At 50.6% G+C, this 55,224-nt stretch overlaps 1 protein-coding gene across 3 annotated transcripts; it reads right to left on the reverse strand.

Moving 5' to 3' along the window:
* Positions 1–2,020: 2,020 nt before the first annotated feature.
* Positions 2,021–33,709, reverse strand: RCC2 (regulator of chromosome condensation 2). 3 transcript variants are annotated; one of them, XM_035307919.3, is made up of 13 exons: positions 33,533–33,709; positions 32,217–32,509; positions 23,668–23,761; positions 19,459–19,602; positions 16,683–16,814; positions 16,188–16,276; positions 14,723–14,837; positions 11,483–11,649; positions 8,920–9,100; positions 8,142–8,247; positions 7,198–7,270; positions 5,169–5,246; positions 2,021–4,430 (listed from the first exon to the last, which is right to left on the reverse strand). In XM_035307919.3, exons 2-13 carry the CDS (start codon positions 32,499–32,501, stop codon positions 4,326–4,328), a joined length of 1,569 nt encoding a protein of 522 aa, XP_035163810.1. In that variant the 5' UTR covers positions 32,502–32,509; positions 33,533–33,709; the 3' UTR covers positions 2,021–4,325. The 3 variants fall into 3 exon arrangements, with proteins under 3 accessions (XP_035163810.1, XP_078189101.1, XP_035163812.1); XM_078332975.1 differs by lacking the exon at positions 33,533–33,709 and adding an exon at positions 33,073–33,310; XM_035307921.3 differs by lacking the exons at positions 32,217–32,509; positions 33,533–33,709 and adding an exon at positions 27,576–31,656.
* Between the last annotated feature and the right edge of the window lie 21,515 nt (positions 33,710–55,224).

Raw genomic sequence — 55,224 nt, forward strand, 5'->3', positions numbered from 1 at the left:
TGGCTGGTGGTGACCCCAGCTAAGCCAGATCCTGAGACCCTCCAGTGTGGCCATCTCACAGGTGACCCTCCCTCAGGTCCCTGCCCTTCCAATGTAGGGCTGGGGCAGGTGTTGAGGGTGGAGCAGGACTAGGCAGGACCAGGCAAGTCCCCTTCCCCATCCGCCATCCTTCCAGTCCTTTCCACTCTTCCGTTGGAGCCCAAGGAGCCGCTGAGTGGAGAGCACTGGCCAGCAAGACTACTGGCTTGACAGGGTAGGACAGCAGGAGGAAGCAACTTTGCAGGTGAGAAAACCCCAGAGCCAAAGGCCAGATGTGGTGGCTCACGCCTGTAATCCAAGCACTTCAGGAGGCAGAGGCAGGTGGATCACCTGAGGTCAGGAGTTCAAGACCAGCCTGGCCAACATGGCAAAACCCCATCTCTACTATAAATACCAAAAAAAAAAAAAAAAAAGCTGGGAGTGGCGGCATGCACCTGTAATCCCAGCTACTGGGGAGGGTGAGGCAGGAGAATTGCTTGAACCCAGGAATGTGAGGTTGCAGTGAGCCAAGATTGTGACACTATACTCCAGCCTGGGGGACAAGGGCGAGACTCCATCTCAAAAAAAAAAAAAAAAAGCCACCTGTAGGAAGCTGCCTTCTCTGCCTTTTGACTGCAGGAAGCTTCTCCCATCCACTACCAATCTGCAGTGCCCGCCCATGCTGCCCCTGGAAGGGCAGGTGAGGGTCTTCTGGATGTTCAGGAAGCTCTCAAGGAAGCCCCTCCAGGGTGGCCACAGGTCACATGGGCTCACTTTCCTCAGCTAGGGGCAGGCTGGGGGAGCAGGGGAGGCCATCTTTGTTACTGGGACCTTCGTGGTTCCAGGTACGGGTCTTCCCACCCCACTGTGTCCTCAGTGCCATTTTCTCTGTACCCCACTTCCCTCTATAGAACAGGGATAAATAGCCTACCCTTCAAGACTGTCCATGTGGCCGGGTGTGGTGGCTCATGCCTGTAATCCCAGCACTGTGGGAGCCTGAGGTGGGTGGCTCAATACCAGCCTGGCCAACATGGTGAAACCCTGTCTCTACTAAAATACAAAACTTAGCCGGGCATGATAGTGGTTGCTTATAATCCCAGCTACTCAGGAGGCTGAGATGGGAGAATTGCTTGAACCCGGGAGATAGTGGTTGCAGTGAGCCGAGATCGCACCACTGCACTTCAGCCTGGGCAGCTGAGCAGCAAGACTCCCATCTTAAAAAAAAAAAAAAAAAAAAAACCAGCTGTGGTAGTGGGTACCTATGATCCCAGCTACTCAGGAGACTGAGGCAGGAGAATCCCTTGAAACCCGAAGGTGGAGGCTGCAGCCATCCGACATCATACCACTGCACTCTGGCCTTGCAAAAGCGAAAACTCCGTCTCAAAAACAAAACCAGACTGTCGGAGTGGACTGCAGGAGGCAGGGCAAGACATACAGCACCTAATTTGCAGCATGCTCAAGCCATGACAGCCAGTGTGTGTCAGCCGGGACGCTGCCCGCAGCAGTGGCTGAAGGAGCTGACGTCCTGTGTGAGGGTCCTGTCTAGGACTCTGCCTGGTGTAGACTCAGCAGCAGCCTAGAAGCGAATGCCTGCCAGTCCTGCCTGGAGAAGGGAGGGCGTCCGTGGCCTCTGAACATCGGTCCAGCCTCCTGGTGCCCTCTACTGGGCAGTTGACCACACTGCCTGCAAGGAGCAGCCCTGGCCTGAATCCCTGGCCGGGGGACTGAGCACAGGGCCTGCTGCTGGTCTGGGGAGCCGCTGCATGTATATCAATGTGTGCACAGTACATGCAGTCAGTTCCGGATGCCTTCCGTGACTGACTTCCTCTCAGTTCCAGTGCGAATATGAAAAATTCCGCTTCTGAACTGGACAACTGACCGCCTCCCCCAGCATTTCACAGGGTGGATTTGAGCCACCCGTCTCCTGACACCACCTCCTGTGGGTGCCACGGCTCAGGAGGTACATGTGTAAGGAGTTCAGAAAAAACGCAGAAGCCAAGACAATAGACAATGATGTCGTTTATTTAAAATGTTTACTCCAAGAAATATATATATAAAAAAAAATAAGACAATTACAGCACTAAACCAGGCACCTTCGACCGAATCACAACCTCCTCTTGGTTCCCCTTCACACTAAGCCTCTTTCAAATTCTTGTTCCTGAGATGGAAGACCAGTCAGATGCCCTTGGGGTCAGTGCCAAGTCCGATCCCAGCTGGGCAACTGTGTACCTTTCTCTAGGAGTGCACGATGCCCTTCCCCTCAACTCCTTGTTTTAAAGGATTTAATCCATGAGGAAGTTCATGTTTCAATCTAGGCCGAAAGGAGGTGCGGACAAGGCAGTCTTCACTTCGAAGGTCCCTTTCCTGCTCCAGGCCCCAGCTAGGGCTCTAGAAGAGGCTGGCTGCTGGACTGACATGAGGCCACCGGGAAAGCTAAGCCCCGCTCTGCCCAGGGCAGCTCCTGCCAAGGCTGGGACCTCAGGTGCTGCTTCCTTAACCCTCTCCGTGCCCACGACTCAAAGGAGAGACCTCAAAGGAGCCAGGAGCACAGGTGCCTGGGCTGCGTTCCAGGAAAGAGACCTATCCAGGGAAATGGATCAGGCTGTCGCGTGGAAGCTGGAGTCAGAGATGGTGGTTTTGGGGTGATTTGGACAAACTGGGTTACTTTAGCAAAGCTCTGAAGTGGCAGAAGCTTCTCCCCTGGACTACTATTGAACACAGAACAAGAGATACGTGCGGCGTCAGGCTAAGTCTTAGATGCGGGCCAGCCTCCTCCCACAGGGCCTTGGGGGCTGGCGGGACAGACACTGCTACGTGCCCTCCGAGGGCAGGAGTCATGGTAAGAAGCGACTGGGGTAGAAAATAGGAAAAAAGCAACTAGATCATTTTTGGCATTTTAACATGGAGACAGTGACAAGTGGTAACAATAGCAAAAGCAAAAAAACTTGAGACCAATCTTTAACTTTCCCATCCACCCAAGTCTTACACTGAAGTTCTACTCCCATCTCCCCGACAAGCACCACTGAACTAACATCTATTTTAAAGCACCCAAACCAGTCCAGACCCTCCGGAAACCAAGAGCCCCAGCCAGAGCTGTCGCCTCTCTTGGGTCCAGGCGAGAGGAGGGTTCCGGGAAAGGCACCTCGTAACTCACTCAGCGCAGCGTACATGGTGGCGAGCTCGGGCACGGGCACTTGATGGGGATGAGGGTGGCAGTCACAGCATCTGTGCTGACACGCAAGGAAGGGGACTCTTCGGTAATCCCAACTATTTGGTACCAGAGCCAAGCGAACGTGACTAAAGGGCGCTGGGTCGGCAGCACGGTACCCGAGTCTCAGCAACAGGGCGGCCGTGCGAGGCAGGATCCAGGCGGGGAGACAAGGACACCGAAGCACAGGGGTGATCCAGGCTGGTACGGAAAGGGCTGATCCTTCTTGCAAGGAAGGGAGAATGCACTTGACTGCTGGCTGATCAATCCCTAATTGGCAAGTGCGCATGACAAGGCTCAGTCCTGACTCCATTGGGAGCCACGGAGCCGACTCAGCTGATACAAATGTTCCCACCTCTGCCCACCCCAAGTCCCCATGGTTCTACCATCACCTGATTTTCATATGGATGTCTTTAACAGCTAATGTAGATATAAATGGCTAAACACAGACCTCCAATCCCCCACCGGGGGGGACATGGCAGATTCTATAATGTCGCAGCCAGAAGGCTGTGGGCATACAGGCAGCCAAGGGGAGAAACTGAACCCACACCGGCCTAGGCCAATTTGCAAGGAAAAGCAGGCAAGGAGTGGCCTGGACGCTCCCGAAGCACACAAGCACGATTTTGATGGAGGCGGCCGGCAGGGACTGACTTTGCCCAGCTGCTGCCGGTTCCTGAAAGGGACATTTTTTCTGAGTAAATGACGATTCATCTTCCATGTAGCATCCGCTTGAATCACGATGCTAATTGTAACTGGAAAGGGGTGTTTTGGGGAGTGTATTCAGGAGAGGAACAAAGAAAAAACTTGAAAAAACCTAGATTGCTCAAAGTTTCTGCCTCTTTTGTAGGAATGGTAAGTCAACTATGAGCAAGTACTTTAATGCGACATTAAGGGGAAAAAACGTACTTTGGAAAGCATACAGAAAAAAAGGTCGTTAACGTTGGATCACTTGGGAAACGGAACCTCAGGGAGTCTGAACAAAAACGCACCTTCGGTCAACTTTTGCTTTTTTAAATTCCTCGTCTGACTTCACGTCCCAGTGCACATGGAAATGACAGCTGCCGCGAGAGGTGTGGAGTTGGAGGAGGCTCCGGGAGCATCAGAGGGTTCGGGGATTGTATTCTGGCAGTTTCTTGATCTTCTCTTTCTCGGCCTCACTTTCATCTCTTGCTATCACCAGGGAGTGTGAGTAGCCCATGGCGACCTGGGGGGACAAATCCGTGTTGGGTGTGCATGCGACCCCTGGGCTAATTAGTGTGTTGAGATCCTGGAAATTGGGCTGCCACAGCGGGTCAGCATGGGGGAAACGGACCCTTCAAAACTGCAAAAACCCCTCTGCTTCAGAGAGCTAGTTCCCAGGGGATCATCACCAATGCTCCACCGATCAGAGCCTTGCAGGCTGCCCTGGGAGACCCAGCTGGAAGGAAGCCCACCGGGCCACCTCTCGTCAGCAGGGACAGGTGGCTTCAGGTCTATTTCCATCCTCCTCTCTGGCTCACAGTCCCGCCTGGGTGAGGGACACGACACCTCTCTGTGTCTTGGCAGACAGGCTGAGTCACAGGGGCCTTGCCCCACATCTGTCTCCTGCAGGCATGCAGCCTCCACTCAGAGGACTTGTGGACCTGCTTCCAACCCAGCAGATCCAAGTCTCGAGCAGGATGGAGACGCAAATCACATACTCGCCCAAGAGTGGAGCTGCTGTGGCCAGTGGGTGGCACCTGTCATCAAGGGTGAGGACATCCACCCAGACTGGCCAGTGACCCTCTGCACTCACTCCTGCTGATGACTGTTACCCTCAGCAAATCCTAGCCTAAGGCGCCAGCAAAGTCAGCTAAGGAGATGTGAAACAAGACAACAAACAGACTGCGCTGGCCAGAAGCGGGGAGTGAGGCACCGCTGTGTGCGGACACGTCCCCTTGCGGACACGGCCGCCCCCGCTCACCTGCTCTGAGAAAATGCCGTCCAGAGTCTTCACCTCCTGGGCTGCAGTGGAAGACTTGGGTTTGTGGTCCCCATAGCCCTGGCGAAGCAAACAAGACATTGGCAATCGGGGACCAACATGGCTCACGCCACGGTGGGGATCACGGCAACGTTTCCCGGCCCCCACTAACCAGGAGCCAGTGGTGATGCCCGTGGCTAAGCCCGGCCACCCTTGGACACAAGGGCCAAGTGGAGTCATCCAAGTTTATCCATGAAAGCTGCCCCAGCAGGTGACTAGTGCTTAACCTGAGGAAGACAAAGGTGCTCAGCTCTAGCCTGTGGGACTTCTGTTCACACAGGTCCCTTCTGAGTATAGCATTGGTGACAGGAAGAACGGTAACTGCGGCCCTTCGGGACCAAAGTCACCAAGAACACGGGCTGACCACGGGCCCCTGATGCCTCCACTGCCCAAAGGGCAGAATAATCACCATCCAAAATAACAGGAAAGGGCTTTAAGCATGAAAGGGAGATGATTTGTTAGCAATGGCACCAAGGAACCAGTTTCACTCCCAGAGACAGAAGGAAACTGGACGAACTGGTGCAGCTAAGGGGGAGTCGTGTGCAAAGGTGTGGAGCTGGGTGATTGAAAGGCTGAGGGCCCTGGCTCAGCTGAAACAGAGGGTCCCTCAGGGCGGGAGAGGCAGACCCTCCCTCCCCCGCCCAGGCCTGCCCATGTGTCCCTGGCTTGTCTCCCGCCAGTCCCCACCTCGTGCCTTCCCTCCCAGGTGCCAGGCCATGTTCTCACCCTTGAGAAGCTCCCCAAAAAGTCAACCTTGCTCCCCTCTTAGTTTCAAAACTTCTGTTTAGAAGGTCAAAGTCTATTTCTGATAGGCCCCAGAAAATATCTGTCCTTCACTAAGAACAATCTGTAGAAACTGGGCCAGGTCCTCTCTCTTTCTGTCAATGTTTTAAATCGGGCCACCAGCGCATCTGAGCCAGACTGCAAGGGTGTGCAGAGCTCTGAGAAAAAGGTGCGTTCACCATCCATCCCAGCCACAGCTCCAGGAACGCCCTTCCTTCCCCCTCCTCTCCATCAACCAGGTCAGCTTGCAACCACAGGAGGACAGGAGAGGGAGAGAGACTGCGTTTCTAACAAGAAATAAGGGACTAAAACTACGACCCCCAAGAATTAAGCAGAGACTCAAACAGTGACTAGTGCAGGCAGACTGCCAGGACGTACTCCACAGCCAAGCTAGTCCTCCTAACAAAAACTCAAAGACTCACCTTAGCCAGGTGTGGTGGCTACACCTGTCATCCCAGCACTTTGGGAGGTGGAGGCAGGTTGATCACCTGAGGTCAGGAGTTTGAGACCAGCCTGACCAACATGACAAAACTCCGTCTCTACGGAAAATACAAAACTTAGCTGGGCGTGGTGGTGGGTGCCAGTAATCCCAGCTACTCAGGAGGCTGAGGCAGGAGAACTGAGCATTGTTTGAACCCGGGAGGCGGAGGATGCAGTAAGCCAAAATCATGCCACTGTACTCCAGCCTGGGTAACAGAGCAAAATCCATCTCCCCCCGAGAAAAAACCCCACCTAGTAGCAGGACCTAAGAATGAAAGCTGTTTGTTTGGGGAAGACCATGGGTTCTAATCTCATCACTCAAGTAACTGATATTAACAACAGAGACACAAAATCACCCACAACTGGAAGCTTCCCACTGACTTAAGCCCCCCTGGGGAAAGGGAACAAACAGGCCCCTTTCGTACCGTATCTCAACGGTTGTTTACAAAATGCAAGAGGAAACTAGATCTGAAAAGTCCCAATTTTCAGAGTTTACAAACGTGCAGCGATGACTCATCATGATCTGACTGGCACAGCACTGTCCCTGAAAACTCTGGGACTCAATCATGTTGCAGACTTTAATACAATAAGGGAGAATCCCATACGTTTTTCTCCCAAGTGTTTTAGGAGACAGGTGGAGAGAACCTGGAAGGCCAAGAGCCACCCTGACTGGCTCCAGTTCCCTCGACCCTGGAAGGTGACAGCTTACCAGTTCCCCGAATGTTGGCGAAGGGCCCCAGCTGATGGTGCTCTCGTCGGCAGCCACAATGATGCTGCTCTTCCTGCAAAGAGGTGGGCTGTCACCCTGGGGCCAGCAGCCCCAGCCCTGGACCCACCCAGCTACAGCTCAAGGGCATGGGTGTGAGCTGCCACTTGTCCCGTGGAGTACTCATGCCAAGCAGCAAACACAACAACAGGGGCAACAGGCTCCTCCTGAACCCTAAGATTGTCCCACGCAGGCCACAACGCTTCATTGAAACAAGGCCTTTTAGGGCCAGGGGCCAAAGGCAGGGGACCTTGCTGTGCACCCGGCCCCAGGTCCTAGGGCTCTTTCAGTGGGAGGTGGCTTTGGGAAGAGGAGAGCGAATCAGGATGGAGTGAAAGCCCATTCCGGAGGGAGCAGCCTTCATGCATAGTAAATTTAGGCAGGGCTAGAGGATTCAACAGATTAAAGCCAAGGGGCCCAGCCCCCTCTTACTGTTCCACCCACACCTGCCAGCTGATGAATCACCAAGAATTGCTAGATAACTCAACAGGTGTCCTTAAATGCACTAAGAACCACTGCTGTCAGGACAATGTCTTCTTCCCAATGTCAGAGCAACTCAAGTCCTACTACCTTTCCAGCTACGTGCCATTGTCAACCTGCAACGTAGGCTTACACCAAGCTCTGCTCTGTGTATTTCTTTGCACAGAGACCGTCAAATGACTTTCTTCCCACGAAGACAGGGAACAGCCATCTGTTCTAGCTGCAAACAGGCCCTCTCCCGACCTGTGCCCCGGACTCTGGGATTCAGTGTGTGAGGTGGCCTCCTGAGGACACCCCAAAAGGCAGCAGAAACAGAGCCCCATCAGGGAGGGACAACCTGTGGGTGTGTCCAACACCCCCAAGAAAGGAAGAGACCCCATACACCCAAAGGAGATGCTGCCACCTACCCACAAGCCAGGCTCCGGATTCTCCAGCCGCAGAGGTCCTGCACTGCTTTCGGGTACATGGTAGATTCACGGGAGGTGTTGGTGGCCCCCCAGAAAAACAGACCACCTGAGGGAAGACAAGACATGTTCCCACCATGACCAGATATCAAGAGCCGAGTCTCATCTTCAACATTATCAGGGTGAAAAGAGGACAGGCAAACAAGTGTTCTGTCTAAAAGATAACTGGGCTGGGCGCGGTGGCTCACGCCTATAATCCCAGCACTTTGGGAGGCCAAGGTGGGTGGATCACCTGAGGTCAGGAGTTCAAGACCAGCCTGGCCAATATGGTGAAACCCTGTCTCTACTAAAAATATAAAAATTAGCTGGGCGTGGTGGCGTATGCCTGTAATCCCAGCTACTCAGGAGTCTGAGACAGGAGAATCGCTTGAACCCAGGAGGCGGAGGTTGTGATGAGCCAAGATCACGCCATTGCATTCCAGCCTGGGCAACAGAGTGGAAACTATCTCCAAGAAAAACAAAAAAGAAACAAAACAAAACTGGAGTCAGGCATGGTGGTGTGCCCGTGCAGCCCTAGCTACTCAGGACGCTAAAGTGGTGGGATTGCTTGAGCGCAGGAGTTCAAGACCAGCCTGGATAACACAGCGAGCTCCTGTCTCAAAAAAATAAAGAACACTGAAAGGTAAGTAAAGGGAATTGGAGTTCGTGGCCTTGGAACAGGACAATGGCTACACAGTTCCCCACTAGAGCACCGATAAGCCAGGGGGAAGAAATCACTAACCCACTTCACTGACGGCAAAGGAGCAGGTGTAACCAGCGTAGATCTGGGATGCCCCGCGCCCAGGGAAGTCAAACAGCTTCACCAGGCGGGGAACCATCTCATCCTTCTGTTCTGCGTGGCCCAGCCGGCCATAGCCACCGAAGCCCCAGGAGAAGACTCGCTTCTGGGAGTCCAAGACCAGCTGCCAGGAAAGAAAACACAGGGTTGGAACAAACAGGCTTCCAACAGGCAACAAGAGGGGTCATCATTTCTGCCCAGACAACCTGGTGCAAATGCTAAGGGCAAAGGGGCAGCTACATTCAAGATCCTCTACCAGCAGGGTGCGGTAGCTCACATCTGTAATCCCAACACTTTGGGAGGCCAAGGCTGGTAGATCACTTGAGGTCAGGAGTTGAGACCAGCTTGACCAACATGGTGAAACCCTGTCTCTAAAAACCAAAGAAATATCCTCTGCCTGCCTCCAGCAGAAAGATCCTCTACCTCCCACCTCCAGCAGTGGGAAGGAGGCAACAGGAGCAGGCATAGCAAAATGGCGTGCATTCAATGAGCCCCATTTGCTATTTTCTCTGCCAGGAACTCCATTTTCCAATTCTTTTTTGTTCTGTTTTTTTAGGTTACAAGTCTTAACCCTTTCCTTAATCACAAGCTATGACTACAGATGGTAGGGCAAGGCACTTGATTCCTATGAAAACAGAGATTCAACTGCAGAAAGAACAGAGGAGAAAAGGCCTATGCCTACCTGTCCTGGATTTTTCTTTTTATTTTTTTCCCTTGAGACAGGTCTTGTGCTGTCTCCCAGGCTGAAATGCAACGGCATGATCTCAACTCACCACAACCTCCACCTCCTGGGCTCAAGTGATTCTCCCACCTCAGCCTCCCAAGTAGCTGGGACTACAGGTGTACACCACCATGCCCCGCTAATTTTTGGGTTTTTGTAGAGATGGGGCTCTCACCATGTTGCCCAGGCTGGTCTCAAGTGATGCGCCCACCTTGGCCTCCCAAAATGCTGAGATTACAAATGTGAACCACTGCACCCAGCCTGGACTTTTCTTTAGACTTCCCTTGCCCACAGGTACATAGAGGTAACCTGTACCTGGTCACTGATAAAATGAACTCAAAGACACTTCAAGTGTTAAGATACATCTTCAGCTGGGCATGGTGGCTCACGCCTGTAATCCCAGTACTTTGGGAGGCAAAGGCAGGAGAATCACAAGGTCAGGAATTTGAGACCAGCCTGGCCAATACGGCGAAACCCTGTCTCTACTAAAAATACAAAAATTAGCAGGGAATGGTGGTGCACCACCTGTAATCCAAGCTACTCAGGAGGCTGAGGCAGGAGAATCACTTCAATCCAGGAAACGCAGGTTGCAGTGATTTGAGACAAAGCCACTGCACTCCAGCCTGGGCAACAGAGCAAGACTCTGTCTCAAAAAGAGGATACATCTTTAGTCTTGTTTTCCCACCTTCTGACAAGCCAATTAAGTTCTTTGATGTTCTGTGTCTAAATCATGTGAATCTACAACTTACTAAAAAGCTTCACAAATGAAGCCCTAAACAAGAGCCAACTTGATTTCCCCGACTCCATTCGACAAAACAAATCACGGTTTTCAGACTTGCAGAAACTGAAATCTACTCCAATCCTAGCTGGCCCAATTCACTGTGTATTCTTCATAGAGAAGATTCCAAGGGAAGGATGTGGTAGGCTGAGACCACTCAGTGGGGAGGACCCAGGCTCTTTCAACAAAGAATAGAACCAAGAGATTTCCAGGCATTCTCAGACAGAAGAACCACAGGAAGGCCATTAAGATTAAAAGATTGCACTGCAGTTTATCTAAAGCGACCTTTAAAGAAAAAACCTAATGATTTAAAACGACTCCAATCCCCAGTATGGGGGGGTGCCATCTATTGGCCTGAGAAGATGTCTGTGATTATGTAAGACAAAAGCCAAAAGCAGAAATTGCTTACCTTAAGATGGGGGTGAGGGAAGCAAAACATCTATGTGCTTAAGATGTGTCTACTTATTTATTTATTTTTTTTTTGAGATGGAGTTTCGCTCTTGTTACCCAGGCTGGAGTGCAATGGCGAGATCTCGGCTCACTGCAACCTCCACCTCCTGGGTTCAGGCAATTCTCCTGCCTCAGCCTCCTGAGTAGCTGGAATTACAGGCACGCGCCACCATGCCCAGCTAATTTTTTGCATTTTTAGTAGAGACGGGGTTTCACCATGTTGACCAGGATGGTCTCAATCTCTTGAACTCGTGATCCACCCGCCTCGGCCTCCCAAAGTGCTGGGATTACAGGTGTGAGCCACTGTGTCCGGCCAAGATGTGTCTATTTAAATCACAGAAAAGTTAACCTAGGAGGCAGTGAAAAGGAACCCTGCACTGGGTCCAAGGACCCTTTGGCCAGGATGCAAAGCCCTTTTGAAGAAGCAAACAGATGTCTACCTGGGCTCAGTTCCTAGCCAAAGCCAGGTGTCAGGAAACCGGAAAACATGCACCCCCCCCCGCCCCGCCCCATCTCCCAGTGCGCCTCTCAGGAAGTGAGAAAAGCACAAGCCTCACCGTGTGGTTGGCACCACAGGCCACATCTCGTACCACCACATTTGGTACAGGAAGAATCTGTCCATCTTTCGTCTTCTCGATGAAGATGGCCACTCGCCGGGGGACAAGCTCACAGTCGTACTCTATCCGCTGTGCCCGGGCGATGAACTTCCCATCTGAGTTGTGTCCTGTAGAGACCACAGGGCCAGCCATCAGCAGCAGCGGATCAGTGTGCTCACATCGAGTCTGCAGTAAGCCCCGAGCATCGTCCCAATCTGGCCCTTCTGGGCCTCACCAGGACACGTTGGTCAACAAAGGCAACGTTTTCCAATCTGAGGCACAGCACGATGAGTGGGTCAATGAAATCAATTTTGTGAGCTGAGACCAGTTATTTTTTTTAAAATGAATAGAAAAGAATGACAAAGAACACACATCATAATCCCACCATATTCCAACAATTCTAGGTATGGTATTATACATTTAAACTGGGTTGCAACAGAAAATTTATTTCTTACTGTGAGTTGCAAAGAGGCTGAAGCTGCGGATCAAGGACTGGTCTATCAAGTAAGATCTCTACTCCACTCGAGGAACCACAAGGAACCCCCAGATGGGCCAGGAATGAACAGAAAGCTCCACACACAATCCCAAGACCTCTGCTTTCATGAATTACCAGTAACCTACACATATGGTTATGCGTGGCTAATCCTGCAATTCCTATACTCCAAATGACCCAGGGACTGGTTCGCAAGGACCCAGCTCAGCATACCACACACCAGGAGCCAGGCTGCTCCAGTCCTGAGAAGACGCCAGACCATCCATGCCCCTGCAGCCACCTGCAGTACAGGGCTGCTACGTAGTCTGTGGTTTTAAACTGCTCCTATTCCCACACTGTCGTCATCGGTTTGGCCGGGTGCAGTAGGAGCCCACATCTGTTAATCCCAGCACATTGAGGGGCTGAGGCAGGAGGATCACCTGAGGTTAGGAATCAGAGACCAGCCTGGCCAACGTAGTGAAACCCCATCTCTACTTTAAAAAAACAAAAAAAAATTAGCCAGGTTTGATGGCGGATGCCTATAGTCCCAGCGACTAGGGAGGCTGAGGCAGGAGAATCGCTTGAACCTGGGAGGTGGAGGTTGCAGTGAGCAGAGATTGTGCCATTGCACTCCAGGCTGGGCAACAGAGCAAGACTGTCTGAAACTAACAAACAAAAAAACTGTCATACTACAGTTTGTAAACTAGCCCCCGGCTTGTGGCTAATCCCCCTCCAGACAGCATGCTTGTGTGTACCTCAGCCCTTACAGGTATGTGTGTGTTTAAGCAGTGTGCTATTTAAATACAGTCAACCTCCATGGCCACGGGTTCAACCACCTGTAGTCCAAAAATGTCTGGGGGAAGGTGGGAACAATAAAAGATATTAAGACCGTACAGTGGAACTACTTACATGACATTTACATCATGTTAGGTACTGAAGTCATCTAGAGATGATTTTAAGTATACAGGTCACATGCAGATACTATGCCACTTTATAGACACTAGAGCATCTCCAGCTCTTGGTATCTATAGGGGGTACTGGAAGCAATCCCCCAGGTTACCAAGCAGCAGCTGTACCCTGGAATCACAGCTAAAACATGCACAATAACATTACTGGGCTTGTTGGCTGGTGCAGTGGCTCATGCCTGTAATCCCAGCACTTTGGGAGGCCAAGGCAGTGGATCACTTGAGGTCAAGAGTTTGAGACCATCCTGGTCAACTTGGTGAAACCCCAGCTTTACTAAAAATACAAAAAATTAGCTGGGTGAAGTGGCGGGCGCCTGTAGTCCCAGCTACTCAGAAGTCAGAAGCAGGAGAATCGCTGGAACCCGGGAAGCGAAAGTTGCAGTGAACAAAGATCGAGCTGCTGCACTCCAGAGCGACGCTCCGGCTCCCTTATCTTGGTGTTGCCCTGGCCCAGTAAGTGCACTGCAAAAATGGGAGCATGAAGCCAGATCGTGTGCGGGTGAGACCCTGCCAGGGTCAGATTAGGTTCTCCTTCTAAAAGATCTACTTGGATTCCGACAAAACTGAAAACCTGCCTTCAAGCAAGTTATAGGCTGAGAATAAGTGATTCTGTAGTTACAAATCAGACCGATTCCCAAACTACCCGCAAGTGAGTGTAACAGAGCACCTGAGAGTTTGTACAAAGTGCTTACACGGTGCCTGGCACACTTGTCACTGCTCCATGAAAGGGAGCCATTTTTATCACAACCAGCATGTCACGCTTCCTGATGGAAAATCGACTTGCCAGGGTGCAGAGGGGAGGCTGAGGCCGCAGGAGCACGCACGTGGCAGGAAGGGGACGCTGCTGGGCCCCACAGCAGGGCCGTGGCCATGGAAACACTCTCCAACTGTCTCGGGCTCCGCCCCGGCAACCAAAGCAAAATGTGCATAAGGGGCTGTTCTCTCTTATTCACTTCTGACTTGAGGTATATTTAGTTTCACAAAGTCACTGTTCCCTGAGGCTAAGGCCAGCGGGCTCGGCGCTATTTTTACCTTTTCCATCTGCCAAACCCTGCGGCTGCAGGAGCGCGCGCGGCCAGCAGAGGGCACCCGTGCCACGCTTCGGAGAAGCCTCCCCCAGGGGCTGGAGGCGGAGCCGCAGCAGGGAACCCTACTTGGCGGCGGGGGAGGGGGGGGGCAGAGGGGAGGAGAATCGGATGGGACCATCGAGTCGGAAGACACTCCCCCCACTGACTGGGAACTGCTGCCTGAATTCTCCTTTTCTACCAATGAGATAGAAGGAAACAGGTTTCTGCACAACTAGGTTCTGGCTGGGGATGACGCCGGAGGAGGGGGTCCACCGGGGCTCCTCACGTGGGAACCTGAAATAATCGCCCAGGCCAGGGTTTCCAGAACAACCTTAAGCTTGTATAATTTTCTCATTTTCAATAGAGGCATAATCTTTAAATGTGAAATTGAATGAAGGTGGTTTGATTTTTTTTTTAATTTTGAAATTCCTTTATATAAATGAATTCCCAAATCAGAAAAAAAGAGAATCTTTTGTCGGATTCCAGTCCCGGCTTTTCCATTGAGGCAGCATTGTAATACTCCATAATCCTGTCAATGAGGATGCACTGTTCCAGTGGATGTGAGATCCACTTAATGGACAAAGGCTATTATCTGAGATCAATTACCCACATTTCAACACGTGTGTGCAGCCCCACACTGATCTCTGGTTCTGAATATACACAGATTACAGAGCTTTTAAAAACTGTACTTCCATACCCAGCTGACCATATTCAGGGCACCCAAAGGAATAGAGGTTTCCTTTGCAGTCCATTATCATACTGAATTCAGCCCCACAGGCCATTTTGGTAATTGGCTGGCCGTTGTACATTATCTGAAAAGAAAAGACAGGAGACATTCATTTTTTAAAAAAAGACTGATAAAAAGTCTCTACCTCGCTGCATGTTGGTAGGAAACAATTACTAGGTTACAAAGGGAAGTTTAATAAACTTGACAATTCTGAAGGCAAAAGCTGACACAAAGCTTTAGAAGATGGATAAAGAAACACCTTCACACCCCCCACCTTCCCAAGTGGAGTTCAAAGCTTAGCACTGTCTCTTTAAGATCAATAAAAACAAGTCCCTCCCCTCCCTCATCACTAATTAGGCACTTAGCTTTCTTCTACCTTTAACAGTAGTTTGTTTTTAAGGTACAAATCTCACCCCTCCAACTCAAGTTTCTTTGGAAAAAAAGACTGCCTATCTCCCAGGCACGGTGGCTCTTGCCTGTAATCCCAATCTCAGCACTCTGGAGGCCAAGGTGGGTGGACCATGAGGTCGAGATCGAGACCATCTAGGCCAACATGGTGAAACCCCGACTTTACTAAAAAATACAAAAATTAGCTGAGCATGGTGGCATTTGCCTGCAGACCCAGCTAATCGGGAGGCTGAGGCAGGAGAATCACTTCAACCTGGGAGGGGGATGTTGCAGTGAGCCGAGATAGTGCCACTGCACTCCAGCCTGGTGACAAATCAACACTCCATCTCCAAAATATGAAGAAGAAGAAAACAAAAAAAGGATTGCCCATCCCTTCTTTGTGTTCTAAGCACTTGGCCAGTGACTTTACACAAGTTCAAAACAAAGTATTTGCAGGTTACTACAATTACCTGCTAATTTCTTTGGAAGAGAACAGGCTTACGACCAGGCATTTCTAACAGATTTCTCCATTTGGAAACAAAATGTTTTCAGGATGGTTTTCAACCTGACCACAAACTAAGCCAGTGTTAAACAACTATAGCATGGCCGGGAGCGATGGCTCCCGCCTGCAATCTCAGCACTTCGGGAGGCCGAGGCGGGTGGTCACCTGAGGTTGGGAGTTGGAGGCCAGCCTGACCATCATGAAAAAACTCCGCCTCTACTAAATATACAGAATTAGCTGGGAGTAGTGACACATGCCTACAATCCCACTCGGGAGGCTGAGGTTGGAGAATCGCTTGAACCTAGGAGGCGGACGTTGCAGTGAGGCAAGATCAAGCCAACTCCAGCCTTGGCAACGAGAGCAAAACTCAAAAAAATAAATAAATAAACAAAAACAAAAAAAACCCTACAGCTTGTAATTAAACATCCAGACCTCCTTTTTACAAGGGATGAATTAACTCAAACAATGGAGACTCCACCTCAGAAAATCAAACACACAAGTAAAGAGAAACAAGAGGCCGTGGAGCTGAAGCTGAGGAGGGGTCACCTGCGCGGGGCTGGGGACAGCGTCTGTCTGGTTGCCAAGGCCCAGCTGCCCCATCTTGTTCTCCCCAAATGCAAACACGGAGCCAGTTTCTGGAAGGAAAGAAAAATATCACAAAAGGGAAGATAATGCTGAATGTTTTAACTAGATTTAGAATCAAAGGCATCAAAATAATAAAAACAGCTCATTTGCCAGGCAGAAGGCAAGTGAGGCAGTGTCCAAAAGCTGCAGTGCAGACGCTTCGCAGCAGAGCCCCTTCACATCCGAAACTGGGTGTGTAGAGCAACCAGGGCGGCGGCTCCCACTCCCAGATGGGCCTCCTGTGGCCACCAGGGAGGTCCCAGTGCCCTCAAGAAGCCACTCCCCACGTGGATTCTCAGGGCCTCTTTCCGATCCTGACCAAGAGGCACAGGGGTGACACACCCAAACCCCACCCGCAAGACAGACTATCTGGCCTCTTGCCACACTGAGAAGAGACCCCAGCAGTGCCCTCCTTACCCGTCAAAGCCAAGGTGTGATTCCGCCCACATGCTGCAGACACAATCACTTCGTGGCTGAGACCCTCAATCAGTCTGGGGGCTTCCACTCTCTTGGTGTCGCCGTGTCCCAGCTGCCCCTTCTCATTTCGACCTGCAGATCACATGAGAGGAAGTACAGAGGAGGGAAGATGGTCCAGGCGGCACCACCAGGCGAGTACAAACACTCTCAAATGACGCCCATCTGCATCTCCCGAAGATATCCTCCAAATTCCCAGCAAACAGCCAAGATCCAGAGCAAAGAATGCTCCGGTCCTCCGCCCACAGGAATGTCGCCTGCTGCAGCTCCCCCAACCTCCTTCCCTGGGGCAGCAGCGGGACCACCCATGCTACAAAGGGAAATGGGAGCGACTCAGTGAGGTACGGGCACAATTCACAGAAACGCGCGGCTCCCACTTGGAGTGTCTGAGAGACAACCACCCCGTCCCCACCCTCTGGGATGTGTTAAGCGCCCATCTTGACACCTGGCTCACCAGAGTTGAATCACTTCAGTGCTCTGGGCATCCACTGAGCACCTGTCCACTCACTATTTCTCTTCCTTTTTCTACCTTGTAAATAGTGCTTACAGACCAGTGCCAATTCCACCCCAAGGGATTGCCCCTCAAGAACTCTCAGCGACAGGAACCCTGGTGGCAAAGCACAGATCTGCCCTGAACACAACACACGCAGCCCTACCTCCAGAGCTGCTGCAGACGCAGCCGAGGCCCCGCACCTGTGCATTTTAGGGGAAGGCAGGCCTGGGGCCAACCCCTGCCCCCGAGTCCTCTGCAGAACCAAATTCAGCTCCAAAACAGACGTGGAAGTTGGGTGGGCCAAAAGGAGGGCTGGGAGCCCCTACGCCTCATTCTAGGTTTCAACACGGACTACCAAGTTCCAAAACAAAAATTCCAAAACAAAAATTCAACAGGCCACTGTCAGCTCCCTCCCGCTAAGAGAGCCACACATGTAACCTAACATTTGGGGAAATTTACAGAGCTCTTACTGGGCCGAGAAGTCAGAGCGATTCCAAGGGGTTTTGCAACCTTCTCCAGCAATGAACTTTTCACCCTTAGGTCATGATGAAGACAGACAGTAGAGCCACTAAGACGAGCTCCAGTTGTCCTGGAGAAGGCTTGCAGCAGCGGCCTCTGACTACAGGAGGAATTGCGGCACAGGACACCATCCTCCAACTCCCTCTTTAAGGAATGGCAGCTGAAGGACACGCTCTGGCACTCGGGCAGGAGAGGCTGATACCAGCTTCCAAAGGGAGCTGCCCAAGTTCACAGTGAAAGGCACGTGAACACAGAGCAACAAGCGCAAGGCAGTTTCAACCTGGGCTCAGCGGGCTGAGGTGCTGCAGGACAGGGTGCTCAGGCCACAGACGGAGAGCCCACGTGAGCAACGCCATCAGCCACCCTCCCGTGGCACTCTATACTCACACCAGACAATGCCCCTCTGCCTTCTACAGCACCCAGCAGTGGACTTGTGACACCTCCAGCCCTGTTCCCGCCAACAGCACTGCCTGCTTGGGGACCACGTCTCAATGGCAGGACGCACTCTGCCCCTGCCCACAGGGTTAGAACGAGGATGCTTTTAGAACTGCCATGCAAGCAAAGCTCAGTGAGAGATCAGGAATAAGGTATTTTAAGTTTGGAACACTGATATAAAAGGCTGTGCTCGGCGTTGGAACTGAAGTAGGAGGGGTGCTTGGGGGGAGGGACCCACCTCGATGCCAGCCAGGAGAAAACAAAACCTGTGGCAAAGTCAGCATGTCACTAAGAGACTAAAAAGTATAAATTTGGGCCAGACACACTTTAGCTTTTTTCAACAGAATTACAAAATTAGCCGAGTGCAGGGAAGACAACAGATGTTAATATATTTGGACTTTGGTACAGCAGCTCATGAAATCACAAAAAATGGTTCAAACAGACCAAAATAACAGCGTAGTCATGTGGACCAAAAGCTAGCCAGAGGACCAGCCCGAAGGGTGGGGACAGATGCCAACATCCTCCATTGGAGGCAGGGTCTGGGAACGACCAGAAGGGTGGGGAGAAAGTGGGCTTTGACCGATACCATATGACTGGAATGATCTGGAAGAGGACACAGGCGGGAATGGCATGGCCGGCTAGAGGGAGGGCCATGGACAGAGGGTAACAGGAAGAACCGGAACCCATCCCAAGTGCACAGTTGAGGAAAAGCAGAAGAGAAATCCCAACAACTCCAAAAAAGGAAACTGAACAGGTGGGGAAATACCCTAAGAAACAGACAGCTGGACAGCGAGCTGCCAAGTCTGCAGACCAGCCCTGTGCGGACCTCAGACACGAGGGCCAGGGCGGCAGGGACGCAGCACCCTATGACATGTGGCAGCTATAAAAGCCAGTGGCATACAAGTGGCAAGAACAGAGGTCGAAGGTCATACCAGGCTGTAAAGAGGAAGGAAACCGTCCGTCTGCTGGAAGGGCAGCCTGCCTAACACAGCACACACCTCAGTATCAGAAAGATCCAGCTTTGGGCAGAAGACTCGGGAAAATGCTGCTTCAAGACAAGGCATCAAGGAAGTAGGGGCTACATACAGGCAACAAATGTCAGGAAGATGGGGGGACGGGGATGCTGGGAATTAGGGAAAAAGACGTGGGCTGCAAACGAAGGAGCCCAGCGCCTTGGAGAGAAGGCGCGAGTCTCTTTTCCAGACCAAGAGAACAAAGTGCTGTGTGGGGACGGCTGGGGACAGTGGTCCCCAGTGCCCGCGCAGTACTCACCCCAGCTCCACAGCTTCCCTTCCGTGGTAATGAGGAGGCTGTGTGCGGCACAGGAACCCGAGACCACCGTCCGCACGCGAACCCCCGCCAGGCACCCATACCTGTGGGGCCCCCACAAATTCTGACCGAGATTTCTGTAAGCAGCTGCAGAGAGAATGAGAATGCAGATTAGACACCCGGGGGGGTGGTTGGGGTGACCTCCAAAATGCCACCGGCCACCAAGGAGCCACTTCCTGAGGGGACCAGGGACAGGTGTTCCTTGGGTGCCACCCTGACCTGCCTGTGGGGAGGCTGCTTGAAGACAGGGTTTGTACTTAGAACCTCTGTGATGTTTCTGAAGACCCAAAACATACAATGCCCCAGGAGCAGAAGTGGGAGCACACGGGCCAGGCGTCACCTGCCACCTTTATACCCATCCAGCCCCAGCCCTGTCTCTGGGCCCCACCTCTTGAGGGCCTCAGCCCCATGTGCTCTGCCACCAAGCACTCCTATCTGCAAGTGCCTGGTACCCCGTTCCAGGTTGTCCAGGAGGCAGGAGTGCTGGCCTCCCATAGCTGTCAGCCAAGGAAGAGGCTGACCCAGGAAACCTTGATTGCCCCAACAGTAACCTGCCCCTCCTCCTCACTCCCTGCCACCCCGCCCCTCCTTTCCCAGGCTCTCCTGCCCTCCTCCTTTGGCCTCTGCCCTGGGCCAGAAGACTCTTTCTGAAGGGTGACCCTGAGTGTCCCATCTTCCAGTGTTCCCAGCAGGTCTATTAGACCCTTCCAGGAGGAGCCCTGCTCACACTGCATCCCCCACCACCACCTCCCGACCCTTTCTCAGCCATCCAGTGCATCAGCTGCTTCATGACTCCCCGACCCCACCCATATGTTCCCTTCCACAAGAAGATCCTTCCCACCTCCTACTTGTTCCTCAAAGCTCAAGTTAAGCACCAGTTCCCCTCCTCTGGGAAGCCCTCCAGGGTCACTTCCACTGAGAAATCTCCTTCACCCAGGGCTCCCCTGCCTCAGCCCCACTCAGCCAACCACAGCTCTCCTCCTGAGACCCCCTGCCCTCCCACTCCAGGAGAAGCCATCCAGGGCATAAGCTGTAGGCTCCCTCCAGCCTGGACCCTCACAAATGCCTGCCATGCAGTGAGTGCTCAATGGGAGAAAAAAGAAACAGCATCTGCCCCACAAAACCCCCTTCGCACCCTATTAGTGGATGGAACAGAGCCATCCACTAATTTCTTAATTTCCTTTTTTTTTTTTTTTTTTTTTTAAAAAAAAAAAAGATAAGAGTCTTGTTCTGTCGCCCAGGTTGGAGTGCAGTGGTGGGATCTCGGTTCACTGCAACCTCCGCCTCCTGGATTCAAGTGATTCTCTCCTCTCAGCCTCCCAAGTAACTGGGATTACAGGCTTGTGCCACCACACCCGGCTAATTTTTGTATTTTTAGTAGAGAGGGTTTCACCACGTTGGCTAGGCTGGTCTCACTTCTGATCTCAAATGATCCACCTGCCTCAGCCTTCCAAAGTTCTGAGATTCCAGGCGTGAGCCACCATGCCCAGCAATCTTCCTTTTTTTCGCTGAGACTCTCAAGAACATTTCCAGGACTGTGGTGACTATATTGAAATGCTAGCCACTGCCAAATAGTCTCTAAGACTGATCCAATGGAGGAACTGATAAAAAGGATACAATTTTTCTTTTTTGAGACAGAGCTTCACTCTTGTTACCCAGGCTGGAGTGCAATAGCTTGATTTTGGCTCACCGCAACCTCTGCCTCCTGGGTTCAAGCAATTCTCCTGCCTCAGCCTCCCGAGTAGCTGGGACTACAGGAGTGTGCCACCATGCCCAGCTAAGTTTTGCATTTTTAGTAGAGACGGGATTTCACCATGTTGACCAGGATGGTCTCGATCTCTCGACCTCATGATCCACCCGCCTTGGCCTCCCAAAGTGCTGGATTATAGGTGTGAGCCACCACGCCCGGCCAAAGGATACAATTTCTCTATCAAGCACCTGGCTCCCTGGAAAATATCTGTGAAGTATGTCTGAGCTGCACCCTCCGCCCCTAGCAGAGGGTGCCACATACTCCCTCATTCAGGTTTGAGGGCAAGCAGGCAAGACCCCTGGCCTCAGGGGTCAAAAGCCAGCTCATCCCGAGTAGCACCTGAAGCAACACACCTGCATACACCTCACCTGAAGGGAGGAAAAGGAACATCAACAATTTCCTGGGGAAAAAGCAAACCAAAAATAAAAGCCTCATGGTCTATATTAAAACAAGAAAAACCGGCCGGGCGCAGTGGCTCACACCTACAATCCCAGCACTTTGGGAGGCCAAGGTGGCGGATCACAAGGCCAAGAATTCAAGACCAGCCTGGCCAACTCTACTAAAAACACAAAAATCAGCTGGGCGTGGTGGCGGGTGCCTGTTATCCCAGCTACTTGGGACGTGGAGGTGAAAGAATCGCTTAAATCCAGAAAGCAGAGGCTGCAGTGAGCCCAGACTGCACCACTGCACTCCAGCCTGGGCGAAAAAGCGAAACTCTGTCTCAAAAAAAAAAAAAAAAAAAAAAAAAAACAACTTAAGAAAACCCAAGGTAGTGGCATCTAAATTAAGATTTAGGAACTGTATTAAACAAAAATCAGGAGGGAAAAAAACCCAAAGTCTCTCTGTCATGAAGACACAATGATGGCATGACTGACAAGTGTCATCATGACCCTGGGCTGCAACACAGGAGGCCAGGGGACACCAGGGAAGGGTGCGGTGCCACACGCTTGACCTTGCTTGGCCAAGGGGAATCTCAGGTGGTCAGATGCTCCTGGACTTGCCATAGCATCTTTTCCTGCAGCACCCAGGATGCCATTGGCTAGTGAGAAGCAGGGCTGGGTTTCATCTGGCCTTCAAGGAAGGGCTAGAGGAATGGGGGTGTCGGGGGGCAAGTCGAATTAAATGCCCTGCAGCAGTCCCAGGCACTGCAGTCAGGCTGAGAAGTCAATTCCCATGGCCTCCAGATCCCTGGGGTCTGGTCCTAGTCACAGAGCTACGGCGTGGATTGCTGTGCTATCTTGCAAAGGAACAAGACATCCAGGCTTCTGGTTTTCACCAGAGCTACAGCAACATACATGCACAGGAGGCAACAGAGTAAACCAGAGAGTGGGACTCCAACCCTGGCCCCGCCTGTCGCTTCCTTTGGTTATTTACTGCCCCTTCCCTGGGCTTCTGTGCCTTCAGTGTCCCGTGGGCCACTCAGCTGAAGAGCAGCTTTGAGAAATGATGCAATGCAGGCACGGGACGGGCAGCAAGGCGCCAGCAGCACCCGGGCTTACATTACTGCAGACCACAAGGTGCTTCCCTGGAACACCAGCTGCCATGTGGACGTGGGCCCCCTGGCTTGGGCCTGAAGACTGGGCATTTTCCAAACAAGGCGCTGCTGCTACCTGCAGCACTTCTAACTCAACGGGCCCACTGGTGTTGCTGATTGTAAGCTGTTTTCATGGAACCAGGTGATCTCCAACGCACCTGTTTTAAGGTGCCAAGATGTGCCAGCATGCAAATATTTGTTCAAGGGGCAAAGCAATGCTGGAAAGCACTTTGGGAATCTTTCCAGATGAAATCAAGAAGCCATAAAAGTTGGCTACATGCCAGCCGTCCTTCTCCTGGATGGGCTGGTTCCCTTAATGTAAGACACATCAGTTTTCCAAAGGTAACAGGAGACAAAAAGTTAGTTCGTAAGGACCCCTCTGCTTTCCCTGCTCCAGACTGTTCTGTCAAAACAGTTCCTGCAATAATTTGGCAGCTTGCAAAGAAACGTGGACTCTTCTGCAATGTTTGACATTTTGACACCTGACATTTCACAAATGTCTAGGACATTCTGACACCATCTCACAGAGCCAATCTCTCTTCATTTTGACAAAAACAAGTGACATGAGAAGGAAGACAGAAAAGGTGACAATGTTCATTTGAGGATACTACTTGTATTTTCCCGATTAATCTTAACGGAATTAGTGAGTCATTTCACATTGCTGCCTTTAAAAAACTAAGATCAGGGTTCAAATCCAGCTCCATCACCACCGTGGCTGTGTGGCCTCAGGCAAGTCACTTGGCCTCTCTGAAAATGCATTCGTAAATGAAGGAAATACCTACCAGGCAGGTGATCAGCTGGTCAGTGGAACCACAGTGGACACCTAGCACTTAAGTTCTCAATGAACTTTGAGACACCATTCTCATACCTTGCTGTTTAGGCACTTCTTTTCGACCAATCAAGTCCCAGTTGGTTGCCCCAAAAATCAAAAGCTGCCCTTTGCACTTTGACCCTTCAAGTTTCTGCAGAGACAGAGAAAGGAAAAAGAATTAGCGTGTAAGGCTGCACCAGTCCCCTCCCAGGGCTGGTCAGTGACAGCATGAAGCGAAAGAAAATAATTCACCTTTACCCCTTCTGTCACCTGTGACCTCCACATAAACAGAGGCTCCCCACCTTCCTTCCCTCCCTCGCAGCAATGCGGACAATCCCAAACCTGCCCACGGCTGCTCACTTGCTAAGCCCAGGCTCATTTTTTTCCTTTTGACTTCTCTTTAAAATGGCTTTTGCAAAACACTAAAAAAAAAATAAGCCAAATGACATGCCTCCTCCCCTTTGCAAACTGACATCCAGAGGTATCTGCAGGAAGCTTGCCGACACTCAGGGGCATGAAATCCGGCTTATCGCAGGGCCAAGTGTGCATTTCACATGGCAAGCACAGTCTGGGACCTCAAACCTTAGAAGCCCCTGACTCGGGAAGAAAAAGAGTAGAGAATGGGGTTCGATTTTTCCACTGGAGGGAGGAAGACTGGAGAGAACAAAGCTTTGTGGGTGGGTATGTGTGGTCTGACGCAGGTGGCTTTTGATGGCGCCCTCACGCCACTGTCCACTAGCCAGGGGGCCAGTGGTGAGTGAAACAGGACATCCAAGGGGCCGGACTTCTCCAGGGACAGGCTGTCACAGCAGCCAGCATGCTCTAATGTTCATCCTCAGTCTCCCAACACGGAAAGCCATCAGGGCCACCAACTCTCATACTGTCAATGAAAATCTGTGTCATTTAAAAAGGCCACTGTCCAATTCTGGTGGCACTCATAATATTCTCAGCATTTCGCTTCCTTAAATGTCAAAATATACTTTTTAAAGTGATTGTTCGTTGAAGACTCCATTCTGAACACCCCACTCAGTCCACACTGGCAAGGGAAGCATTCATTACTCTCACTCTCTGCTCTTAAACATGATTATTCCTGGACCTGAAAAGGAAAGGGGTTTCCTTCTGTTTACAGAATTGCTCTTGGAAGGCTTCAGAAAAAAAGGCTGGCCAGGCATGGTGGCTCACGCATGTAATCCCCAGCACTTGGGAAGGCCGAGGTGGGTGGATCACTTGAGCTCAGGAGCTAGAGACCAGCCTGGGCAACATGGCAAAACCCCATTTCTAGAGAAAATACAAAAATGACCCTATGGTCCCAAGCTCCTACTTGGGAGGCTGAGGTGGGAGGATCGCTTGAGCCGAGGAGATGGAGACTGCAATGAGCCGGGATCATACCACTCCACTCAAGATCACACTGCCTGGGTGGCTGACAAAGCCAGGCCCTGTCTCAAAAAAAAAAGAAAGAAAATGAAAAATGGCCAGGTCCAGGCCCAATCATTCTCACCTCTACAGTGTGATCATCCCGCCTGTATGTTTTGGCAGTACTGCTCACACATTTCTAAGACTACACATCTTCCCGATAGATGAATTCCAGTTCACAGAACCTTTACATGCCCCAAACCTAATATGCTAGGCATCCCCCAAGATACAGGTTTCGTCACACTTGTCTGCTCCACCCACATTATGTGGCAGGAGGAAAATTGCCCATCTACAGGAAAACATCCTGCAGTCATCTTGAAAAGGGGAAGTGAGGCCAGGCGCAGTGGCTCACGCTATCATCCCAGCATTTTGGGAGGCTGAGGTGGGTGGATCACCTGAGGTCAGGAGTTCGAGACCCGCTTGGCCAACATGGTGAAAACCCGTCTCTACTAAAAATAAAAAAATTAGCTGGGCGTAGTGGCAGGTGCCTGTAACCCCAGCTACTCGGGAGGCTGAGGCAGAACACTGGCCGGGAGACAGAGGTTGCAGTCAGCTGAGATCGCACCATTGCACTCCAGCCTGGGCGACAAGAGCCAAACTCAGTCTCAAAAAAAAGGGGAGGGGGGAGGGGAAGTGAAACAACACAGAAATGGAGAATGACTTCAACACATGTAAATTATTTAGAAAATGACCTTAATCAGAGGGTAGCCCAGCCCCTGCAGCACCCAGACTCAGGTTACTTGAATTGGAGCCTAGTTTCCCCTGGTTATCGCCCCTTCTTTAACTGGCAGGCCTGGCTGGAATATTCTACAGGTCTATAGTCAATGGCTTCTGTCAAAGTCCCTGGGGAACGAGAGGACCCTGGGTCCTGTGCTCAAGGCACGGACTTGTGCTCTACCATTTCTCAAGTTGGCATGGAAGGGACAGTAGAGACCCAGGAAGGGTGCTAAGGCACTGGAGTCCAAGCTCCCAGGCCAGAGAGCAAGCCTAGAAAAGAGCCCCGGAATGCCAGCAACTGTGGACCAGGAAGGCAGAGGTTCGTGGCACCTGTGCTCAGCATTCACCAATGAAGTCACACCACCCGACACTGAGATACAACCACTGCAGCAAAAACTTCACAGTGCTGAGACCACACCAGAACCCTCAGCTCCATCAGGCCAGAGGGCATGGTTCAGACAGCCAGAACTTACCAGTGGCCTTGGCCTTGGGGAGGTTGTTTCTGGGGTTACCTGGACCTTTGGTCAAGGGCTCATGAACACTGGCCCATCAAGCTAGCTGAGCATTTATACACAAACCCAACCATGCCAATAAAAATATATCTGTGGGCCAGGAGTGCCGGCTTACACCTGTAATCCCAGCACTTTGGGAGGCTGAAGTAAGCAGATCACCTGAGGTCAGGAGTTCAAGACCAACCACGGCCAACCTTTTAACATATGTCCAATTTCTATTAAAAATACAAAATTAGCTGGGCATGGTGCCCATGCCTGTAATCGCAGCTACTCAGGAGGCTGAGGCAGGAGAATTGCTTGAACCCGGGAAGTGGAGGTTGCAGTGAGCTGAGATGGTGCCGCTGCACTCTAGTCTGGGTGACAAAAGAGAAGAAACTCCATCTCAAAAAGAAAATGTGTGTGTGTGTGTGTGTACATACATGTGAAAAACTCTGGTAAACTGAGTCTACTCCAGAGACAGTGGTTGGATTCATATTCCAGTTTTTATGTCATGGACCCTATTTCCACACACATTAGATGGAGGTTAGTGTACTTCATTGTTACTATTTACACAATCATTTGCTATAAGCTGCTTTCTTTTATTTCTCTATAACTTCTTTCCTTAGCCTGATATGGAATAAACATTTAAATCGAGTAATAGGGAACTCCTAGACTCCTTCTAATTTAAGGGGTGCTTCTCTTCATCAGGGATCGGAAACAGCCGATTACGTGGGAGAGACTCCTGTGCCTGTGGGCTCTGCCCAGGGAGCGTGTGGGTGTCTGAAGTTACGTTCCCTCCCAGGCTGAATCCAGCCTTCCCTGATGGGCCTCTAGATTTATTTTTTGGATGAACTCCATGTCTGCGACACTGCTTGTGTATAAAAGCCACACAGCAGTCAGCCTGGCAAAGTCTCCCCAACAAGATAAGCGATTTTCATGTCATTTCACCTGGCTGCCTCCAGCAACCTGGTCACATAACCTGGGCAGAGACCCACGTCCACGCCCAGAAAAGGTACTGAGCTTCTCCAATCAACAAAATGGGATTTCTAGTCTAAATCAATTTTTGAATTATGATCCAAATGTAAGGGGCAGGTTTATGGGGCCCAGAGTCAACCTTCTAACATATGTACATTTAGAGCACCTCTGCTCCGGGGAAGGAAAGATCCCTGGGAACAATGCTGACATCAATCACCTAAGGGCCAGCAGCTGAAACAGGCTTCCAGCTCAGCTTTCAGTTTTATTCATTTGGTCCTTTCAGAGTCAACACATCTGTCTCAGGGGCCACACAACCTTGGCAACCCAAGACTGGAAAAACTACAGACCCGGGCGGCTTGCAACACTCACCTGTTTTCTAGATTTGGCCAAGGCCACTGCCTTTACTTGCTTTACGAGGTTATGAGGTTCACAAAGAATTAGGACTGAAGCCATTCTAGTGTGACACTGTGCCATAAATATCTGGAGTTTCTGGCATGCAGACTTCCCAAATCCTCTCCAAAGCGATGTCTTTTTGTATGCTAACAACTGACACTGGCAGCCCCCAGGCAGCTTCAGTTTGGGGCAGTGGGAGACTTGGGACTTTCGGCCCCACCCCCCAACCTCAGGGGGAAGGGAGGGGTTGAAGGTTAGATTGATGATCAATGGCTTAATCCACCATGCCTACATAATAAAGCCTCCATTAAAACCTGCAAAGACTGGTCTGAGGGCTTGTGCAGAGCTCAACTTGTTCCAGGTGGGTGGTCTGCAGAGGGCACAGAAGCACGCCGCCCCTTCCCCCACATCTAGCCTTACAGGTCTCTCAGTGTCCATAGCCTTTGTAACATCCTTTACAATAAACTGGTGTTTCCCTGAGTTCTATAAGCTATTTCAATAAATAAATCGACACCAAAAGGGGGTCATGGGAACCCCAACTTGAGGCTGCTTAGTCAGAAGCAACTGGGGCCTGGACTTACCACTGGTGTCTGGGGTTGGGGGACAGTCTTGAGGACTGAGCCCTCAAGCTGTGGAATCGGATGTTACCTCCAGGTAGATAGTGTAAGAAATTAACTGGAGAACACCCAGTCAGTGTGTGCTGGAGACTGACGGCTTGCTTGCTTGATAGTAGGGGGAGACCTCCCTTTATGTCTGGTCACAGAAGTTGTGTGCTGGGAGGCCAGGCATGGTAGTTCATGCCTGTAATCCCAGCACTTTGGGAGGCCGAGGTGGGTGGATCACGAGGTCAAGAGATCGAGACCATCCTGGTCAACATGCTGAAACCCCATCTCCACTAAAAATACAAAAAATTAGTTGGGCATGGTGGCGCATGCCTGTAATCCAGGTACTCAGGAGGCTGAGGCAGGAGAACTGCCTGAACCCAGGAGGCAGAGGTTGTGGTGAGCCAAGATCACGCCATTGCCCTCCAGCCTGGGTAACAAGAACGAAACTCCGTCTCAAAAAAAAAAAAAAGAAAAAAAAAGAATTAGGCAACATGTATTTTTGTTGTTGTTTTTAAGAGACAGAGTCTCACTATGTTGCCCAGGCTGGAGTGCAGTGGCTATTCACAGGCACCATCCCACTACTGATCAGCACAGGAGTTTTGACCTGCTCCGTTTCTGACCTGGGCTGGTTCACCCCTGCTTTGGCAACCTGTGGTCCCCCGCTCCTGAGAAGTTACCTATCGATGCCGGACTTAGTGCAGACACCCAATTGGCATAGCGCACTACAGCCCAGAACTCCTGGACTCAAGCAATCCTTCAGCCTCAGCCTCCCCAGTAGCTGGGACTACAGGCACGCGCCACCGCCCGGCAGCAATATAGTTCACATGTCCTTCTAGCAACCCTGAGCAGGGGCAAGGTGTGCAAAATATTCAGTAAAAAGGTTCTTTCTGCAACAAGGACTGTCATCTGGCTGTGATAGCACATAGGGTCCCTAGGACTGCTCAACAGAGAGACAGAGACCAGAAACCTGGGGGCAGGGAGACTGGGCAGGAGACCAACCCAGGACATGGGCAGAGGGCCGCCCTAGGCCTGTGGAAAGGAAATGGCGCTGCATGGACCCAGCCCTGACCATGGATCAAACTCAGTAGATGCTAACAAAACTTAAACGTGGGGCACTTTGGGAGGCCAAGGCCGGTAAATCACTTGAGGTCAGAAGTTCGAGACCAGCCTGGCCAAAACTTCGAAACCCTGTCTCTACTAAAAATACAAAAAATTGCAGTGGGCATCTGCAATCCCAGCTACTCAGAGGCCTAGGGAGGAGAAATGCTTGAACCCAAAAGACAGAGGTTGCAGTGAGCCGAGATGGTGCCACTGCACTCCAGCCTAGGCAAAAGAGCAAAACTCCATCTCAAAAAAACAAAAGCAAAACTTAAATGCAGGGTGTGCACTTTCCATGAGGCATAAAACAGCATCATTTGCTGAACCCTCAGTCTCACAGATGCTCTGATCCTAGGATGGCACCAGCACTGACGGCCCAAAAGATGGACATCACAGGCCTTCTTGGTTTTTAAGTGAATAGAGGAAGGAACATGAAGCTTTTAGAGTTCTGCTTATACACATATATAACATAATGACTTCTTTAGGTGTATAAACGGGAACTTAAAAAGCTGCAATAGACTGCTGTCTACTCACATTGAGACTAACAAACGTGGCAGGGTACAGTGGCTCCCGCCTGTAAACCCTGCACTTTGGGAGGCTGAGGCAGGTGGATCACCTGAAGTGAGGAGTTTGAGACCAGCCTCACCAACATGATGAAACCCTACTAGAAACACAAAATAATTAGCTGGGTGTGGTGCGTGCGCTGTAATCCCAGCTACTTAGGAGGCTGAGGCAGCAGAATTGCTAGAACACAGGAGGTAGAGGTTGCAGTGAGGTGAAATTGCACCACTGCACTCCAACCTGGGCAACAGAAGCAAAACTCCATCTCAGGAAAAAAAAAAAAAAAAACTAACAAACAAACGTGCAGCCTCAAGCAGGGCTCACATCTGTCATCCCAGCACTTTGGGAGGAGGCAGAACCAGGCATATCACTTGCAGCCAGGAGTTTGAGACCAGCCTGGCCAACATGGCAAAACCCAGTTTCTACAAAAAGTATGAAAATTATTCGGGTGTGGTGGCACACACTTGTAATCCCAGCTACTCGAGAAGCTGATCAGAACTCAAAAATCACTTGAACCTAGATAGGTGGAGGTTGCAGTGAGCCGAGATCCTACCACTGCACTCCAGCCTGGGCAGAGACTCTGCCGGGGGGGGGGGGGGGGAAGACTAGTAAATGTGCCATTTCCACTGACAAACCAGCTTCAAGCAGCGCAGCTGGAGTCAGAGGTGGGCCAGGGAGAGCCAGTGTCCCCCCACATTCACTGTCACTACCTTCTGAGGTCAATCTCAGCATGGGGTAAGGATCTTTTACTCTAATGACAAAACTCATCGCTCCAACAGTCTGGAGCTGTTCAGCTGACAACTGGAGACCTGGATATCCAAACAATCTTGCTTCTGGAGACTCACTCAAAATAGAATACAGGCGAGGCGGAAGCTCACCTGGCCTTTCTTTTTAGTTTTGTCCTAACATACTGTGTTTGGAGGGCAGATGTCTGGAGTCTGGCACAGCAGATTAGATGTCAAAGGAAAACAGTTCCTGTGTTCCAGTTTCTCCATACTTCGGCCATTGTCTTGTCTGCCCTGATCCAAGACCCCAGGCAAGGCCTTTTGGCAGCTTTTGACAGGCTCTCCTCCACTGCCTAACAGGTTAACCCTTTCATCCAGAGGGCACTTCTACAAAGCATATTCCCATGTGCGATCTGCAGGGACTTTACGGGCTACAGCATTTGGAGATCCAGTTCCATCCATGATTTTGGACAAGGCCCTCAAACTCTGTGCCCGTTTCCCTCGCTATGAAGCAGACATAGAAAAGATGTTATTAGACACTGCCAGCGCTTCTCTGGAGGAAAGCACTCTGCTGTTAACCCTTCAACACCCTGAGGAGATGGGCACTTATGGAAGGGAAAAAAACCTCTCCCGAGTGTCAGGCTCTAAACCCCAAGCGGAAGTTCTTGCTCCCTGGGGATTATCTAAGAATCTGGTGAAAGCTGAGCCCCTCTTCTGAAAAACATGTCCCACACCACACCAAACTTGGAAAAAGTTCTGGCGGGGTGGGGGAGATTATGTGGCAGCAGATGCCAGGCTCAGATCTCCGACTCTGCAGGCTTTTACCGGAACGTTGAGTCAGCCACGACCTTAATTAAGATTTCAGCCAACAGCAGCAGTCCGCGCAAGACCCTAGGAGATGCTTCTGCACTGGGGGGCTACCACAGAGCCCATCCTGAGCAACCTGCAGCTTCGGACCACCGGCGGCAAACAAAGCCCGAGCACCACTCAGCCGGGGGGCTTCCCCGACCTCTGGGGAGGGATCTGCGGAGCATGCGCCTTCGCACCCCGCCTCGGCGCCCGCCACCCCCGCCTTCCCCGCGCGCGAGTCGGCGCAGGGCCACAAGGGGCATGCGCGGCGGCCGTCAGGCCCCGCCCCCCCCGGACGCCGGAGCCGAGGCGGCGGGAACCTCAAAGCCCCGGCGCAAACGGCCGCTCCCCGCAGAGCGCCGGCCGCCCCCTCCCCGCGACGCCCGGGCGCGCTGGCGGCCGCCTCCTCCTCCCGACCGGGCGAACTTACCGAGGTCCCCTTTCCCGGGGCGGGGGGGAGGGGCGCAGAGGGAGCTGCGGAGGCGGGGCCATGACCCCCTCGCGCGGGCTCCGGCCGCCCCTCCCCCGCCGCGGGCCCGGGCGCGCTCCCCAACCGCCAACCGCCCGCGATCGGATAGGCCGCGGCCCGCGCGCCCCGGCCCGAGCCCTTTTGTTGCGCGGAGGCGGAGGCAATGATTCAGCCCGCGGCCTGCACTGGCCCGGCCGCCGGGAGGGAGCGCGACGCGAGGCTGCCCCCGGCCGGAACGCGCGCCGTGCCGCGTCTCTGCCCCCGCCGGCCCCGGCCCCGCGCCTACCCGCCCGCCTTGTCCCGCACTCACGACGCGCTCCTTGGTGTGCTCGGGCTCGGTGATGACCACGGCCGCGCCGCCCGCCTTGCCTGCAGCCGCCGGCCGCGCCGCGCGCTTGCCCCCGCCGGGGGCCCCGTCGAGCTCCAGGCCGTCTTCGTCGCCGCTGCTGCCGCCGCCGCTGCTGCTACTGCAGCGCTCCGGCCGCTCGCGCTTCCTGCCCGCCGGGCCGCCGCGCTTCCTGGGCCCGGCGCGAGCAGTGCCGTTGCCCGAGCTCGGCTCCTCCCAGGCCGCCGCCGCCGCCTTCTTCCTGGGCATGGTCGTGGCTGGAGGGAGACACGGGGCAGCGGCGCACAATGGACGGGTTATAAACTGCGCGGGGGGAGGGGAGCGGAGACGAGCCACCCGGCCTCCACTTCCTCCCCTGCCCTCCCCAAAGTGGCGGCCGCGGGGTGGGCGGAGAGGGGGCGAGTTGGGAGAGGAAATCGCGCCCCTCCCTGGCCCCGGCGCGGCTCCTACGGGGAATCCCGCAGGGCAGCCGGGAGCCCCAGAGGCAATCCGCTGGAGGGAGAATGGAGACCCTCGGCCTCTCCTCAAGTTAGGCTTGCCTACAAAGCATCACAGTTGCAACCTGGCCCCCGCAAAAGTAAAGGGAAAGTAAAAGGAACCTCCAATCCCCTAGATTTTTCATTAAAGGTGGTTTTGGGACACTTCCAAGATTCCCCCTTGGCACCTCGGTGGTAAGGAGCTCCCTGTCCCCGGCCACCCCACCTGCTGCTTTTGTCTCCACGGCCTCCCCCTAAACCCACTCGTTGCATTTAATGCAACGCTCTCCCCCACCCTGTGACAGCCAGGGAACCCCGTTTGGCCCCAGCTCGGGGGTTCCGACCTCGGGCTTTAGTTAGCCGAATCCCTCCGGTGGACAACCCCCGGCGAGGGGGGAAAAGAGCCGGAAGAAAGCCGGACCCCAGCCCCAAACACCTGATCGCACAAACACGAAAAATAAAAACTTTAATGGTGCCCAACTCCCTCCCAGCCCCCTTGTCGGCCGTGCGGCCCGGCTGGTCTCCGATCCGACTACAAAGTGCCCAGCTCCGCCGCCAGCGTCCCTGCGCTTTCCCCTGTCTGCCTTTTTTTTTTTTTTTTAATTGATTTTGAACAATGGGATCTCTGTCTGTCTCCGATTAAACCACGTGGATCCGCCTTCCTTCCTCTTTTTATTCCTTCAGTCCCCCAGCCCCCCTCCCCCAGGTTTTTATTTTTCACCTTTTCTGTTAAAAAAAAGGGGGGGGTGGAATGAAACTTTCCTAGACCCCACAAACTGATCACTGTCGATTTTCAGCCCCTACCTGGTTGGAGTGATGAGAAACCGGAGAGAAAAAAGGAACAGAAGCAACTAAAAAACGGATCAGAGGGCTTTTTTTTCCGGCCCAGACTAGGGCTCCAGCCCACTCACCAGATACACTTAAAATGTAAATACGAGCTTCCAGAACAAATGCTACAACACAAAACAGAAACACATGTGCGGCCGCGCGGCAAGCGAGCGCGCGGCGAGGCGGGAGGCGCGGGGCCCGGGGCGCGCGCGCCCCCTGCAGGCCGGCGGACCCGGCGCCGGCGCCCCCGCCCTGCTCGGCCCGGCCCACCCGAGCCTGCGCCCCGCGCCGCGCGCCCAGCTCCCGGTCTCCGCTCCGCCAGGCTGCGCCTTTCGCTGGCCCGCGAGCGCGCCTCGGGCCTTCCACGCAGTGCGGCCTGCGCGTCAGGGACTTCTTTGCGGCTTAGGAGGACGTTGGATTGTTTTTCCTGGGCACGTCTAGACAGGTCACCTGAGGACACTCGCTGGAAAATGGTTAACTTCGCTCACGCAGCAGCCAACAAGGGACGTGCCCTAATTGAGCGATTGGAATGAAAGATGAATACAATTTGAATAATTTTTTCCTGTGCTGGGAGAAGCTAAGTTTTATTTGCCTATGGATGTGTCCAGTATGTCTCAAAGTACTGTGACACGGAAGAATCATAAAGGTTTGCTGTATTCGTGAAATAATTCGTAATTTATTTGAGGGCTGTGGAGGCACTGGAAGCTGGTTTTGATGTAAACTTTTCATTTTTTGACAGACATTTACTGAGCCCCCAGTACATGCAAGACCTACAGAGGCTGCAGAGCCAGGGAACAAGGTTTCCACCGTGGGGGAACGAACACACAGTCTAACGGAAAGACAGATCGTTAAACAAGTACTTACAAGACTGATAAGCTTTACAAAGTGACACCTGTGTAGGAACATTATGGCGAGGGGATTTATCCTATTACAGGATCGGGGAAGGCATTTAGGTGGAAAGTTATGCCGAACAATTTAAAGGATGAATAAGACCAGATGCAAAGGGGTCAGGAAAAGGTATTCCAGGCCAGGTGGGGTGAACGGGACGCTCCAAATCCCGAGATCTTGAGAGACACCTCCTGGGAGGGAAGCTGTCAGGTGGGGCTGGGATGAGAAGAGCTAAGAGGCTGACGAGGTAGGCAGGGGTGGGGGTCCTGCATAGACCCTGGTGAACTGCAGTGAGGCTTGATCTCGTTCACGTGTCCTGGGAGGGGTGGAAAAAGGCTTGCTTGCTTCCTACTGGTCTCCCCCCCACCTCCTCTCTACCCCACTTCCATTACAATCTCACGATCTCACCATCACTGGCTCTCTTCTCAAAGCTTTTCTCCCGCTTTTTTCCTTCCGCGTACTGCACAAGGAAGTGCCTTCTTTAGACAACTTCCTGAAAATTGATAAAGTTCTAGGATTTTTGTGATTCATTCATTCATTTCATTGTTAGTGCAAGAAACAGAATTGGGAAGCATCAAGTGTCCTTTAAAGGAAGACAGAGAAACCAAGAGGCCCAAATCTAAGGTATTTGATTAAAGTCAAAAGTCTGTGCTAAGGGAGCCGAGAGCGCTTATGTAAAAGAACTTTGGAAATGAGAAATCAACTGGTACCTTTTAAAGATTTTCAGAAAGGTCAAGATGGAATAGAAGCACCCTTTGAAAGCCTCTTCTTAATAGGCCTGCATTTTAAAAGATTTTAGAGATTAAACTTTGATGCTTTGATATAAAGCATAAGTAGAACCCACCAGAAAAGAATTTCGCCTAAATATGCCATCAAGTCCCCTTCAGGAAATGGCATGCTGATGCTTGTCCGCCGAGGCGGGTGGCTGGGTGTTTATCCTCTCAACACCCTGTGTGGCCAATTAGGAACAGCACTGACAGTACCTTTAGATTTCAGCCAGCAAGTCTTTTCCTTTTTTCTCCTGCCCCATTATAATGCTTTTTGCCAGCTTAAAAGACACATGCGTCAGGCACCCTGATGCAATGAGACGCTAATATCATATTGCATCATCTGATCCTAGGTGTGGTGCTCCTGAAACTGGTTTTTCTTGAGGTTATGCTGCAGTAGAAAAGCACTTTGGGAATAACACCCTGGAACTGGCCCTACTCGTCAGATGACAAAAGTAATTTTTGCAACTCCATGCCTCAATTCCACACCACTATTCTCCCAAGGAAAGCCTGTGTGACTCTCCCAGCTGTAATGGGTGTGCAACAGACATTCATCAGTTTGGCGTGTCATGCTGCCACTTATGTAACAAATGTTACATAGCGAGGTACACCTACAGGCAAGCTGAAAATGACACTTCCTCCTTCAAACTGTGCGTAGAATTTCACTTCGCTTTAATTGAGCAACTTCTCCAGGGACAGGATGGTTTGGTGCAAAAGCTGGAGAGGGGAAGGGAAGGAAGGTGGCTGAGATTTCTCTAACACTTTGGGGCACATTTGTCTGGCACTGTGCTGAGCGTCTTACACCCAGAATTTTGGAAATGTGGTTCCAAGTGCCAGCCTGCCATTGCTCTTTGACCTCGTCTTCAGCAAAATCATATTATAAGTTAGATTCAGCCACACTTAAGCTCTCTTCCAGAGGTAAGGTGTAATTCCTTTCTTTTGTTTTTTTTTTTTTTTTTGAGATAGAATCTTGCTCTGTCGCCCAGGCTGAAGGCTGATGGCATGATCCCAGCTCACTGCAGCCTCTACCTTCCTTGCTCTAGCGATCCTTTCGCTTCCGCCTCCCAAATAGCTGGGACCAAAGGCATGCGCAGCTACACCTGGCTAATTTTTTTTGTTGTTTGTTTTGAGATGGAATCTTGCTCTGTCACCCAAGCTGGAGTGCAGTGGCACGATCTCTGCTCACTGCAACCTCCACCTTCTGGGTTCAAGCAATTCTTCTGCCTCAGCCTCCCAAGTAGCTGGGATTATAGGCGCCTTTCACCACGCCCAGCTTATTTTATGTATTTTTAGTAGAGATAGGGTTTCGCTGTGTTAGGCAGGATGGTCTTGATCTCCTGACCTCATGATCCGCCCACCTCGGCCTCCCAAAGTGCTAGGATTACAGGCGTGAGCCACTGTGCCCTGCTGTTTTTTTATGTTTTATAGAGACAAGGTCTCTCTCTATTGCCCAGGCTGGTCTTGAGTGGTCTTCCCACCTCAGCTTCCCAAAGTTATAGGATTATAGGGGTGAGCCACTGTGCCAAGCCTCAGAAGTGTAATTCTATTCAACTTGGCTACAGAAAGCTTCACCTCTAGTTGAAAGATTAATTTTCTGATCCAGTGTCTGTAAAAATGAAACCAGTGATCCTGGGAGGGATGCTACTCACGAATGGGAACTTGATTCTTTTTTTTTTTTTTCTTTTGGGACAGGGTCTCACTCTGTCACCCAGGCTGGACTGTAGTGGCCCCATCGCAGCGCACTACAGCCTCGACCTACCGGGCTCAAACAATTCTCCTTCTTTGGCCACCCTAGTAACTGAGGCTGCAGACATGCTCCGCCATGCCCAGCTAATTGTTCTAATTTTTCTGTAGAGACAAGGTCTCACCGTGTTCCCCAGGCTGGTCTCAAACTCCTGGCCTCAAGAAATGCTTTTGCCTTGGCCTCCCAAAGTGCTAGGATTATAGGCATGTGCCACTGTGCCTGATTTTTTTTACTGTTTTTAATGTGGCTACCACAAAATTTAATATTATATATTAATTTTTTTTTGAGATGGAATTTTGCTCTTGTTGCCCAGGCTGGAGTGCAGTGGCGCAATCCCGGCTCACCACAACCTCTGGGTTCAAGCCATTCTTCTGCCTCAGCCTCCCGAGTATCTGGGATTACAGGAATGTGCCACCACACCTGGCTTATTTTGTGCTTTTTAGTAGAGATGGGGTTTCTCCATGTTGGTCAGGCCGGTCTCGAACTCCGGACCTCAGGTGATCTGCCTCAGTTTCCCAAAGTGCTGGGATTACAGGCATGAGCCACCGCGCCTGGCCACATATTAAATTTTTCGTGGCTCATATTTTATTCCTATTGGACATCACTGCCTTTGACAGCATAGCTGGAAAACCAGTAATTTCCTCCCGACCCAACTCTTCCTGCGTCTGTTCTCTAGTTTCTCCTATGTGTAAAATGGCACAATAGAGTTTGGCTAAATTTCTCTTCAGGTTAATTCTGGATTTCATGTACCCTGATTCTGAGGACAGCAGTCAGCAGGGCATCCTGGTCATAGTGTTTAGAGAGATGTTTTCTGGGAGATGAAGCTCTAGTCGTCCTATTTCTGCCAGTGAGTCATGATCTTTTCAAACCCAAAGAATCTTTAAATATTATAGTTGGACCTTTAGGTCCCCAGTCTGCCAGCCCTGCCTGGGCTTGGTATGTGGTTTCTTCATCTCTGTTTTTCTTTTTTTTTTTTTTTGAGACAGAGTTTCGCTCTTGTGACCCAGGCTAGAGTGCAATGGTGCGATCTCAGCTCACCGCAACCTCCGCCTCCTGGGTTCAGGCAATTCTCCTGCCTCAGCCTCCCGAGTAGCTGGGGATACAGGCACACGCCACCATGCCCAGCTAATTTTTTGTATTTTTAGTAGAGATGGGGTCTCACCATGTTGACCAAGATGGTCTTGAGCTCTTGACCTCGTGATCCACCCGCCTCGGCCAGGGCAGCCTGGCATGTAGTAAGCTGTGAATATATGTTTGTTCATATAAATAATATGCAGCGGAAGAAGTGAATCCTGGAGAGATGATGAGACCTCCTGAGGCCACACAGCTGGCAGATAGGAGAGAATGTAGACATCTGAATCAAGAGGAACATTGGCAGAAACACTGAATCTGGCCAGGAGTGGTGGTGCACGCCTGTAATCCCAGCAATTTGGGAAGCTGAGGCTGGATGACTGCTTGAGCCCAGGAGTTCAAGACCAGCCTGGACAATGCAGTGAGACCCCATCTCTACAAAAATTAGAAAAAATTAGCCAGGTATGGTGGCACAAACCTGTAGTCCCAGCTACTGTGGAGGCTGAGGTGAGAGAATTGCCTGAGCCTGGAAGGTCCAGGCTGCTGTGAGCCATGATCATGCCACTGTACTCCAGCTTGGGTGATGGAGGGAGACCCTGTCTCAAAAAAGAAAAGAGGCCCAGGTGCAGTGGCTCACCCCTGTAATCCCAGCACTTTGGGAGGCTGAGGTGGGTGGATCGCCTGAGGTCAGGAGTTTGAGACCAGCCTGACCAACATGAAGAAACCCCATCTCTACTAAAAATACAAAATTAGATGGGTGTAGTGGTGCATGCCTGTAATCCCAGCTACTCAGGAGGCTGAGATAGGAGAATAACTTGAACCCGGGAGGTGTAGGTTGTGGTTAGCTGAGATTACCCCATTGCACTCCAGCTTGGAAAACAAGAGCAAAACTCCATCTCAAGAAAAAAAAGAAAGAAAGAGAGAGAGAAACACAGAATCTCAGGTTTGGCCCCAGACCTACTGAATCAAAATGTGCTTTTTTTTTTTGAGATGGAGTTTCACTCATCTCAAAGGTTGGAGTGCAACAGCAAGATTTGGGCTCGTTGCAATCTCCACCTCCTGGTTCAAGCCATTCTCCTGCTTCAGCCTTAAGAATAGCTGGGATTACAGGCTCCCACCATCATGCCCAGCTAATTTTTTGTATTTTTAGTAGAGATGGGTTTTTGCCATGTTGGTCAGGCTGGTCTCAAACTCCTGACTTCAGGCGATCCACCTGCCTTGGCCTCCCAAAGTGCTGAGATTACAGGCATGAGCTACCACGCCCGGCCCAGAAGGTACATTTTTAACAGGTGATTTTTTGTGCATCTTAAAGTATGAGAAGTGCTACTGAAATCATTACCACTTTTCCATGCCCTGTGGAAGCCATTCATAAGGTGGCTTCTCACACTTTAAGATGCATCTAGTCCAGGGCAAGGAGATCCAGGTTGCAGGATGCCAAGACTCGCCAAGCTGGCTGATAGGGTTAGGCTTTGTGTCTCCACCCAAATCTCTCTCTCACTCTTTTTGTTGTTGTTGTTTCATTCAAGAATTTTCTTCCTAGATCATTTTTCTTTTCTTTCTTTTTTTTTTTTGAGATCGAGTCTCACTCTTCACCCAGGCTGGAGTGCAGTGGTTCCATCTCGGCTCACTACAGCCTCCACCGCTTGGGTTCTAGTGATCCTTCTGCCTCAGCCACCTGAGGGGCTGAGATTACAGGTGCCTGCTACCATACCAGCTAATTTTTATATTTTTTAGTAGATACAGGATTTCACCATGTTGGCCAGGCTGGTCTCAAACTCCTGGCCCCAAGTGATCCACCCGCCTCAGCCTCCCAAAGTGCTGGGATTACATGAGCCGCCTTGTCCAGACCAAATCTCATTTTGAATTGTAATCTGCAGGTGCTGAGGGACAGACATGGTGGGAGGTTATTGGGTCATAAGGGCAGTTTCCCCCATGCTTCGGGAGTTCTCACAAGATTTTGTGGTTTTATCAGTGTTTGATAGTTCTTCCTTCACACACTGTCTCTCTCCTGTCACTGTCTTTTTTTGAGATGGAGTCTCACTCTGTTGCCCAGGCTAGAGTGCAATGGCGTGACCTTGGCTCACAGCAGCCTCTGCCTCCCTAGTTCAAGTGATTCTCCTGCCTTAGCCTCCTGAGTAGCTGGGATTACAGGGACCATGCCAGACGCCACCATGCCTGGCTAATTTTTGTATTTTTAGTAGAGACGGGGTTTCACCATATTGGCCAGGCTGATCTCGAACTCCTGACCTCAGGTGATCGGCTTCCCAAAGTGCTAGGATTACAGGCATGAGCCACCATTCCTGGCCTCCTGCCACCTTTTGAAGAAGGTGCCTGCTTGCCCTTCTGCCCTAATTGTAAGTTTCCTGAGTCCTCCCCAGCCATGCTGAACTATGAGTCAACTAAACCTCCTTTGTTTATAAATTACCTAATCCTGGCCATGAACAGTGGCTCACGCCTGTAATCCCAGCACTTTGGGAGGCCAAGGAGGATGGATCACCTGAGGTCAGGAATTTGAGACCAGCCTGGCCAACGTGGCGAAACCCCATCTCTACTAAAAATACAAAAATAAGCTGGGCAAGATGGCATGTACCTGTAATCCCAGCTACTCAGGAGGCTGAGGCAGGAGAATCAGTTGAACCAGGGAGATGGAGTGCAGTGAGCCAAGATCACACCACTGCACTCCAGCCTGGGAGATAGAGCAAGACTTTGCCTCCAAAAAAGAAATAAAATAAATAAATTACCCAGTCTCGGGTAGTATTTTTATAGCAGTGTGAAATTGGACTGATACACTGGCCTAATGAAGACTTAAGGAAATTCAACACATATTTACCGAGCCACTCCCTTGCCCCTGGCCTGGCAGCTGGTGCAGCCACTTCTCTTCCTGAGGGTTGGAGGAACTCACACTTTTGTAGCCCCTGTCCCCTGCACCTCAAGGAGTAGGCAATCACTTCACAATTTTGCCACCAGCTGGGCCCGCTCTTTCTACCTTAGTATAGGAGAAATTTGAAATGAAAATGAGCACACCTTGGAGTTAAATCTAATTTTTCAGACCCAGGAAAAACAGGATCAAAATCACTTTCATCAATGTCTGCCTGTTAGTGTGTAACCACCAGTCACTCCCAATCTGCAGGAGCATTGGCATTCATGTTGTGTTCCTGGCTTGAGACTGTGCCACAATTTGTAAAGCTGGTCTCTAATCGATAGCTTTCTACTCATTTTCCAAGACCATCCTCACCCAAGCTTGCAAATAAAAGCCATCTTCTGGCCATGTGCAGTGGCTCATACCTGTAATTCCAGAACTCTGGGAGGCTGAGGTGGGCAGATCATGAGGTCAGAAGTCTGGCCAACAAGATGAAACCCCTTCTCTACTAAAAATACAAAAATTATCAGGATGTGGTAGCATACACCTGCAGTCCCAGCTACTCGGGAGGCTGAGGCAGTAGAATCGCTTGAACCTGGGAGGCAGAGGTTGCAGTGAGCTGAGATCGCCACTGCACTCCAGCCTGGCGACAGAGCAAGACTCCATCTCAAACAAAACAAAACAGAAAAAGTCATCTTCTGCAGACATTCCATCTTCCTCTGCCAGTGGGCAGTGTGGACGAATAGTCGTGAGACTCAGAGGCGGCCGGGCATGGTGGCTCATGCCTGTAATCCCAGCACTTTGGGAAGCTGAGGCAGGCGGATCAACTGAAGTCAGGAGTTTGAAACCAGCCTGTCCAACATGGCGAAACCCTGCCTCTACTAAAAATACAAAAATTAGCTGGGTGTGGTGGCAGGTGCCTGTAATCCCAGTTACTCAGGAGGCTGAGGCAGGAGAATCCCTTGAACCCAGGGGACACAGGTTGCAGTGAGCCAAGATTGCACCACTGCACTCCAGCCTGGGGGACGAGAGTGAGACTTTGTCTCACACACAAAAAAGAAAAAGTCTTTTGGCTCAGAGGAGGCCAAGGTGCAACTTTCTTCGGTCGGCCCGAATCTGGGTTCATCCAACACCAGCCACCTCCACCATGCCATTGAAATTCGACCCCAGCGAGATCAAAGTCGTGTACTTGAGGTACACTGGGGGTGTCAGTGCCACTTCTATGCTGGCCCCCAAGATTGGCACCCTGGGTCTGTCTCCAAAAAAGGTTGGTGATGACATTGCCAAGGCAACAGGTTGACTGGAAGGGCCTGAGGACTACAGTGAAACTGACCATTAAGAACAGACAGGCATAGATTGAGGTGGTGCCTTTTGCATCTGCCCTGATCATCAAAGCCCTCAAGGAACCACCAAGATAAAGAAACAGAAAAACATTAAACACAGTGGGAATGTCACTTTCGATGAGATTGTCACCATTGCTCAGCAGATGTGGCACCGATCTTTAGCCAGAGAACCCTCTGGAACCATTAAAGAGATTCTGGAGACTGCCCAGTCTGTGGGCTGTAATGTTGATGGCCGCCACCCTCATTACATCATAGATGATGTCAACAGTGGTGCTGTGAAATGCCCAGCTAGTTAAGAAGCACAAAGGAAAATATTTCAATAAAGGAGCATTTAACCGCAACAAAAAAAGACAGGGAGGCACAAACAAAGCGCAGGTCTTACAGCTGTTCATCTAGCATCAATTGTGAAATGAAGCCCAGCAGGTGGGCGACTTTTATGTGAGGTTCAACAACCATGAGAGTTGGAATGGACAAAGAAAACCAAGGCTTTGGGCCCAGCTGCAGAACTGTGTCATTTGCCAGGAAGGTTAATGACAAGGCCAGAAGGAGTGCAGCCTGTTTAATGTATCAGGTGGCCCCGGTGGCTGGGAACCATTGCACTTCAGGCCACATCATGTCATGCAAAACCATAATAACCCTTTGAAAAATGAAGAAATCGATCCCATGGGGAGTCCCTACAGTGCCAAATATCTGGACTGTCTGATTTTCACATTCACTAAGTGGCCTGAGTCAGCCAGATGAAGCGGAGGAGTTCTTAAGTGGAACTAAGATTCTCTGGTGTGCACTGAGCTCTCACCTTGCACCAGATGCTGGGCCAAGCACTCCCCATCAAAAGCTGGTTTAATCTTCATAGCATCCATGCAACATGGATACTGTTGTGGGTCCCATATTTGTTTGCTAGGGTTGCCATAGCGAAGTACCACAGACAGGGTAGCTTAAAATCAGAAACTTGGCTGGGGGTAGTGGCTCATGCCTGTAATCCCAGCACTTTGGGAGGCTGAGGCAGGCAGATCACCCGAGGTCAGGAGTTTGAGACCAGCCTGACCAACCTGGCGAAAGCCCGTCTCTGCTAAAAATACAAATTTAGCCAGGTGTGGTGGCGCATGCCTGTAATCCCAGCTACTCGGGAGGCTGAGGCAGGAGAATCACTTGAACCTGGGAGGCGGAGATTGCAGTGAGCCGAGATCATGCCATTGCACTCCAGCCTGGGCAACAAGCATGAAACTTAGTCTCAAAAACAAAAAAAAAATCAGAACCGTATTTTCTCACAGTTCTAGAGGCTGTAAATCCAAGACCAAGGGGTCAGCAGAGTTGGTTTCTTTTGTAGCGTCCCTCCATGGCCTGTAGATGCCACTTTCTCCCTGTGTCTTCATGTGGTCCTTCCTCTGAGTGTGTCTGTTGTCCTAATCTTCACTTATAAGGATACCAGTCACATTGCATTAGGGCCATCACAATGACCTCATTTTAACTTTATTACCTCTTTTTTTTTTTTTTAAGTCGGGGTTTCACCATGTTGGTCAGGCTGGTCTTGAACTCCCAACCTCAGGTGATCCGCCCACCTTGGCCTCCAAAGTGCTTGGATTACAGGCGTGAGCCACCACGTCCGGCCTTTTTTTTTTTTTTTTTCTTTTAATTTTTAAGATAGAGTTTCACTCTTGTTGCCCAGGCTGGAGTACAGTAGGGCAATCTCGGCTCACGGCAACCTCTGTCTCCCAGGCTCAAGCAATTCTCCTGCCTCAGCCTCCCAAGTAACTGGGACTATAGGCATGTGCACCATGCCTGGCTAATTTTGTATTTTTAGTAGAGATGGGGTATCTTCTCCATGTTGGCCAGGCTGGTCACGAACTCCTGACCTCATGGGATCCACCCACCTCGGCCTCCCAAAGTGCTGGGATTATAGGCGTGAGCCACCGCACCCGGCCCTATTACTTCTTTTAAGACCCAATTTGCAAATACAGTACAGCAACATTCTGAGATGCTGGTGGTTTGCACTTCAACATATGAATCTGGGGTACATAGTCATCCCCTAACAGTCCATTTTACAGATATGGAAATCAAGACATAAAGAGGTTAAGTAACTTGTTCAAGGTCTCACAGGTGGAAGTAGTGAAACCAAGACTTCAACCTAAGTAGGTCAACTCCAAACCCATTCTTTCTTCCTTTTTTTTTTTTTAATTTGAGATGGTGTCTCGCTGTTTGCCTCAGGCTGGACTGCAGCCTCAGTCTCCTGGGCTCAAGCAATTCTCCTGCCTCAACCTCCAGAGTAGCTGGGACTATATGAGTGTGCTATCGTGCCCAGCTAATTTTATTTTTTTAAAGTAGCGATGAGGGCTCCCTGTGTTGCCCAGGCTGATTTAAACTCCTGAGCTCAAGTGATCTTCCCACCTTGCCCTCCAAAAGTATTGAAATTACAGGCGTGAGCCACCTTGTCTGTTTCAAAAGGCTAAGATTTATTGTCACTGACTTCAAGATTCCACCCAAGCCATTCCCACACTTATTCCACTGTCCCCACTGGTCTCTCCTTAAATACCCCCTCCTGTTAGGACCCCTTCTTCTTGCTCCTTATCTTACTGTCTCTACAAAGGTCTTGGTTCTGAGGCTGGAAATAGGAGTTTCTGGATTGAATAACGTGGCTCTGTGAGCTTTGAGTCTCACACAGAGGCACCATCTTAAAAGACAATCTTGGCCAGGCATGGTGGCTCATGCATGTAATCCCAGCAATTTGGGAGGCTGAAGCAGGTGGATCACCTGAGCTTACGAGTTCGAGACCAGCCTGGCCAATATGGTGAAACCCCATCTCTACTAAAAATATGAAATTAGCTGGGCATGGTGGCACATGCCCATAATCCCAGCTACTCGGGAGGCTGAGGCAGGAGAATTGCTTGAGCCTGGGAGACAGAGATTGCAGTAAGTGGAGTTGGTGCCATTGCACTCCAGCCTGGGCAACAAGAACAAAGACAATCTCTGCTGCTATAGGCTACAGTGAGGCTGGGCATGGGGTTCGAAGGTACCAGGGCCCAGTGTCTACTCCAGGCTGTGCTGTACCTGGGAGTGAACCATATGGGCCACAAGTCAGCGGTGCAGGCTGAGTGCCTACTGTGTCCAGGACCCACCAAGACCCGGCATGTCCCCCCACTGCATCATGGCCTTGGAACAGGCCCCTAGCCTACAGTCAACATAGAGTGTGGGGTACATTGGCCTCCATTCCCTGTCTCAGCTCTACACCTCTCCTGCTAGCACAAGAAGCTGCTCCAGGGGAGGGGGTGCCCTGGACTGGGTCATTTGGCCAAGGGCTGAAAGGGAGACAATGGCAGAGGGCATGTGGGGATGAGGACTTGGTCTCTGTGGACACCGGACATCCTCTGGTACACCCCAGAATAGATGGGAGTGACTGTAAGGGCACTGGAGGTTTTGCAAGAGCAAGTCGGTATGAGGGCCTGAGCATAGCATTTGTGACTTGGGTTTTGAGAGAAAGGCTAAGGAAAAGAAGAATTCATATGCAGGCAGAGAGGACAACATGAAGAGAGGCTCAAGGCAATGTGTGAACCCAGCTAGGGAATTAAATCTATAATGATTTATCATAAGTGACCATACAGGGGCCAGGAGCACGGTTCAACCACCAGGGAACATGGCTCAAATGAAAAATGTCTGAGAGGCTGGGCGCAGTGCCTCACGCCTGTAATCCCAGCACTTTGGGAGGCTGAGGCAGGTGGATCACGCGGTCAAGAGATGGAGACCATCCTGGTCAACATGGTGAAACCCCATCCTTACTAAAAATACAAAAAATTAGCTGGGCATGGTGGCGCGTGCCTGTAGTCCCAGCTACTCAGGAGGCTGAGGCAGGAGAATTGCCTGAACCCAGGAGACGGAGGTTGCGGTGAGCCGAAATCACGCCACTGCACTTCAGTCTGAGTGACAGACTCTGTCTCCAAAAAAAAAAAAAAAAAAGGATTGCCAAGTGTGAGACCCCATCATCAGACCCTGGCAAGATTATGGGGCTCAGGTAGCAGGAAGTCGGCACTGCAAGAGGATGCAAATCACTGTTGAGAGCCTGATCTTGGCCTATATGTATGAAAGACAGCCATTTCTTTTTTTTTTTTTCTTTTGAAATGGAGTCTCGCTCTGTCACCCAGGCTGGAGTACAGTGGCGAGATTGCAGCTCACTGCAACCTCTGCCTCCTGGGTTCAAGCAGTTTTGCCTCAGCCTTCCGAGTAGCTGGATTACATGTGCCCGCCACCATGCCTGGCTAATTTTTCTATTTCTTTTTTTTTTTTTTTTTTGAGACGGAGTTTCGCTCCTGTTACCCAGGCTGGAGTGCAATGGCGCGTGATCTCGGCTCACCGCAACCTCCGCCTCCTGGGTTCAGGCAATTCTCCTGCCTCAGCCTCCTGAGTAGCTGGGATTACAGGCACGAGCCACCATGCCCAGCTAATTTTTTGTATTTTTAGTAGAGACGGGGTTTCACCATGTTGACCAGGATGGTCTCGATCTCTTGACCTCGTGATCCACCCGCCTCAGCCTCCCAAAGTGCTGGGATTACAGGTGTGAGCCATTGTGCCTGGCCTAATTTTTCTATTTTTTAGTAGACATGGGGTTTCACTATCTTGACCAGGCTCTTCTTGAACTTCTGACCTCGTGATCCACCCCTCTGCCTTCCAAAGTGCTGGGATTAGGGGTGTGAGTCACTGCACCCGCCCAAGACAGTCATTTCTGTGTCCACTAGTTGCTCTGCAAAGTATCATTTTCTAGCTGGAATCCAATCCTTCCTTTGAGGAATGAGAAGACTAAGACCCAGGGAAGCTGAGCTGTCTCGGAGTCTGAACGAATGGAGGGGAACCGTGTGTCCACGCCCTCAAGGCCGTGGCTCAGTCCCTCCCACTCTCTCAATGAAACCACTCATTATTTTTCATTTTCTCGGTGGTTTAAATCACTGTTATTATGCACGCATTTTTCAAAAGATTGCATTTCTTACCAAACCTCATTAAATTTTTCAAGACTTGAGCTGGTTTCTCTTCCTTGCTTCAGAGGGAAGGAGGGAGTTTGGCTGACACAGAGGCATTTTCCTCCTATACCATCACCACCTAATGCTCTGTGTCCAAAACAGGGTGTTCAGGATGCCTGGGCAACCTGTCTGATATGGAGGGGGTTTCCAGATGACTTACGGAGCAGGGATGGGCACAGTTGACCCCACGATCTCAAGCAGGGCCCTCTGGGGCAGCTGAAAAGAGTGGACTAGAGCAAGAAACAGCTCTGGAACTGTTTGGGTTCAAATCCCAGTTATGGTGGCTCATGCCTGTAATCCCAACACTGGGAAGCTGAAGCAGGAGGATCACCTGAGGTCAGGAGTTTAAGACCAGCCTGATAAACATGGTGAAACCCTGTCTCTACTAAAAAATACAAAAACTAGTGGGGACGGTGTCATGTGCCTGTAGTCCCAGCTACTCGGGAGGCTGAGGTAGGAGAATCTCATGAACCCAGGAGGCAGAGGCTGCAGTGAGCCGAGATCATGCCATAGTACCTCAGCCTGGGCAACAGAGTGAGACTGTCTCAAAAAAAAAAAAAAAAAATCTTGTTCGAGACCAGAAAAAGTGGCTAAAAGTAGTACATGAAGAAAGGTCCCGGCTAATATTAGTAAGATGCTTTCAAGTTTACAAAGCACGTTAATCTCTCTTGGGCCTCACAACCAGCTTGTAAGGACATGGGTCACAGATTATTACACCCATTTTATAGTATGGGAAGCTGAGACTCAGAAAGGTCAAGAGTCTTACCTTTTAACTTTTCTGTCTCCCTTTATTAGACCTCAAGCTTCAAGAGGGAAGGCTCAGACTTATCTTGTTTCCTGCTGTGTCCACAGGCTCAACCACAGCTTCCAGAACACAGTATTTGTTCTGCAAATATCCTGCAAATGAGAGTAGTAATGAAGCCGTCCTCACAAGGTTAACAAGAAATCCAGGCGGAAAGAATGTTATAATTAAGCATTAATCAGGCTTCACTTTGACCCACTTCCTTATAACCAAAAGTCACCTAGCATTAGCTATTGGCTATTTGTATCCTCATTATTCCTATAGATAGGTTTTTTTTTTTTGGATGGAGCCTCACTCTGCTGCCCAGGCTGGAGTACAGTGGCACGATGTCTGCTCCCTGCAGCCTTGGCCTCCCAGGTTCAAGCAATTCTCTTGCCTCAGCCTCCTGAGTAGCTGGGACTCCAGGTGCCTACCATGCCTGGCTAATTTTTGTCTTTTTAGTAAAGACAGAATTTCACCATATTGATAAGGCTGGTCTTAAACTCCTGGGATTAAAGGTGTGAGCCACTATGCCCAGCCATTTTTGTATTTTTGGTAGAGATGGGGTTTCACCATGTTGGCCAGGCTGGTCTGGAACTCCCAACCTCAGATGATCCACCCGCCCTGACCGCCCAAATTGCTGGAATTACAGTCATGAGCCACCCCGCCTGACCTGTTGTTACCATTGCTATTTTATAGGTGCTCAGAGAGATGACCTAAGTTCCCAGAAGTTACACGCAGGAAAGTGGCAGAGAGGGATTCAACCCAGGCTTGTGGAATCCCAGAGCCTGTGCCCTTCCCTTCGCGGTGTCACAGCTTCCCCTGAGGACCCAGTGAAACCCAAGTTCTCTGGGTGTGTTTCACTCCCTGGAGTCCTCCACCATCCTGAGGGTGGGTTCCAGAGTGGCCTCCTTCTCTGCATCCCAATTGGATTCCTCAGAGCCACCGCCTTCCTCCTGCCCAGCTCAGTGCAGTGTGCTCCAGGGCCTGGCACCCGGGGGATATGCAGGCAGTGGCGTGAGAGTTAGTGGGAGGGGCCTCTGATCATCCACCAAGTTGAAACCTGCTTTGCCTGGCATGACCCTCAGCTAGGCAGCCAGGACTCTCCAGCTGCCAGCCTGGCCATGCTAGGGGCCAAGGAGGATGCTTCAGGCAAAATCCCCACATGCAAGACGCTGGCTTCCGAGGGCCGTTCCAGGGAGGCAGGTGACAGGCATGTACCCTGGGATGGGGACATCGGAGCTCTCCAGCCAAGCAACTCTGCTCAGAGCAAACTGGGAAACCTGCAAGTCCTCGGGAGTGCCTCGAAGCACAAACCTCAACCTGAAATAGAGACCTCATTCAACCTGGCCCCGAATCCCTAACACACCTTCCATTAGAGAACGGCTCCTTTCCAAACCGTTTTACGTGTGTGTTAAAAACGATTTCTGGCGGGGCATGGTGGCTCACGTCTATAATCCCAGCACTTTGGGAGGCCAAGGCGGGTGGATCACAAGGTCAGGAGTTCCAGACCAGCCTGGCCAATATGGCAAAACCCCATCTCTACTAAAAATACAAAAATTAGCCTGGCGTGGTGGTGCACAACTGTAGTCCCAGCTAGTCGGGAGGCTGAGGCAGGGGAATTGCTGGAATCTGGGAGGCGGCGGTTGTGATGAGCGAAGATCGTGTCGCTGCACTCCAGCCTGGGCAAGAGAGCCAGACTCTTGTCTCAGAAAAAACAAAAACAAACAAACAAAAAACAATTTCTAAATCAATGACTAAGTGAATCACAGGACTTTTCAGTAGTTAGGAATTTTTTTTTTTCCTCAGGCTAGATTCCCAGCCTGGAGTGCAATGGTATGATCTCGGCTCACTGCAACCTTTGCCTCTGGGTTCAAGTGATTCTCCTGCCCCACACTCCCGAGTAGTTGGGATTACATAGCATCTTAAAAGAAGCTGCTGTTTGCCCCACACACAATTCTTTTCTTTTTTTTGAGAGGGAGTCTCACTCTTTTGCCCAGTTCTAGGATTACAGGCGTGAGCCACTGCACCCGGCCTCTTTTTTAATCTTTTTTTGAGAAGGAGTCCTGTTCTGTCGCCCATGCTGGAATGAGTGCTGTGATCTCTCAGCAAGTTGGCAACCTCTGCCTCCCAGATTCAAGCAAATCTTCCACCTCAGCCTCCCAAGTAGTTAGGATTATAGGCATGCACCACCATGCCCGGCTAATTTTTTTTTTTTTTTGAGACAGAGTTGCCAGGCGCCATGGCTCACGCCTATAATCCCAGCACTTTGGGAGGCCGATGCTGGCCAATCACCTGAGGTCAGGAGTTAGAGATCAGTCTGACCAATATGGAGAAACCTTGTCTCTACCGTGTCTCTTTACAGTGCCTGTAATCCCAGCTACTCGGGAGGCTGAGGCAGGAGAATTGCTTGAACCCAGGAGGCGGAGGTTGCAGTGAGCTTAGATCAAGCCATTGCACTCCAGCTGGGGCAACAGAGTAAAACTTCCACTCAAGGGCCAGGCTCGGTGGCTCATGCCTGTAATCCCAGCACTTTGGGAGGCCGAGGTGAGTGGATCACCTGAAGTCAGGAGTTCAAGACCAGCCTGACCAACATGGTAAAACCCTGTCTCAAATAAAAATAAATAAAAAAATAAAAACAAAAGAACTCCTGCTCAAAAAAAGAAAAAAAAAAAAAAGGTAAATGTTTCCTAATCAGATCTTAGTAAATATCTTTAGAATTGGGGAGGGTCTGGAAGAAAAAGATCTAGCTGTATTAATAGAGATTTTTTATGGATGCAAATTTCCCCACACAAAGAACAGCTTTGTAGGGCCATTTCAAAATATGACAAAGAAACATGTTTTAGGGTAAAATATTTTTATTTTCTTCTTTGTCTCATAATGTATGCCAGAGTCAGTCAGGTTAGAAACTCAGTCGCAATACATAGGGTTAAATAAAACCCATCTGATAAGAATTTATGATGCCTCCCAGACCCCTTAGATAGAAATTTGGGCAAGATAAAAATCAGAGTTTAGTCCTCATACCTCACATATGGGCCCAGAAAGTGGGTACTCTTTTTTTTTTTTTTTTTTTTTTTTTTTTTTGAGACGGAGTTTCGCTCTTGTTACCCAGGCTGGAGTGCAATGGCGCAATCTCGGCTCACCGCAACCTCCGCCCCCTGGGTTCAGGCAATTCTCCTGCCTCAGCCTCCTGAGTAGCTGGGATTACAGGCACGCGCCACCGTGCCCAGCTAATTTTTTGTAATTTTTAGTAGAGACGGGGTTTCACCATGTTGACCAGGATGGTCTCGATCTGTTGACCTCGTGATCCACCCGCCTCGGCCTCCCAAAGTGCTGGGATTACAGGCTTGAGCCACCGCGCCCGGCCGAAAGTGGGTACTCTTAAAATCCCCGTTTCACAGATGAGGAAACTATGGCAGAATATGAGAGGCTTGGCCAGGACAGAATAAGAACAGGCACAGGCTGGGTGTGTTGACTCATGCCTGTAATTCCAGCATTTTGGGAGGCCAGGGCGGGTGGATCACCTGAAGTCAGGAGTTCAAGACCAGCATGGCCAACGTGATGAAACTCCGTCTCTACTAAAAATACAAAAATTAGTTGGGCATGGTGATGTGTCCCTATAATCCCAGCTACTTGGAAGGCTGAGGCAGGAGAATTGCTTGAACTCAGGAGGCGGAGGCTGCAGTGCACTGAAATCGTAACACTGTACTCCAGCCTGGGCAACAAGAGCAAAACTCCAGCTTAAACAAACAAACAAAAACCCGGCACAGGTAGAGTTGATTAAATAGCAGTGAACTCAGAATCTTGGGGAAGGACGAAGGAAGGTGAGTAGGGCGTGTACCCATCTGAGATTCCTTGGCTGGTACCCCATACATTAGACTCACAAAAGACAGATTAACAAGAGAACAATAAACAGAAGTTGATTATGACACTTGTACATGGGAGTACTCAGAGGTGAGTGACTCAAGAAGGTGGTTAGAATTGGGGCTTACATAGCATCTTAACAAAAGAATAATACGTACTTAAAGACATGAAAACAGAAAGGGAAAGGACTGAGTTTCTTTTTTTTTTTTGAGACGGAGTTTCGCTCTTGTTACCCAGGCTGGAGCGCAATGGCGCGATCCCGGCTCACCGCAACCTCCACCTCCTGGGTTCAGGCAATTCTCCTGCCTCAGCCTCCCAAGCAGCTGGGAGACTACAGGTGCTCACCACCATGCCTGGCTAATTTTTGTATTTTTAGTAGAGAAGGGGTTTCGCCACGTCGGCCAGGCTGGTCTTGAACTTCTGACCTTAGATGATCCACCCACCTCAGCCTCCTGAAATGCTGGGATTATAGGCATGAGCCACTGCGCCCGGCCCTGATTCCCATTTCTGAGCTACATTGAGCTACTGAACTTCTCTGTGCCTTACTTTCTTCTTCTGTAAAATGGGGATAACAATATCCTGACCTCAGAGGCTTCTTAAAAGAATTAATTTTTTAGGCTGAGCGCGGTGGCTAACGCCTGTAATCCCAGCACGTTGGGAGGCTGAGGCAGGCAGATCACAAGGTCAGGAGTTTGAGACCAGCCTCACCAACATGGTGAAGACCTGTCTCTAAAAAAATTAATTAATTAATTAATTAAATAGCTTAAAAAATTTTTAAATTATTTATTTATTTTAAGATGGAGTCTTGCTCTGTTGACCAGGCTGGAGTGCAGTGGTGCAATCTCAGCTCACTGCAACCTCTGCCTCCCAGGTTCAAATGATTCTCCTGCCTGAACCTCTTGAGTAGCTAAGATTACTCAAGATTAGCTAAGGTGCATGCCACCACGCCTGGCTAATTTTTGTATTTTTAGTAGAGACAGGGTGTTGGCCTGGTCTTGAACTCCTGACCTCAGGTAATTCACCCGCCTTGGCCTCCAGAAGTTCTGGGATTACCAGCATGAGCCACCGCGCCCAACCTTTTTTTAATTTTAATTTTTAATTTTTAAGAATAGAGATGGGGTTTCGTCATGTTGCCCAGGCTGGTCTCAAACTCCTGAGCTCAAGCAATCCACCCACCTCAGCCTCCCATACCGCTAGGATTACAGACGTCAGCCAATGTGCCTGGCCCTAAGTACTCAGTAATATCTGTAATGCACTTCTCATGCACCTGCCCGGCACACGAGAGTCCACTCACGTATCCCTTTGTAGATTCCATAACCAGTTCCTCCAACCTGTGTGAAAAAGTGCCAACAGTACTCTCAAAGCAGATGCTGGGTTTTCCTGGTCTCTTGTGAGCACTCTTTATTGTAAAAAACAAAAACAGAATTCCTGTGCTATGTTACATACAGATGTGACATTTCTTCACTCTTTTTTTTTTCTTTATTTTTTTGAGACAGAGTCTTATTCTGTCACCCAGGCTGGAGTGTAATGGCACGATCTTGGCTCACTGCAACCTCCACCTCCTGGGTTCAAACGATTCTCTTGCCTCAGCCTCCCGAGTACCTATGATTACCGGCGCCTGCCACCACGCCCAACTAGTTTTTGTCTTTTAATAGTGATGGGGTTGTTGGCCAGGCTGGTATTGAACTCCCGAACTCGTTATCTGCCCAGCTCGGCCTCCCAAAGTACAATTACAGGCATGAGCCATCTCACCCAGCAATTCTTTGTATTTTTAGTAGAGACGAGGGTCAAAGGGGGAGGTCTCACCAGGTTGGCCAACCTGGTCTTCAACTCCTGACTTCAAGTGAACCTCGAGCCTCAGCCTCCCAAATTGCTGGGATTACAGACATGAGCCATCATGCCCCACAACATTTCTTCATTCTTTTAAATGTTGAGGCATGACTTACACATAAAATGAATGCACACATTTTAAGTGTACATTTCATAACTCTTTTTTTTTTTCTTGACAGAGTCTCTCTCTGTACCCCCAGCTGTAGTAAAGTGGTGTGATCTCTGCTCACCACAACCTCCGCCTCCCAGGTTCAAGTGATTCTCCTGCCTCAGCCTCCTAAATAGCTGGAGTACAGGCCCGCCCCACCACACTCTGCTGGATTTTGTATTTTTAGTAGAGACAGGGTTTCACCATGTTGACTATGCTAGTCTCAAACTCCTGACTGCAAATGACCTACCCACCTTGGCCTCCCAAAGTGCTGGAATTTCAGGCGTGAGCCACCACACACTGCCATGACTCTTGAGAAATATGAGCACTCATCTGTCATATGTGAAGCATGTCCAGGACCCGAGGGTGTTCCCTCCAGCCCCTTTGCTATCTCCCACCCTCTTCCCTTGGGCAACTTCTGTTCTTATTTCTGTCACTATGATTCAGTTTTCCCTGTCCTAAAACTTAATTACTTTAATTAAATGTATTTATTTATTTATTCTGAGATGGAGTTTGGTTCTTGTTGCCCAGGCTGGAGTGCAGTGGCACGATCTCCGCTCATTGCAACTTCCGCCTCCCAGATTCAAGTGATTCTCCTTCCTCAGCCTCCCAAGTAGCTGAGATTACAGGCATGCACCACCATGTCCAGCTAATTTTGTATTTTTGGTAGAGACAAGGTTTCTCCATGTTGGTCAGGCTGGTTTCAAACTCCCAACCTCAGGTTATTCACCTGCCTCAGCCTCTCAAAGTACTGAGATTACAGGCATGAGCCACCGTGTCCAGCCAAAACTTTATTTTTAATTTAATTTATTTATTTATTCTGAGGTGGAGTCTCATTCTGTCTCCCTGACGGGAGTGCAGTGACACAATCTCAGCTCACTGCAACCTCCACCTCCCAGGTTCAAGCCATTCTCCTGCCTCAGCCTCCTGAGCAGCTGGGATTACAGGCACACACTGCAATGCCTGGCTAGTTTTTTGCATTTTTTGGTAGAGACAGGGTTTCACCATGTTGGCCATGTGGGTCTCTAACTCCTGACCTCAAGTGATCTGTTTACCTCAGCTTCCCAAAGTGCTAGGATTACAGGCATGAGCCACCGAGTCTGTCCTTATTTATTTTTTTGAGATAAGGTCTCACTGTCTCACTATCTGCCCAGGCTGGAATGCAGTCACATGACCTCAGCTTACTGCAACCTCTACCTCCAGGGTTCAAGCCATTCTCCTGCCTCAGCCTCTAGAGTAGCTGGGATTACAGGTGTGTGCCACCACGCCCAGCTAATTTTTGTATTTTTCATGGAGATGAGGTTTCTCCCTATTGGGCAGCCCGGTCTCCAACTCATGACCTCAGGTGATCCACCCGCCTTGGCCTCTC

The sequence above is a fragment of the Callithrix jacchus genome, chromosome 7 (genome assembly GCF_049354715.1).
Source record: "Callithrix jacchus isolate 240 chromosome 7, calJac240_pri, whole genome shotgun sequence".
Lineage (NCBI taxonomy): Eukaryota > Metazoa > Chordata > Mammalia > Primates > Cebidae > Callithrix > Callithrix jacchus.

Bases quoted from the DNA above. Each gene is read 5' to 3' on its own strand.
- RCC2 (XM_035307919.3), bottom strand. From the start codon at position 32,501: ATGCCCAGGAAGAAGGCGGCGGCGGCGGCCTGGGAGGAGCCGAGCTCG. The intron at 23,762-32,216 runs GTGAGTGCGGGA...CTGTCTCTGCAG, and splicing joins AGCACACCAAGGAGCGCGTC to AAACTTGAAGGGTCAAAGTG. The intron at 14,838-16,187 runs GTGACCCCTCCT...TTTTCTTTTCAG, and splicing joins CTGTCCCCAGCCCCGCGCAG to ATAATGTACAACGGCCAGCC.